This window comes from Ascaphus truei, chromosome 2 (genome assembly GCF_040206685.1).
Source record: "Ascaphus truei isolate aAscTru1 chromosome 2, aAscTru1.hap1, whole genome shotgun sequence".
Lineage (NCBI taxonomy): Eukaryota > Metazoa > Chordata > Amphibia > Anura > Ascaphidae > Ascaphus > Ascaphus truei.
The window spans coordinates 16,432,117-16,504,205 of record NC_134484.1 but is presented as its reverse complement, the minus strand read 5'-3'; the positions used below and the strand labels follow the sequence as shown (position 1 = coordinate 16,504,205).

Sequence of the window (72,089 nt, the reverse complement as noted above, 5' to 3'; positions counted from 1 at the left end):
AGGAGATTTCCCGGCTTGCTAGTGGCCGCCCCTCGGCGTGCCGCGCGTCATAGACGCGCGGTCACGCGTCTTCGGGAGCCTGCGCCCCCTGCACGCGCGTCCAGGGCTCCCCGAGGGAGCCCTGGTGTCCCGCGATCTGCGGGACGGCGGCAGGGGGTTCCGGGGGACCCGGCGGACCCGGCAGCGGGAGGGAGAGCGCCCCGATCGGAGGGCGCTCTTCCGCTGCTTCGGCGCGCGCCCGTCACACTCGGGCGCGTGCCAGGCTACTGCTGCGGCACAGAACGGGCAAATGCTCGAATAAACTGTGCCGCAGCAGTACCAAATAAGTAAACATGGGAAGGATGTTGATCCAGGGAGTAATCCGATTGCCAATTCTTGGAGTCAGGAAGGAATTTATTTTTCCACTTATGTGATATCATTGAATAATATGGCGCTGGGGTTTTTTGTTTGCCTTCCTCTGGATCAATAAGGAAGTGTAGATATAGGATAAAGTATCTATTGTCTAAATTTAGCATAGGTTGAACTTGATGGACATATGTCTTTTTTCAACCACATCTACTATGTAACTATGTAACTATGTATGTGAAAACACCAAAATGTTACATAAGATAGGCATGAGTTTTGAAATCAAGTTGGCAGGGGAGCAGTAGAAGGAGGACAAGGTCATGAAGACATCTATCAAGTGTCATTACAGAGACCTTTACAAACCTTTAGTTCTGTTTATTTTGTCTCTCGTTGAACATTTTAGCAGTTCATCTGAAAACAGAATGCAGGTTTCTATTTCATGATATTTCAGTTACACATGGGCCATCAAATATTGTAAAATTATTTCGTCATTAACAAACCATGGGCCAATCTCTACACTATGTAACACCCCCTACCACCCCACCCACAAAACTTAATTACAGTTGATGAGCTGAGATATACTCCATCCCACAATGAGCAGACCCTTTACATTTTTGTTTCAGCATTGTCCTCATTTCCTCTAGATTGTAAGCTCTCACGAGCAGGGCCCTCATTACCTCTGTATCTGTTTTGTGCTTGTTTGCTCTTATTTATATTTGAATGTTTATGTAATGATCAAATCTCTGCAGCATCATTATACTGCACTGCAGTATATTTTGTCGCTTTACAAATAAACAATAATAATAATAATTAAGTTCTCAAGGTAAAGTAGCTAAAAGTACCTTTGTATGTAACAAAGAGTACTCACTGCAACCAATCGAAATAGACAGCACAGTAAGACAGCATAAGTGGAAATAAATGGATGTGGTGCAACGTGGAACTGAGAGGACCCTATTTCCTCTCAGGTAGTAATCCAAAAAGAATCCAATGTTCCCAGCACACAGAAGAATCAAAAAAGAAGGGAATATGCCAAAAAAGTTTTAATGAGCAAAAAAAACCCACAAATCCTAATGTAAGTAAAAAAGATAAAACCACAATGCATCCAAACAAAAAATAATAATGGGAGAAAAACAGGGGAAGGAAAAAAGGGGGGGATGGGATAGGGTGAGCCAAAAAATATAAAAGTGACAGGGAGAGGGGGGGGCAGCAATGTTTCAGGGTACAACCCCCTTCTTCAGGCCCGTTCCCACGAGACACAAAAATGTCTGATGGTACGTCACTTTCCATGTACAGATCTCTCTATAGAAAAATGCACAAAAACAATTAGCAACCGGGATAAATGTATCTTAACAGGGGGCTTTGTGACATGGGTGAACAGTATACTCAGTGTCCGTTGAGTAGGTACAGTACATGAGTGTAGCCCATGGACCCCGGGGCAATCGCAGATCAGCCCCCCTCAAATAAGCGGCCCTACCAAACTTAGTTCATGGGTACTCAAGGACAGCTCCTCTGAGCCAGGTATCTCTCTGCTCCTCTATTTCCTGCATAATGGGCTATGGCACATACGGGAATTCATAGCCATGGGATTGCCGGTACCTTGCCACTATGGCCCTGTCTGCACTACTTAGCTTCGTTAGTTTCTGGTCCCCAGCCTTGCCTGGCAGTACCCAGAACTGTGGCTCCTCAGGGGCAACATCGTCATACAAAATAGATGAGCCTTTGGGGATAATTATTTTCTGCTCAATCTCTCGGTACCTGTTGTCTAGTTTATCGGCAACCTCCTGGGGAGAAAAGGTGCATACATCCCACCAATAATCTACTATACCGTTCTTGATAAGCACGAACGTGGTACGGTCCATACCTTCATGGTAACCTGTGAACAGCGGTGCCCACAACTTATCTTGGTGTTCGTATGATGATGCTACACTCATACCTGTATCAGACTCTGTTCGTGAGGACACACCTGATGTCTCAGCCTCAGTAGAGTGTGAGCCTTTGCGTCTACCTCTGATAACATTTGTGTAGGTCGTGGGGTTCATTTTGTGTATCACTGGACTCACGGGACCTGCTTGAGCAGTAGTCTGGGACCCTCGGGCCCTACCTCTAGGCACAGAATTAAATGCAACAGGGTTAGGCACACGTATAACACTGGAATATGGTATCTCCCCATCAGACCCTTCATCACTCAATTCCCAATCCCTCCAATCAGTGGAATATTTGGGCGTCTTGTCCAGCTTACTCCCACTAGGACCCGGTGGCATGACACGTGACGGGGCAGGGCAGTGGCCGGGGCAATGGCGCTAGGGGTGGTGACCAGGGGATCAGCAATGTCCTGCAAAGTGTCTCTGTGTCGGGCAATGCCACAACCGGTAGGCATCTTGTGACTTGCTCTTTCCGCCGCAATGCGTGCTCCTCTTTTGGCTACCTGGGCCTTGTACTTCTCGAATTCTGCCTCCATTCCCGCTCTCCTCAGTGAAGAGAACAAAGCTTCCGGGCCTCTGCGCCAGTCGGACCCGGAAGTGACGTCATCGCTGGTGGCCGCGGAATCTCCATCCGCTCCGTGGTCTCGCACCGGAAGTGCATCGAGCACCGGAAAGGGCGGTAGTGGACCATCAGGATCACGGACAGGCATGAAGGCCGCAAGCCTTTCTCTCTCCTCAGGTTCCGTCTTTGCCTGGCGGGAGTAAAGGGGTGGTGGTGTCTCCTTACCGCTCCGCTGTGGCTGATGCTCGTTGGTTCCTCCGCAGCAGTCTCGGATCCCATCTCTGCCGCACTGGGAATCGCCACGGCCGTGGGACTTCTACGCGGCTCAGGCCGCACCAGCGCTCGCCGCCGGGGGGGTCTCCGGACTCGTCTGCTCCATCTCCGAGGTAAGTGGAACTGCTTCTTTCTTACAGCTGGGATGGTTCGCCGGTAGGCGCATCGCCACCGATGACAGGCTGTCTCCTTCGTCCGACGAGGACTGCACCGGTTCCTCCGCTTGGGAGTCACCTTGAGTCTTTGCTGCACCGCCAGTGGGTAGTGGCACGAAATGGGCCCACTCCGGTACCTCCACTGTGGTCGCGCTCTCCGCCGGGACATCTCTTGTTGGCTGGGCCTCGGTCCTACCTCAGGGGTGACATACGGGACCAGGACAGCCTTCTCCTCTGCCTCCGCCACCTTGATCGAGGTTGCTGGAGAGGCACCCCGTGGGGTCTTAATCATAGGCCATGGCTCGACAGGCCATAAGTAGAACGGCCATCAACCTCCACAACCAGGAAGCCTCCTGGAAATCTGATAGGTGGTCACACTCAGATCAGCCATCTTTTGCACTGGGGTTAAGTAGTTCAGCTCGCTCTTAGCTCCTTCTCCTTCAACTGGCCAGCAGAAGTGAAGTTCCTCGCTCTCATGTCCTGTCTCTCCTTCCGCTGGGGAGGACAGGTCTGATTGGTTCTGTGTGTGCCCCCTCCCTCTGGTGGAAACAAGAGGAGGGGCACTCTCTCTCTCCTCTGCGTGACGTGGCTTCATTTGTTGGCCAGTCACTGCACAGGTGGGCGTGCTTTCGGCCTTCGTGCCGCTCCGCTCTGTCTGCTGGGGATCTGGGTTTGACGCCAAACCCCTGCACATCTCTCGCCACATATTTTGCACAGCCTGTTTGCACGCAGCACGTGCGTGATCTAGGCTCGGCGGGAACCGTCATTTTGGATCGGCTGCAACCCGCATTGTAGTGAATGACGCTGCTGTCGCCATTTTAACCTCCTCCATGCCCCGCAGAGCACATGTATGTCTTGCCACCATCTTTAATGAGCCCACTAAGACCACGATAGCGCTACTCTCAGTGTCTACTGTGCAATGTATGGCATACCCCAGGCTAGGCAGAACTCTTTCTTAGTACACCGCACTTGCTGACGGTTCATCACAAGCACTCTGTGGTGTGTTTTCTAGGTACTGGCTAGGGTACTAGGCATCTCCTAAGTACTGGGCGTCTCCTATGTTTGGCCACTCATAGTGCAGACCCTGGGCCATGGTCCCTGGACAAGTTAACAGGCTAACCCCCCCAGTTGTCTCACACTATCTGCCTCAAGGGACTAGGACAGCTATAGCCATGTACCCACATTTACATCACCCTCTTAGGGTACCCAGGGCATACTGTGCAAGAAGCCATGCTCTCCTGACTACCCCTAGTATGCAAACATGCCCTACTTTCTGTTGCACTTGCTCTGAAGGTGTACCTAACACTTTCAGTTCTGCTTCACTGAAAATCTGTCCTGTTTATCTCAGCAGCGCCTCCAACTGTAGCCCATGGACCCCGGGGCAATCGCAGATCAGTCAGATGACAGGAACAGGTTTCTGTGGTGGATGCCTTCGTTCTTTTCTAGTGGTGCAGCGCCTACATCTTTAGTAAGCCCCAGGAATGCGGGGTGGAATCCTTATAGAGAATATTCCCACACAGGGATGAGAGATTCCAGTCTCACACGAATGTCTCTTTAAATAGCAGCAGCTTTTTATTCACACAGCAGCAACATCACCAGTCAGGTACAGGTTATATACTCCACCCTGACTGCTCTCCTTCAGGATGGTGTCTTCCCCTGCCACCACCCCAGGCCAAGGGCACCCAAGGTGGGGCTAGCTCTTCCCTAACCCCCTTTTTTGGAAAAAAAAAAGGTATTCAGTAAGATATATTGTCACTAGAGACTAGAACTTTTAACACTTTTACCTTTCGAGATCAATTCACTAGGCAGGACAAGGTAGTGGAATAAAATGGGGTTGATTCTGGTAAAACAAGCAGACACCCAATGATACACAAAATACAGTAAATTCAGAAGGCTTAATCTGTCTGCTCCACATCCAGGAACACCACGGTACTTTTTCAGGAGAGAAACCTGGCTTTCCCTGCTGACCGCGACTTGGATGAATGTTAGAACATGGCCCTGTTCTGAGAACTTGTCATCAGCTAAGCTAGGCTTCTCCAGCAACTCCATGCTGAGAGCTTTGGTATTTGGAGCAAAGCACTTTTGAAAAGCCCGCCAGCGACTCACCGGACCAAGTCTCAAGATAGTCTGGTTCTCTGATCAGCCAGTCCCCTTACATAGACCTCGGTGTCCTATGTTCAACATGGAGAAGGGGCTGGCAACCAATCAGAGGAAGGATCGTAACTGCAAAAGAGAATCCAAGCTGGGGTCTTGTCTTGCTGTACGCATCAGAGGAGGGGATGTGTCGAGGAGGCTAAGGATGCCGGCAAGCGGGAAATTCAAACTGGTCAATGGGAACTATGTCTACCAGCAAAGACTTCCCCTTGCCAGCCTGTCATGCGAGACCAGGTTATTTACACCTTTTTACCAGGATCATTCATAGAGCAAACCAAGGTAATGAAATAAATTTTAATTTCTTCGGCATAAATTCACTTACACACAATGGAACACACAATACAGACACAAATACACACTTACTTTGGGACTGGGGTCGAAAACTAAACTTTCCAAGGTGCAAGGAACTCTATGGGAGAGTTTTACCCTGAACGGGACTTAGCCCAGAATCTCCTGGAACCCAAATCAGCATAAAATTCCATACGTCACCGCTATGTTCTCTTCTGGGAACTTGGTCCCTCCTGACTGCAAGTTAGTCCAAATATCCTGGAACTCAAATCGGCATCAAATCCCAGCCTCGACTGCTACTGTACGTTCGATTCTGAGAACCTGGCCGCAAAATGCTGACTTACACTCTGGCGGGTAGGCTTTTCAGGCTCATAATCGAAGTCGGTTGCTCTGCTATTCACAAAGGAGCAACTTTGAAAATCCCGCCCACTTACTACCGGGAACCCCGAATCTAAGTGGCTCATCGATTCTTATAATATTTTCAGTTTCATTCACAAAACTGATCAGCCAACCAATGTTTGGGAACTTTCCCAAGCAGCCAATCAGAGTCAAGCCGGCTAGAAAAGCCGGGTCAGCCTGAATTCCGAAATAGCCAAGAGATATGTGCAAGCCTCCACCTCTCTCCCTGGCTATCTCAATGCCACCCGCTGGGCAGGCTCCACCATGTCTGGCAGAACAGGTGGCATCTCGGAGAACTGGTATTGATCTCTAGACTTAGTACTCCGCCTTTCCCCGCTGACCAAATGCTATTCACACCTTTAGGCATTCTCTGGCTGCTTTGAACTCCGATGTCCAGAAGACTTACCGGCACTTATTGGTTAGCTTGGGCTGCCTGTTTGGCATCGGATTAAAGTATATTTTAATACCCTTCTGAGTCTTGGGGGCCGGGACAGAAAAGGAAACATGTTGTAGTTTTATTTCTATCTGCCTTATTCTCCACACACTTTCCCTTGGACTCAGTTTGGACTCTTAGAGTGCCCCCTCAAACTTATATATTGTTGGGGCACCCACAAACCCTACACTGGTTTTGGTTCACATTGGCACTAGCTGGGGTACCCCTCTTTATCCTAGGGATTCCCTCAGCTACAGGAATACATATTTATCCCTGTGCCTCATCTCCTTTCTGGGCTGTGCAGAAGCAGGCTACCCTAGAGGTGAGTCACACTTGCATTTTCAAGGGGAGGTATTGCCGGGACAATGTGCCCACAGGTATCTGAGAATCAGGCCTGATTCTCGGGTACATTAATGAGGGAACAGACAACTCCGGACCCCAACCTCCTAGGTACATTCTGTCAAAGGTTCCGCTGCAAAAACTCCCTTTAAACTCATACCCTGGCAATCCCTGATTGATAGCATGCCCGGAAAGGTAAAAACACAAAAAATGCTTTTAATACATACAGTATAAAACAGTGATACAATGTTACTGGGTCTAAGAGCTGACTCTCTGGGACCCTTATACACTGAACAGGGGTAACCAAAACGGGTTTGACCTTTATTAGAGTGCCTGGTTTCCCCCTCCCGTCACACAGATCCGTACCTCCCACTGGGTAGGCTCCACCGAATCTGGGAGGACAAAGAGTTTCCCTCGCAGGAAGCCTTTGTCTCCAGACCCAGTTTTCTGCCCTTCCCCCGCTCAACAAACGGCCTGACACCGCTCGACTTCCCTTCTCTTCTTTGATCCCACATCTCTATGCAGATATCCTGGCTGCTTATCGGATTACCAGTACTGTCTGTATAGAGATTAATCCACATTTTAAAAGTGCATCTTTAGTTACTCTAACCAGAACTCTAAAATGCAATTTTCTGCACTCGCGTCTTAAGGAGGTAAGGTTGGAAGACATCCCGCGTCATGACATCGGTCATCCCGCGTCATCACCCACGTCCTTTAATAAAAGGCATACCGAAGGCACAATTCCTAAGGTTGAAACGTATTTGCTCAACAGATGATTCATTTGTAGAGCAATCTAAAGAATTGGCTTTGAGATTTTTCAAAAGTGGATACTGTAAACCGGACCTACAGGAAGCTTTTGATCATGCATTTTATACCCCACGTTCCAAACTATTGAAGAAAAAGATTAAAATAGATTGTAAAAAAGAATCAACGCCACTCTATTTTATTACACAACATAGTCGCCAAGCAAATAACATCCGCTCCATTATATTAAAACACTGGAACATCTTGTCATTGGATAATAAACTTAAGCCACATATTGATAAGTTACCCAAATTTGTGTTCAAAAAAGCTAAGACCATCTCCAATTATATATCACCAAGTATGTATACAAAACCACATACAAAAACTAAATGCTTTGTCCCTCCTATGGGTTTCTACAAATGTGGCTTTTGCAAAGTCTGTTCCTATGCAAAACCAATTAAAACAATTCAGTCAAAGATAAACAAAAACAAAACCAAATTGAGGAGTTTTATTACGTGCAACACCAACCATGTAATATATCTCTTGACATGTGGCTGTGGTATGGGCTATATAGGGCGAACAATACGACCACTAAAACTTCGAATAATGGAGCACATTAGAAGTATTAAGAACAAAGACCAGAGGTTCCCTGTGGCACGACATTTTATGGAATGTCCTAAAGGAAATCTGGACCAGCTTACATTCAGTGGTCTAGAACACATTCCACTCTCAGTCCGACGTGGAGATCGTCAGAACACTCTAAATAGAAAAGAGATGTTCTGGATCTTCACGTTAGATACCATGACACCTAGAGGTATCAACGTGGATTGGGAGATAAAACATTTTCTATAGAACCATCTATCTCTTGCCACAGGGAGCCCTGTAAAATATGTGTTCCTGTTCGTGTAGTTCGCCCATATGGCCCATTAATACACTCCTTTGAATAAGTGATCATAACCAATATAACATTGACAAAATAAATATTTTTGTCTATTTGAATGTTAAGTACCTAGCATTTATTTAAAATATTGATATATCTTCTACTTGGTCCTCTTTTATATTATGTTCAACGAGGAATGCCAAACATCATATATATATATATTTTGCTCACTAAATCCATTCCATATGTTTACAATATGTTTATAATATGCTGTTATAAATCTGACAATATTTAATTCATGTCTATGCCCTCTCCCACTCCTTCCCTCCCCTTTTTTTTCCTCCTCCCCTCCCCCCTCCCCCTCCTTCCCCCCTCCCCCCCCCTTCCCCCTCCTCTCCTCTCCCCCCTTTCTCCCCCCCCCCCTTTCTTTGTTTTCCCCTTCCCTCCCCTACCCTTCCTCTCCTTTCCTTTCCCACCTTTCCCTTCCCTTCCCCACTCATATCAATAATCATGAAATCTGCAAAGTTCATACTGGTGGGTTCGGTTAACCATATTGATGAATCAAATCATTATTAACAGCATGTCTAACTATGCAATGTCTTGCTGGTCTTTTTATTTGATTTTATACAATTGCATTTATATATGAAAACTCTAAAGTGCAACTGAGTATGTTCTGAACAAGCTAATTGTTCTAACTACGAATTGTAATAATAGCAACATAAATGTACTAAAAGTATGCTTTATGACATTATCAATTAGATATTGGAAATTCCTATTACCCCTGCCATTACTTGTTTTTAATTTTAATTACCATTATATTTTTTTCATTTATTTTTTCATCTGTTGCTTTCTATTATGATATACACATTATGAAATTTATTTTTGTATATATTTAGATTTCATTAAGGCTTATATTTGATTAATAATATGAATTGTATTGTTTATAATGTTTAAAAGTAGATTGCACAAATGTTCGTTTTCATCTGTTTTTAACCTTTTAGTCCCTACTGCGCATGACACTGAAGCCCATGGGTGCCGAGTGAATGTCATCCAGCTGGGACTCAGTATCCCATCATGCAGCTTGCTGTGCGTGTGGTGTTGGCTCACTGGCTGACAGGCACCATAGGTGGCGCACTTGCGCTATGTGTGAGTGCCGTCAAGCCACAAGCCTGGCAGTCTATCATACAGCACGCAGCATACCCACAGCCCATTCGCTGTATGACGTCACTTCCGGTTCACATCCGGTATATCAGTAGCCTGCAGACGGGTAGTGTTACTCTTTGAAAAAGCCCATGCTTGGGTGAAACGCGTTAGAGGTGCAGGGGCATTCTTTTTCCCCCCTCTTTTTAACTATGCATCAATAAAGGAACTCTTTACAGCACAGTCCAGCATTTGCTATGTTTTTTCTGCCTCGTGGTGCCCGCTGAAACACCTCTTCCAGACCGGAACAGGTACACTTTCTCTGTATAGAGATTAATCCACATTTTAAAAGTGCATCTTTAGTTACTCTAACCAGAACTCTAAAATGCAATTTTCTGCACTCGCCGCACTCGCGTCTTAAGGAGGTAAGGTTGGAAGACGTCCCGCGTCATGACATCGGTATTCCTATGTACACAATGCGTGAAGTGTTCGAATAACGGCTGCTGCAGCTGAAGGCTCGGGAATATAACTGTTACACTAAGCATGGCGGGTGGAAAATACAATATTTTAAAGGGAAAATATTACAGGGACAACATGCATACGCTTACCCACAGACCAGATGCAGTCTGCGGGTAAAATGGGGGGGACAACCGGTATCTTTGCCCCCCAACCTTGTACACATGTTTCAAACACATTTTCACCCAAATACCCACCCTTAAACTCCAGCTCCCGAAGTCCCAGGTTTATTCACAGACATTCTGGATATAATACATACAGTGTCCCCGGCTTATGGTGCTGCTAAGCTACCGGGGACCCACAGTTTTCAGGGGTAACAGTCGGCCTTCACCTTTATTATGAAGACTGGCTACCACTACTGTCACATATATCGTTTGGTAAATACTGTTTGGTACAAAAATGACACACCACACACACGTTAGAATTTGCTTTTGTAGCGATATGCCCGTGCGATTTCCCTCCTGTCTGAAAGACCTGGGCAGAGAGAAACTGCATCTCCCTGCACAGCTCTTACAGGTGATCGCGCTGTTTTTATTTTCATTTTATTAACAATGTAGTGAACAGGGGGTTCCCGGAGCTGAACCGCTTTACTTTCAGGTCTGGGGACCCCCTGTTTCCCAAGGTAAAGACTTCCGTATTGGGTGTCGAAATCTCCTGCAAATTGTAATGTTGTGCGTCATAACCCACGTGACCAGGACATTTAAACTTGCAGGAGAAGCCAGCATGTCATTCTGGGGCCTGTACCTCGAGAAGCTGGGGGTCCCCAGACCTGAAATAAATGCAGTTCAGCTCTGGAGACCCCGTACTTCAATTTATGTTAATTAAAATAAAAACAGAGCTTCATTACCTAATTGACTAACTTCTAAGTTAATGGCCAGTTTGTTGGTGGTAGAAGTAGAGGTAGGTGAAGGTTACAGTTGCCCCATGGTGGGTGGTTAGGTCTTCCGGGAAGAGCTAACCTATATTATACCTTAGTGGTTACAACTGCTAAGGTAATGAAGGGGTTAACCTCTCCTGTGAAGCCTAAGCACCCCCTCCCCCCTTTACAGTATATACGGTTGGGGCACCCCCAAACCCAGTTCAGGTTCTGGGCTAACTGGGCACTAACTGGGGTACCCCCTTTATCCTAGGGATCCCCTCAGCTACACTTGTCATCCCTGTGCCCCATTCACCTTTCTGAGCTGTGCTGAAGCAGGGAACCCTAGCGGTGAGTCATGCATGCGTTTTTTAGGGGAGATATTGCCGGGACATTGTGCCTAAATGTATCCAGGAATCAGACATGTTTTCTGGGTACGTTTTTAGGGAACCGACAACTTCAGACCCAACGATCTGGGCACAGTCTGATAACACTTTCCCCGCAAAAACCCCCTTGAAACTCATACCCTAGCAATCCATTCTCGCTGGCATCCCTGGGAAGGAAAAAACATAAAAATTCTTTATTGGAGCACAATTTACATAGTATGCATATACAACGGTTAGGCTCAAGAGCTGACACTTTTGAACCCCAATACACACAGGTAACCAAATGGGCTTAAGCTTTATTTGAGAGACTGGTTACCCCCTCACCATCACAATTATACTTCTTAAAGATATCCGGCCTGTCACAAATGGAGAGGCATCTGTGCACACAAAGGAGCTCAGCTGGGAAGGATGGTAATATAAATTATTTGAATACATTTTGCATATCCAAGTTACTATTTCTGCAACCTCAGGTGTGCACTCTCTCCCTCTCTCTCTTTCACCCTTTCTCTATTTCCCCCCTTCCTCTCTCTCCCTTCCCCCCTCCCTCTCCCTTCCCTCCTCCCTCTCTCTCCCTTCCGCCCTCCCTCTGTCTCCCTTCCCCCCTTCTCCCCCTCTCTCCAGAAAAACCCACATTTGATGGTCTGGAAGGGCGTAACAGCACCTTTAGATATGATTTAACTAACGTCATGTTAAATTTAAAGCAATGACCTTTCCGGTCAAAAACAGCACACACTAACAGTGTGTTAGTGAGCTTTGAAGACACGTGTTGACACTTAATGAGGCATCAACTGAGGTTCATTAATCTGTGCTTGTAATTCAATAATAAAATATATCCCACATTTGTATTACATACTATACCACAGGGTTGTGATATAGTTAGCTTGGCTACGGAGGTCATGGCAATAATTAACAAATGCAGTGTGACGTTGTGTTCCCTGAGCTATTCTACATCCTTTCTTAATGATAAGGCAGCTATGGTCTTGGGCATTTAAACTGTATGTATGCTGTATGCTTTTAATCCCACCTACAAGTGTATACCCTGGACTCCCCCTCATTTATCGAAATAGCCATTACACATATAATGACACAGTAAAAATGCACTTTACTGAAGAATCATATCCAATTTCCTTACCGTTATCGCCTTTTGCTTCTACCAATATGTAATTCAGTGCAGCAAAGAGCCACATACTGTACACTGAATGAAGAATGTTTCTCTTCCTAAAGCATACTTTGTGTTTCCATTATCTCCACATGTTCCCTTTATACTCTATATGCATTTCAGAACCGTAACCTATTGCGCCAGCATGAGATGAATAGAGGCAGTTGGAATACTTGGTGGAATTCCCAGCAGCAGCTCCTATTAACCTTGGGTCTACCACATACTGTGCATGTAATCTCCCTGTGCCACATGTACAGTACTATATATTACTGTAGATTGTAAACAGATCAGAGCATGGACTCGCGTATGTTAATTTAATATACAGAACTGTGTACCTTGACTGCAGTGTTATGTATAATGCATTTATTATATCACATTGTTATAAGGTTGGGTGGTGCTGGATACTGTGCCAGAGCCAAGCAGAAACCGAAAGCCAGTCCTCCCTTTCCATGCCACCGTTTCATGCCAGCATTGGCAAGGAAAGGGAGAGTGAGAGTAAGCAGTCATGAGGGGCTGAGAGACAAAGGAGAGGCGAGAGGCAGAGAGAGAAACACAGCGAAAAGTAAAGGGACAGAGAGAGAACGAGGCAAAGCAGAAGAGAGGGACACAGAGTGTGAGACACAAAGGGGAGGGAGAGGGAGAGAACGAGGCAGAGAAGGAGGGAGATGGAGAGACAGGGAGAGAGAGACAGGGAGAGAGGGAGAGTCAAACACCAACATGTTACCTGTTGCTATATGATAGCTTGTGTAGCTGTCTGCTATATTTATCTGACCTAGTTGTGTAACTCCTGATAAGAGCAGGCAGTGCTAGTGTTAATCCCCTCTCACATGGCCTAGCATGTGAGTGAGCCCTAAAGTTTCAAAGTTGCAGTTTTCAGGCAGTTGCCTGAAAAACTTTTGGAGTCACATGCCAGGTGAGTGGGCTTGCACTAGTGGGACCTACCCAGTTAATGGGGCAGAGGTAGCTGTGATGGGAGAGGGTAACCAGGCTGTATAATAAAGTTCAAGCCCATTTTGGTTACCCCTGCTCTGTGTATAAAGGGTCCAAGAGAGTTAGCTCTTGGGCCCAGTAACATTGTATTACTGCATTATACTGTTTGTAATAAAACCATTTTTTGTGATTTTCCCTTTCCGGGCATGCCAGCGAGCAGAGAATGCTAGGGTATGCGTTTCAAGAGGGGGTTTTGCGGAGGAGCCGGTGACAGAATGTGCCTAGGAGGTTGGGGGTCTGGAATTGTCGGTTCCCCCATAAATCTACCCGGGAATCAGGCCTGATACATGTAGGCACATTGTCCCGATAACATCTCCCCTTGAAAACGCAAGCGCGACTCACACTAGGGTACCCTGCTTCAGCACAGCCCAGAAAGGAGAATGAGGCACAGGGATAAATTCCTGTAGCAGCTGAGGAAATCTCTAGGTATAGGTGGGTACTCCAGCTAGTGCCAAGGTGACCCACAACCAGTATAGGGTTTGTGGGTGCCCCAACCATATATAAGGTTGGTGGGGGGGGGGGGGGGCGGACTCTGAGAGTCCAAACTGAGTCCAAGGGAAAGTGTGTGGGGAATAAGGCAGACAGAAAAAAAACATCAACATTTTTTCCTTTTCTGTTTTATGTACCCAGAGACTCAGAGTGTATTAAATTATACTTTAATATAGTTTTAAAGTGTTTAAAAATTCGGAACCGATGTCCAAACAGGCAGCCCGTGCAAACCCATAGGCGCCGGAATGTCGGATGGACATCAGAGTTCAAACAGCCAGAGGATACCCAGAGGTGTGAACAGAATTTGGTCAGAGGGAAAAGGTGGAGTACTAGGTCCGGAGATCAATGACAGTCCTCTGGAATGACACTTGTTCTGCCAGACCTAGTGGAGCCTGCCCAGGGGGGGCATTGGGATTGCTGTGGGGGTATAGGGCAGGCTTGCGCATGCCCCTAAGCTGTTTCAAATTTCCCTCTGACCCGGCTTGACTAGCCGGCTCGGCTTCGATTGGATGCTTGGGAATGTTCCCACGCGCTAATCGGTTGTCCAGTCTGCTTCTATTTTATGAATGAAGCAGAGAATACTATAAGAAGACATGAGCCAATCAGAGTGTGTGTTCCCCTTGAGTCTGAGCTGAAAGAGCGCGGGCGGGCTTTTCAAAGATGCTCTGTTTGTAATAGCAAAGCAACCGACTTCGATTTCAAGCCTGAAAAGCCTGCCCGTCAGAGACTAAGTCCAGCATTTTGCGCCCAAGTTCTCAGAATCGAACATAGCGGTCGCGGCTAGGATTTTATGCCGATTTGAGTTCCAGGAGATTTGGACTAACTCGCGGTCAGGAGGGTCCAAGTTCTTAGAAGAGAACGTAGCGAAACCTAGGAAAGTCTATTTTTTTTACCCTAGTCCCAAAGAAAGTGTGTCTTTTTGTCTGTATTTTGTGTTCCATTGTGTGTAAGCGAATTTATGCCGAATAAATTACTATTTATTTAATTACCTTGTTTTGCTCTATGAATGATCCTGGTAAAAAGGTGTAAATAACCTGTCCCGTGACAGAAACCACACCCCTAGTATTAAAGGGACTCCCATGTTAGTACTTTCCTGGCTGTTCTGCCTTGCCCCTTAGGGGGTAAGTGTATGTTCCAGTTCTTTTTCAGTTATGTTCCAGTTCTGTGCTAGCCAAGGGCTGGGGAATGAGGATTATGCTCAGACCACCTGGGAGCCTCAAGCCCCTGTGCTGTATGGTCATAGGAAGGCAGTCCACACTAGGGTTCCTCCGAGCTAGGCTCTGACCCTAGTCCTAATTCAAGCTGTGAGGTGGCATCTACTCTGGGTTATTTAGGGTCAGAATGGGGTACCTTTCTTGCATGAGAAGAGATATGGAAGGACTGTATGATCAATACTTTAAGAACCCCAATAAACCCTGCTGCATTGTTTCTGGCACTCCAGAGTGATTCCTTTGTTGTATGGAAGTTTCTGTGGGGATTAATCCCTACCTAAGGCAGAGCCCTACATTTGGAGGCGCTGCACCACACAAGGAATCCGGTACCCCAAGCTCCCTACATTGCAGAGACTCAGCCTCCTGGGAACCAACTGGTGAGCCCCACAGCATCACAGTACCATAACACCTATTTACCAGCAAATCACCTTTAGGGGGCAGGGATAGGGGTGTTACACTTGGTTAAATGGTTACACTTAGATTAACACCATTAAATTACATATGTTGGATATATAGATTGGAATAGAGATATCACCATTTAACCAATGTATTAAGCATAGTAATTAGGAAATAAATAACCAGATTTGCTTGTACCAGCTTAAAATTGACTGGAGGTATAAACCCACCATCACATTCACTTGGCATTTTTTGTTTAAACTTAAAATCAAGTTTTGCTATTGACACACAGATATACGTACTGTAGCTGCCCTATCTTATCTATCTTTGATTGTACCAGCCAAAATGAACTGGAGGTTTAAAAGTACTGTTTGATCACATTCACCAGTTTTGGTTAAAATTAAGTTTGGCAATTTATTTGGCAAACAATCCTTCACTTATCGACTCTTATAACCACTAGCTATAGCTCTCAATAAATTATGTTACTGCTCCCTACCTGTCCATGACTTTTCAATCCACTCAGTGTAGCAGCAAGTGAAGCAAAGTTGAAAGCACTACGGCAAAAAGAGGCGACATGAAAATAACTAATCAAATAAAGTCATAAAAATGTCCATAGGTGGCTCTGAAAACATATTTCCCACAGTAACCACGAATGAAGAGAAGTAAAACGATGTGCTAGACTTAATAACCATCCCCTTAAAAAAAAAAGCTGCTATCACATGGTTTTCTACAACCAATAGGATGACCCCCAAACCTATTGGTTCCAGTAGCATGTGATGACAGTCATTCTGTTTTGGAGACGTCGTCTTAAAGAGAAAGGAAGCTGAATCTTTCTGATTGACTTTCACTCCCATTTGATGGCTTGTATTTTTATTTGCAGGCTTTTTTTTTGGTTGGTACTGTATTGGCATTTTTATTAACTACAGTGCAGTAATGTTTTTTTTATTTGATGCATGTATTTTTTTTTTTAAGGTTGCCAATTGACTGACCGTGACAGACCATGCCCACAGGGCAATGGTGTGGTACTGTGCCAATCAATTGGTTTATTGGCTTTTTTTGTTTTATGGCAATGCAATGTGTTTTTTATTTGATGTATGTACTGAATTTATTTTTTTGCAGGTTACCCATTGACTGGCATATGGGTGTGCCACTCAATTGTTTGTTTGGCTTTGTTTGGATTTAAATTGAATGTGTTTTTAATTTGAGGCTTGTTTTGGAGATTGGCAGGTTGTATATTGCCTGGCATGGTGGCAACCTGACGATCTCCAAAACAAGCCTCAAATTAAAAACGCATTACATTTTAATCCAAAAAATGCCAAAAAACAAATTGATTTTTTGTTCTGCCGTGTGCCTATCAATTTGTTTTTTGGCATTTTTTGGATTAATATGTAATGTGTTTTTAATTTGAGGCTTGTTTTGGAGATTGGCAGGTCGCATATTGCCTGACATGGGTCTGCCACTGTGCCAATCAATTGTTTTTTGGAATTTTTGGATTTAAATTAAATGTTTTTAATTAGAGGCTTGTTTTGGAGATTGGTAGGTTATATATTGACTGGCATAGCAGGGCAAGGTTGTGCCACTATGCCAATCAATTGTTTTGGAATTTGTAATGTTTTTTTTTCCTATTTAATACTGCGGTTTATTTTGGGCTGTTTTTTTAGCTTGACCATTTATTGCTATAGTGTTAAAGCTTGCCCATATTTATTTGTGCCACTCAATGGGTGGATGGTGGGGGTTGTTGCCTGGGGGGTTGGTTAGGCCTCCCGGGTGGGTATTGGAGGAGAGTTAACCCCTTAATTACTGTAGTGGTTACTAACCGCTATGGTGATTAAGGTGTTAGGGGCCATTAGTTTGTATTTTTATTGTACTGTTGCTGACAACGGAGGACAAGGATTGTGATGAGGATAGGATAGCCTTCATCCTTGCATGGGTAAATGCAAGTTTTATTTACTTAATGCCAGCTAGGTAATATTTTATTTTAAATGGGCAAATGCACTATTATCCATATCTGGATAATAGTAATTTTGCCCATTACTGTACAGTATGTGTTAGGGTTTTTTTTGAGGGGTACAGGGGGTGGGTTGTGTATTAATACAGTATGTAGTAGGTATTGCAATGTTTATTGTGGGTAGAGGGATTCGGTGAAGTGGGTAATAGCCCCAAGGTGGGTGGTTAAGCCTCTTGGGTCGCTAATGGGGGATTTAATCCTTTCATACCATAGCGGTTACTACCACTAAGGTAATAAAGGGGTTAACCCTTCCCAATGCCCAACCGAGAGGCCTAACCACCAATCAAGGGGCTTTTACCCCTTCACTCACCGACTCACCTCCTCACCCCCAAGTATGTGGGGGCAGGGGGTCTTCAGAGCTGACCCACATTGATTTCAGCCTCAGGGACCCCCTATTTTCTGAGTAATAGTCCCTGGTATGGAGTGCCGGTATCCCCACAATGTTAAATTTTCTCGCGTCATGTGACCGGAGTATTTTAACATTGCGGGGATACGCCCCCCCATATCTGGGCCTGTGTCTCGGGAAGTAGCGGGTCCCTGAGGCTGAATTCAATGCCAGTTAGCTAAGGAGACCCCATTCTCATGTAAACTATTAGTAAAATTTAAATGTTAGTGTCAGAACCTGCTGAAAAGTGGCTTATCGCCCCTCACCCAGCTTCCTTAACTTTGCCAAAGACAAAGGTCATTACGCTCTGCTCATACTACTCTACCTCTCTGCAGCATTTATGGTGGAGCACCCTCTTCTCCTTCACATTTTCCATACTCTTGGCATTCGTAACAAAGCTCTATCCTGGATCTCCTCTTACCTCTCCCATCTTACTATCAGCATCTCTTCTGCTAACATCTCCTCCTCTATTGACCGCTCAGTGGGGGTGCCGCAGGGTTCTGTCCTGGTACCTCTCTTCTTTTCTCTGTACACACTCTCTCTAGGTGACCTAATCACATCTCTTGGGTTCAAATGTCACCTCTATGCTGACGACACACACATTTACTTTTCAACCCCTGACCATACACCTTCTGTACAGACCAAAGTTTCTGAATGTCTCTCTGCAATATTATCCTGGATGGCCCCCCGCCAACTTAAACTTAACATGGTGAAAACAGAGCTCCTCATACTTCCTCCCAAACCTGGCCCTACTACCTCCTTCCACATTAGTGTTGGAAGTTCAGTCATACACCCCAGTAGCGCAAGCATGATGCCTAGGGGTCACATTCAACTCCTCTCTAACTTTCTCCTCTAACATTCAATACGTATCAAAAACCTGTCGCTTTTTCCTCTGCAATATAACAAAGATACGCCCTTTCCTCTGTTGCTCGACTGCTAAAACTCTTAAACAGGCCCTCATTCTCTCCCGTCTTGATTACTGTAACCTCCTGCTGTCCGGACTTCCTGCCTCTCACCTGTCTCCCCTACAATCTATCCTAAACGCTGCTGCCAGAATCATTCTACTCTTTCCTAAACCTGTCTCAGTGCCTCCCCTGGTGAAATCCCTCTCCTGGCTTCCTATCAAATCCTGTATCACACATTCAATTCTCCTCCTCACTTTTAAAGCTTTACACTCTTCTGCCCCTCCTTACATCTCAGCCCTTTTTTCTCGCTATGCACCATCCACACTGTTGCGTTCCTCTCAATGATGTTTTCTCTCTACCCCCTTTGTATCTAAAGCCCTAGGAGCGCCAGTAGAGCGTGAAACGCGTAGAGGAGGAGGCTGTGCTGCAGCCTACTGTTCCAACTGTGTGTGTTCAATAAAGCTACTGTGTTCAAAATTCGGGATCTGACGTCATTGGGCTGTTTGCTGTCGCACCGGACTCACCTCTTTCCTTCCACCTTAAAACACCCCTGCTTAACGAAGCATATGAGTAGCCCCGTGGCTAACACTGTACACCTGATCCATAAAGCTTGGCCCCTTGCAGACACACTTACAAGTATACCCTCCTACTGTATCTGTATGTTCCTCCTACCAATTAGATTGTAAGCTCTTCAGAGCAGAGACTCCTTTTCCTAAATGTTACTTTTTTTGTCTGGAGCACTTATTCCCATGATCTGTTATTTGTATTAATTGGTATATATATGATTGTCACATGTATTACTATTGTGAAGCACTACTGTATGTGCCTTGATGACGCTTTATAAATAAAGAGAGACATACTTACATACATACATAAAACCCTTGCGATCGCCTGTTAGTGGTGCGCAGGTAGAGTGACTGATTCAGCCTCTCTCTTACTGCGCGTCACTTACAGACAGATATAACCCAGTAGGATTCACACTGCAGGGACCCCTGGTGTGTTAATCCGATGGGCCTTTATAAGATTAAGTGGCCGGCGCATCAGAAACAGATCAGTCCCATATACATATGTGTGTATATATGAGAATATCCGCTTGGACCTCTGCACTGAGGTTAATGATAAATATATAATCCCTATTGTACATTATGTTTAGGTTATTATAGCCTAAAAATAGCAAAATAATAATAATCAAAAACTTTAATGTATACCTTAATTACCAAACAGGAAGGTGGGTTCAGAAAGTCAGATCAAGATGCTTGGGTACGATAAGGCTACAAGTAGGACCTCAAGGGTCTAAATGTCAATGTCACCTACCTATTAAGTACAAATTACCCTGCTAACCATAATTTCAATTTAATGGATGGTAAAGATAATAGGTAGGGTAGACTAGGAGAGAAGGGGAGAATTCCCCATAGTATACATAGGGAAAGTGGAGCTGTAAAGTATTCCACACTTGGAGAGTGTGAGCAAAGACCTGCCCAACTCCAAAAACAAAAATCAGCTGGTTTTATTGAATAAATAAATAGATAAAGTTATAGATGATACAAGTCTGTCATTCTACTAGGAGACAGTAGATAAACTGTTGCAGCAAAAGGTATACTATCTCTCTTACATATCAATACTAGCTGACTAAGAAGTATAAAATAGTAGCCAACGAACACCCTATCTCATCCTCCTTTGTGAGAGCGATCTGCTGCCCACTAATGCAGTCTCTGACTAGTGACGCTCTGCACACACCTCTCCGATAAGCCGTCACACGGAAGTGACGTTAGACTTACCGACGTAAGTTTCCTGTACTCGGCTTCATCGGGGTGGGATCCTAGCTGGAAGGATGAGGGTTTATATTACCCTGTGATGTCATAGATAGGAATCTACACTATGAAAGCTGAGGGTGCTAACAATCTGTGGTGGGTACATGCAAAGCTGTCATTCAAAGCTGAATCTGGCTACCTACAGCTACCAGACCATCTGCAGTGAAGCACCACTGCAAGAACTGGAAGATTAACTTGAAAAGATTAAGGGCCTCATGCAGTAAGCGTTGATAAGGGTTTTTTCGGCATTTTATAGCCACAATTGGGTTTGAGATTCAGTAAGCGCCGATAAGTGCTTGATTTCGCTAGGTTTCGTAGCCGATAATTTTGTTATGGCCAGTCGCCTGCCGATAAGCCTGTTTTCGCCACTGATCGCCACTTTTTTAAATCGGCTGGATTCAAGTACCAAAATTATCTTATCGGGGCTGATCGGCACTACGAAATTGAGATGTTATGGCCAATTTCTCCCGCCAACTAAAGTTGGCAAGTTGGAGGGGAGAACGATCGCTAAGGCTGCCGGAACGGCACTTAGAAAAAAAAACTCTTCTGTACATCAATGGAGTCAATGGAGCGGGGACGTATAACAGTATAGTACTGTTTACGTTTCATTGCTCACAATACAAACGTCATTTGCATTACAGTGTGGGGGGCATTCCCTGCATTGTGTCACGGCTGACGTGTATTATTTGCATAACATTGTACTTTTAGATGTTTTCAGCATTTGCGTGTCACATTACTCATCATGTGATGATGTGTCAAGGGAAAATACTATACTCAACTCTTAAAGGAGAACCTCACATCATATCACACATTTTACTGAATTGAGCGACAATTGTTTACATGATGTCACACATGTCACACATACACCGTATATTCATGTTCCTTAACATTACACAATGCTTGTAATGTGTGACGCATGTTTAAACGTTCATGTACATCTTTATGCTCATGTTTACATCTAGGTTTGGTCCTCCCTATTTTCATGACGTCACTTATTGGACGCGCAATCACATTGCATGTTTACATTATAACCGTTGCATTACAAGCACTTCAACCTAACTTATACACACATCTACAGTAATTCATCATTGGGACACCTTGTAAACTCATTCTATAGCAACTATCCTCATTAAAGAAATGCATGCATATGCACACGACTAATCATTGTTGTCAACATGTGACAATAACATGGCTAATTACACATGTTACACCAAACTTTTCCCATGTCAATCTCAGCCTTTTTGTCTAATTACATGACTGACTGTTGCGTTCAGAAGTGTTACATGCATTGCACATTAAACTATTTATTTTCAAGCAATGTTTGTACAAAGCTTCACGTCACATCATTGTCAAATATCATCATTCCCTGCAGAATACACACAACAAATACTTATAACATCAACTGCACACAGCTTGCCACACAAGTACTTTATTATGCTAATGTAACACCTTGCATTTTACTATGTCACCTGACATCATCACATACCTATTTAAAGGACGCCCATTACCTGCTCATTCACAGCTACTCATTTCAAAATGTTGCGATTGTTTAGGAGACGGAGGAACATTCTTTTCTATGACATGCTTGCTGATCAAGAGAATGATATAGGGCAAGGGAGGGACAGACCGAGGGACAGTGACAGGGACAGGAACGCGGATACGACAGGGACAGGGAGAGGGACAGGCCGAGGGACAGGAGATCAGAGGAGAAGACAGAGGAGACAACTTGTGCCTCGTCCGCGTCTGTACAGGGAGAGAACCCTGTTAGATGGGATGAGTGAGGAGGAGATAGTAAGTCGCTATCGTTTGAGTTCAGCGGCAATCTTATCTCTGTATGAGGAGATAAGGGGAGATTTAGATTTTTTTACAGCCAGAGGTCGTGCAGTCCCTGGGCTTGTTAAAATGCTGTGCTCATTACATTATCTCGCTTCCGCGTCATTCCAGACAACTGTGGGCATAGTGGGCGGGGTCTCGCAATCTACATTCTCGCGGGCCTTTACCCAGTTTCTCTATGCACTCAATAGACGCGCTAGGAATTATATTCATTTTCCTACAGAGGCGACAGAGTGGCTGGAAGTCAGGACTGGCTTTTATAATATAGCAGGGATACCATGTGTGCTGGGTGCAATCGATTGCACACATGTTGCTTTGATTGCACCTAGTCAGAGTGAGCATGTTTACCGCAATCGTAAGCACTACCATTCACTCAATGTACAGGTGGTATGTGATGCCACGATGAGGATAATACATGTGGTACCCAAATTCCCTGGTTCCAGTCACGATTCCTCTATCCTGAGGAACTCTTCAGTCTTCCATGCGTTCCAAGAGGGACATTTTGAACATGGTTGGCTGCTGGGTGAGTACAGATTTAGATGTTCTAACACAAAACACATTTTTATTTAGGAATGTTGGCATTGTAGAATCTTATCACTAATGTCAGCTTATGTGTGCTCCATTCATTATAGGTGACTCAGGATACGGAATTAGGCCGTGGCTTTTGACTCCGGTGCTAAACCCTCAAACAGAAGCAGAGGAGAGGTACAATGCAGCCCATATCTCGACAAGATCTGTTATAGAGAGGACATTTGGCTTACTCAAGACCAGATTTAGGTGTCTGGACAGAACTGGTGGTGCTCTTCTATACAAGCCTCAAAAAGTGTCTGATATAATCCTTGCCTGTTGCATTTTGCACAATGTTGCACTCAGGCACAATGTACAATCAGACCTAGATGAGTCTTTGGTAGACGAGCATCCAACCCATGTAGCTGCTGAAAATGAACAAACAGCCAGTGGTGGCCAGACACGCCAGAATCTCATCAATTCATTTTTTTCTTGTAAGTAAAAACATATATGTTCCTAGTACTACTTTTATAGATTAATTATGTTATATTAACAATAATGTTTCTTAATATAACCTTCTGTTAGGACACAGATGAATATGGGTTGCACACCGTTCTTTTCTCTGCTGTGTGCACAAAGGGATGTGGCAGCGGTATGTTATTGTTGCACAGGTTATAGAATCCCTCTTCAATTGTACATTAGTTGTGTGTATGTGAATACAACTGGGGTAACAAAGCAGTCATATTTTATCATTGTGTTGTTCCTTATGCTAACACAATACACATACAGTAGTATGGCCATAGTCATTCATTCTTGAACTATGCTTACATACAATGTTATTGGTGCAGTGTAACATGTACATCCATATGATGTGTACACCAGGCTGCTTTACATTTTGAATGTCATTAAATATACATGGTGTTGCACATGTAACACCAAATACACACTTTGCTGTGTTGCTTACGGTACTGAAGATGGCATGTCAATGTTTGCTATTTATATATTGTTCCTTTGCATTATAGGTATATCTCCAGTATGACTGATCATGGTATGTATATTTGCTGACATCTGGCATAAGATGTGCCTACCTCAATATTCATAGAATTATTTTAACTAAAAACCCAACATATTGTTTAAAATACAAATGTTACATATATGTACTTTCTGTATCATGTACATGCATTTAGCTACTCTTGAGGTTTCATGTGCAATGTATTAGAAAATGATTTCTCACATTTCATCACATTTTATGTATGTTTCCTTATAAATTCCATTAATGTAATATAGAGGTGTTTGGAGAAAAGGGGATAACTGTACTTATTTGTTTACTTACGGGAGCTTATTCATCACGGATGAAATTGACTGATCATAACACTCCATGAATGAATGCCTGTAATCACAACAATGCGTACTACATCTTATATTTAGCAATGTAGGTGTTTATTAATGGGAATTAATAGTTAACATTAATTAAAATTTGTGACATGTGTATGTATAAGTCAGACGTGTGTGGATGTGTCCTACATGTACCAAGTGTTAAACTGTTAACAGAAACCACAATTTGGTCGCAAATGTTACTGTAATTTTGCATTTTTTTTTTCCCACTATGACAATGTTGGTAATATTTTTGGAATGTCAATCACGTCACTTCATCATTATCATTATGATAATTATCAAGTATTCTGACAATTGTAACGTCAATCACGTGCACATTAGCATAGACACACTTTTTAATACAACTGTTTGTGTCTGTATCAATTTGTGTAGGATCCATGTACTGTATAACACCGACAAATCATAACAGCAGCTTTATTAGGTTAGCTTATATCATCATATTGACTGTACTATTTATTTTTAGAACGTTTAATAAACACAGTAAACTATAGTTAGTTAGGTTAATGAAATATACACAGAAACGTACTTCATTACATGATGTTGATGTAATATTCAGAACATCATGCATTGTAGGGGACCACAACATCTAGCCAATAACATTATTTGCTACAGTCCCAAACCATTTTATCAACATACCCATGTAACAAGAGATTTTTAACAAGAAATGGCTAGTTGGTTGTAAGTGTCCTTTACATTGGGAGAAGGAGTGGCTCAGTCAGTAAAGACACACACTGGCACTGAGAGTTTGAAGCAGGGGAGTTCTGGTTCAAATCCTGGTGTCGGCTCCTTGTGACCTTGGCCAAGTCACTTTATCTCCCTGTGCCTCAGGCGGAAAAAAAATTGTACGCTCCACGGCCCAGGGACCTCAGCCTGAAAAATGTGTCTGTAAAGCGCTGCGTACAACTAGCAGCGATATACATGAACATGCTCATATTATTATTATTATTACATACTTTCGACAGTCATACGTTCCATTACACAATAGAATACACAAATGTGTTAGCAGAGTGGGAATGGTTGTTATATATAAAACACACCATGCCATAAAATGCTAGTAGTAATTAAAGAACACTCAATAAAAATTCATGAGGCACTCTTTTGCTACATCATTATGTTAATTAAGTGCTTATGCAATATAGGCATAAGGGTATCACATTTTTAATTGTTTGTTAATAAGCGCTGCAAGCAATATAAAATTAGTTCCATATGTAGTATAGTAGTCGGTGGCTCCTCCTCACAATCATCTCATATAAAGGTAGACTCTTCTGAAATCATACATTGATCCGATTGTATCTTCCCCGACATCTCTGAAATACAGCAAACACATGATGGTCAAAGATGGCACCTTACTATATATGTATCCGTGACAACGCGTTACGCAGCTATATATGATTGTGTACATACACACGTCACTCACTTATATGTTAGAAGTACAAGTGTACATCAGTATGTAATTTTGCATTACATTTGTAGCAGGCATAACTATGTATAGGAAGTGAACGTTGCCTGTATACTGACAAATGTGCGCGCACATCTTAGTGTGCGCACGCACTTCACGGTTGGGTCGACTAACTGTTAGCGCATGCGCAAAACAATGCGTACGTTGTGCCTTCAATACATGTTGAAAATACCAGTAAACATAAAATCTTTTTTTCAAATACAATGAAGACGAAACTACATTCGTTCTAAACGAGTACATCTGTATTATTTCTAAACAGACGTGTTTGGACAGAAAGCACGGCCGATAACACAATGCGCAAATGCAATACGTGTGACGTCATGTTAAGCCAGCGTCTAACAAACGCTAACACTTCTCCCACTCAATTAAGATTCGGCTAACGCCCAGTGTACGCCCCCAGTTTATGACACACTGCAGTTACCGTAACTATAACAAAACAACACAGCCAATAGGCTTTGAGGCGCGCACGTCGTTTGGGGGCGGGACTTACATCCGTAATCCTTTTTAAGGACGCCTTGGCCCATGACAAGGGTCCCAGGTCATACGTGGTGGACCCGGTGTTTTATTTTGTAGATGTTGCATGATAACAAAACAGGTATGTGTTAGAGTTATGGTAAAATGTTGATAATATGTTTAAAGGGATAGGAAAGTACGTATATTTATTCCGTCAGCAATGTGTACTACTCTTTCAGGTTCTACTATATTGTAATAGGAAACAATTTGTTTGCGATCGATACATGTTATGCAGTCTGCAATGTTACGCTGTATCCACGCATTGAAAGTGAAAATGGTGGTTAAAAAAAAATAAAAAAAATAAACGCAGAGTCAACGCATAAAGATTGTTATATTTACCATTCTTCTAGAATTAACTCTTCGTCTGCCTGCAACTGGTCGCTCCAGAAATGCAAGGCATTTGCATCCACGTTTGACCCAAACGCTGAATCCAGTATGACACACATCTCCTCCATGAAGCGCTCATAGGAATCGCCATTGCTTTCTTCAAACAATTGGTCCGGAGGTAGGTTCATTTCTTCGGATACCCATTCCAATGCATTTTCAGCTGAAAGGCTTGGTACATAATCATAGTAGTTATGTTCTTGTACAATGTGGGTTTCAGGAATGGAGGGTGCAGATATTGCAGCAGGTATCGATTCACACGGAACAGTAGTAGCGGATCCATTGCTATTGGCATTAGGAATAAATATGCCATTAAGCACAATATGTGTGCCCTCTTTCACGGTGAAATGTTTATCCTTGGCAATCTTCCAGAAACCATACCTGTCTTCTAGCTTATCCTGCACACGTTCAAAACACTCATTAGTTGATAAAGTGAATCTTACTGAGGATTTAAAATTGCGCGCATGCCCATGGTCTTGGTAATAAGGATACTTGGCTCTAATCAAATCATAGATTTGACCGGTGTTCGCTTTGTGTCCTGATGTCGACAAAATAGCTTCTGCTATCATGAATTTATACCCTCTGTGCGGATTCATATAATTTAACAATTCCTCAGCCATTGCAGATTAATTGAAAAGATGTCTGCAGCTCTCTGTTCTTTGCTCATAAGAATGAAACTGGTCAATGCCTAAAAATTTGCTGTGTTTCATTTTCAAGGTCATAAAAAGTATCAACTTTTACTCCTTTTTTGATCCACCAATTGTATCTGTTGAAATAATTGGTTTAACGTTTGTGGTTTGTGATAGCCGTTTGTCTGACAAACATGTATCATTTTTTATCTAGTTTCTCACAACATTGGTAGAATTTTAATTAAGTCACATTGTGGTTTTAGAAAAAATAAAATAGAGCACTGTCTAGAAATAGTGCTTACACAGCCATATAATGAAATAAACACACACACCTGCTAAAGTAACTTTTTTTTTCCCTCATACATTTCTGTGTGTATTTGAAAGTCTGGTTAACTCCCTGTCTGCATGAGTTTAACTACGTGTCTATATGTATATATATATATATCTCTCTCATAAATAAATATATATATATATATATATAGTCAGATAAGGCAGTTGGCACTCCAATAGGTGCTGGTAAGCCACAGGTGCACGTCCCATATAGAGAATGTAGTTATACGTTACCGTTCCAAGGATAGGTAAACAAGAGACAGCACTCAATGTTGAAAATCAAAGTGTATTAGTGAAAGCAAAAATACATCCAGAAACCCTTTGTATTTTTGCTTTCACTAATACACTTTGATTTTCAACATTGAGTGCTGTCTCTTGTTTACCTATCCTTGGAACCGGAACGGTAACGTATAACTATATATATATATATATATATATATATATATATATATATATATATATATATATATATATATAATATATATATATATATATATATATATATATATATATATATATATATATATATACATACATACATACATACATGAGTACACACAACATAATGATGCCAGTAAATATCCCTTTTATGAAACCTATTTAAATGGTGATAAACATGAGTGTATTAAGTAATAAACATTTGTTTTAGGCCAATAGTGTTATAGGCTCACAGGTAGTATACTTCACAAACATTAGGCCTGTATTATTAAAATACTGTGTTTTCACAAGGAAGCATGAAGTGTATGTTTTTTGTAAATAAATCTATACCATTTTAGATAGTACTATATATACATACATACACACACACACACACACACACACACAAAGTGTGTGTCTGTGTGTGTGTGTGTGTGCATATCCATACATACTACATATATATTAGTCTAAATTCAGAGATGTTCTTGAAACAAGAACACATAAATGATTAAAGGACAACATTACAATGCCCAGCCAAGGCAAAGGTAAGTAAAATTTAACACATAATCCTGCTGTACACGTACAAGAAAGATGTTTGCAGTTAAATAGGTGTGTTTTTAATTGCATGTGAATAATATGCACATGCAATGATTACATCAAGTAACACACCCAAATGCAATGTTTTGCTGCAAAGTCAATGGCAGCTTCTCTAAACATAGCAACTGGCTCCTGGTGGACCATTACTGAACAGATGATTAATACATCAATATTAATAACACTATTCATTAATTAGGACTGTTAACATTTCCAAAACTTCACGTGTACAAGAACATACTTGAAAGTTTGGAAACAACACAGTCTTCAGCATACATACAATATTAATTAGATAATCTGAAGTCAACAAAACAAGGCCAAAGACATATTTAGTGATTTATAACATTTATTTTTTTTGTTCCTTTTGAGAGCGAGTAACAGGCCTGCTTGTTGTCTCTTGTATTTTCCTTTTTCGTTTTGCAACAACTTTAGCCACAACAGAGCCACTTTGAGTGGCCTCTGGCACTTCACGGGCAGGGCTTGTGGCCAGTGACTCAGCTACAGGGCTTTTGGGCAGTGACTCAGCTACAGGGCTTTTGGGCAGTGACTCACCTACAGGGCTTTTGGGCAGTGACTGTTCACCGACAGGGCTTTTGGGCAGTGACTCACCTACAGGGCTTTTGGGCAGTGAGTGTTCACGGACAGGGCTTTTGGCCAGTGACTCACCTACAGGGCTTGTGGGCAGTGACTGTTCACGGACAGGGCTTTTGGCCAGTGACTCACCGACAGGGCTTGTGCCCACTGACACATGTGAGTAAGTTGGTAGACACTGCACAAGTGATGGTTGGTCTGTTTCATGTGTGTCTTTTTTTGTTTGTGTCCAAAAACTGGTCAGTAGTAACTGCTTGTGCTGTTTTGATTTTGTCGCCTCCTTTGTAGGTGTCAGCTCCTGATTTAGTACAGATGGCAGCGGTAGGATGTCGTCAGGAACCTGCTCAGCAATGTCTGCTACTTGACCGGTAACATTGGGACCTGGGGAATGAAGCTCAGATGCATGTGGTGAAAAATGACCAGCATGTAAAGATCCTGGCTGTGAGGTGTTGAAGTTGAAATGTGGTACAGTAGTCATTCTCAAGTAATTTGCTTGGGTTTGCTGAACAACTAATGCTTCGAATGAGGTGTTGATTTTTTGCAACTGTTTAGGCACTTCAATGAAGACTCTGTGGAGATGTGCCAATTGTGATATCGTTTCTTCCTGCAGTGCAATCATCCTTTCCAGCACTGTCATCAGATCAGAATGGCGACGATTTTCTGCTTCCACAATTTTTCCCTCAGAAGCTACAATTGCATCGTATGTGGTAGTTGATGGACGATTTGGCGGTAAAACTGTTTCAATTGGAACCTCTTCATGCTCACTTGATTGTATTTCTGTGTCTATGGCGGTGGCATCATCATCATCATCTTCATCATCATGTTCTACAAATAAATGTACACATTATTAAATGGCATGTTAATCTCTGCTGTGTTACTATGTAATTATACTGTGTCATAAGTAACACCTAACATGTTTCCATACGTTTTATAACCTCACATTAAAAACTACCTTGACTTAAGAATAATGTTTGGACTCAGTATGAAATATGAATGAATGAAAACTTGCTGTAAACTCAGAACTCCTACATGATAGTTAACATCACTAACACAATACATGTTGCCTTACACTTCATTTTCACTGACACTAAGTAATCCTATTTAAAGAACATGTGCAAAACAAATAATGAACATGACAACATTACATATAGAAGTGCACATATTATATGGCCACCAACTGATACACTCACCTTCTAGGTGTGTTGAGCTGCATGACCCAGGTGAAGACACTTGTTCCGTCTCAGGTGACACATGTCCTCCAGGGGCAACTATATATAACAATAACATTAGTTTTACATATACATGTGTAAATATTGAACATACAGTTATTGTATGTTCTGTATTTATGAGTACCTAACAGCATCAGTTCCTTAACCGAAAATGTGTGTGTGAAAGTGAACATAAATAGTTGTAATAACAATGTACATGGCTGTGTACTTAGAACTTTTGAGTTCCCTAACACACAACATACTATGTTTCTGCAGTAATGCGTGAGGATAAATAGATTAAAATTGTACATAAAAATCATATGTTGTGTAGTGATATCAGTATCATAATGTACATAACTATCATGAGATGAACATTCACAATGGTTATCATGAAGGTGGTCATATTGCAAAAAGTTTTGTTTTTGGTACAGGATATGTGTGGTAAATTAATAGAAGATGTGGCACACCTGAATGTGGCTGTAACTCAACAACACAACACATGCAGTGTGTGATAATGTGTCGTTGATAGTAGTTCAACTATAGATATGAGTGAACTAATGTGTGACGTACGCTTTGATAACTAATGAGTTGTTGGGGCATTTAGTAGCTAGAGTTACGCTTTCAAATGAGTGTGATTAACTTCAGTTGTGCTAGTCAGGTTGTAAGAACGGTATTCCCTTCCCATAAAAAGCCTAATCAGGCAGACCTTTCAATTACTTCAAACAGGTGAGAATGGTGTGAACTAAGTTGACCCTAAAATGAGCCTGTAATTTGTGTGTGTGCTGAACCCCACCCCCTCTGTTGACGTGTATGCTGTGATGAGATATTCATTGCAGCTGCTTTAACACAATGTTAGAGGAGCTAAATAGTCGTCTGCAGTGTTGATGTTATGAACACAATGACATAACATGTGCCTCATTATGCTGTCTGAATATGACATAAAGCACAAATGGACCTTTTCATAAACAACTATAGATGTGTTAGTGCAAGTGATGTTTGTAGGCCGTTGCATGCAATATATTTTATGCATGCTTACAATAGGCAGTAAAGTTGTGTTTGTAGGAGTAAAAGAAATAAAATACACAATAATATTATACATATTTATGTTCTGTACCTGTAGCTAGTAATAATTTCTCATTAGCATGTGTTACACATGTGTACTACCCTGTTGTTCCCCATCTTCGCCCACCATCAATTGCTTCCACTGCAGCAATGCATTTTGGGAATTCACATGTAAATGACCACGCAATGGCACGTGCTATATTAGTTATTGCTTTTAGTAGGACTACAACATATATGTATATTTTGAAATATATATATATACAGAATCAGACATATACATATATAGATGCAGGTATGCTTATATTGTGAAGACAGTATAAAAAGCATCGGAAATATGCAAAATAACTGTAAGCAACGACACGCCTAGTACAGTAATATTTCTCACCTGGTGGAAATTGTGAGGGATAAATTCCAATATCACGGTCACCAGCCAAGCCCTCGACGACGACGGGAAGTAATTTTCCCCGAAGCAGCTCTTCCAATGGAGTTAATATCAGACGTTGTGGTGTCGGCCCACCTCCAGTGCCAGTAGCATGCACGCGTTGGTCTTGTATTTTCCTTTTTAATTTTGACCTAATATCGTCAAATCTCTTGTGACAATTCCGCTTGTCCCTGACATGATTCCCACACGCATTGACCCCAATGACTATTGTGTCCCACATTTCTTTTTTGCTTGATGAACTTGTCCGCCCTTGAAAAACATTAAAAATATATGAGGTAAATTAATAATAATACAAGCACCAGTTTCCTACACTGCTAGCTGTTCCAAGAGAAAGCAAACATGCTGTTTTAGGTGTAATATGTGAAGCACATGAGCATTCACTACTAAAACTATACATGTAAGCAAGGTTGCATTAATATTGTATGCAGTTAACGCAAATTGTACGCCTGAGTTTTGTTGTCCTTGTAACGCATGATAAAAAGCTGTTTTTCCACACTAATTAACATAGAAAGATCTTCTGTACCCATATTTGCATATGAACAAAACTCAGACTCAGCAACTGAGCCACCAGCAGCACTCCCACTCCCAGCAGCAGCACTCCCACTCCCAGCAACAGCACTCGCACTCCTAGCACCAGCACTCGCACTCCTAGCACCAGCACTCCCACTCCCAGCAACAGCACTCACACTCCCAGCAACACCACTCACACTCCCAGCAACACCACTCGCAGCAACAGCACTCCCACTCCCAGCAATACCACTCGCAGCAACAGCACTCGCACTCCTAGCAACATCACTCCCCTGAACAGTACGTTCACTCCGACGCGTACTCGCACGAGTAGCACTCCCACTCCCACCAGCATCACTCTTCCCACGCTTTGCGGGCATACTTACAGCACTCACAAAAAACAGACAAGAAATGTACAGCCAATCACACGAAACACTTCCACATATAAAACAAGACAAAGATGTAAACAAAACAACAAAGGACAAAGCTCTCACAATACACAACAAGTCTCTCAGTCAATATGCAAATATTAAATCGCCCAGCTCTGTGCGTCTCTCTCTCTCTCACTCCCAACAACACAGAGAATGATTACCAGTACACGTTGCCTTTAAATATGGCACGCTATCCAATACATGCTTGTTTCGCCTGATTCAGCAAGATTTTTGATTGGCGAACGTAACATCACCCCGCCACGCACGCCGATACACCTGTGTGTGATCGGCAAATCATCGTGAGAGTGGGCGGATATGTTTTCGCCTTGATTTTGAATGTATTCGGCACTTACTGCATAAGGAGAGGAAAAATCGCCAATAACATGACTAATCGGTAAGCTTGTCGATTTCACATAATCGTCGCTTACTGCATGAGGCCCTAAATGTGATATTGTTGGCCTTAGTGAAGTAAAAAGAAAAGTTGAAGGCCTCATATATTTTCTTTTACAGAGGTACAGAAAATTGAAGAATCTGTGGAGTAGGCTTAATCATTAATAAAAGATGGAGAAACAACATAGTGGAGATGAAAGCTCATCGGAAACAGCAGCCAGAACCATCATTCAGCTTCCTATAGAGGCTTCAAATAATCCAAATGTATGCCCCAACCTCTAGTCACGCAGACAATGAAGGGAAAGACATCTACCATGACATCAACCAACTTAACAACAAAGGAAATGGTCACCTCAAGATCATTATGGGAGATGTCAATGCAAAGATTGGTGCCCAGCACAAAGACGAGGCATCAGTTGGTAAGTATGGTTATGGTTACAGAAAGTGGAAACTTCTACATCATGAATTCATTCTTCAAGTAGAATCCAAACAGAAAATAGACATGGAATGGACCCAATGGGGACAGGAATTAAATTGACCATAGCCTAGAACACATGATTGAAGACTGAAAAGTCCTTATACATTGTGACACAAGGCCTGACCACTGATTGGTTCACTGCAAATTACATCTGAATGCGAAGAGGGAGAGAAGAAAACTGATGTAAAAAAAAATGCAATAAACAAACAACATGTGAATGCATAGGGACACTTTATCAAACAATTATGAAGAACTTATGAAGATTGTAGTTCGGAAACAAAGCAATGCCAAAAACAAGAATCAAATGTGCAGGGCTGTGCAAGACAAGCCACCAATGTATAACTGAAGATGTAAGAACATTTTACTGTGATATGGTAAAGAAGACTGTACAAAAACCTTAAAGAAGATGAAGCAGTGATGAATGATTGGGATGAAGCAAATCATTGCAATCAAAGAAGACAATGGATTAAAATAAAAAAGACTATGGGGCGTATTCTAATAGCTTTGAAATTGTCAATGCCAAACAGCACGGTTTGACATGTTCGGAAGTTGTGGAATATATTGTGTGAAAAGACTCTCTTCTCTATCGCAAGTCACATTCTCTAAACCGCGTCTTAAAAAAATTGCCAAAAAAACACCTCTTGTTTTTTTGCTTGCTTTTAAGTGGAGTGAACATAATCTCATGAGACATCGTATCATACAGTACATGTCACGGGAGACCAGTACTTTTACACTGAAACCACATGGATCAATAGCTCCAGACGGGACAAAGTTATTGAATAAAATGAGATTTATTCTGGCAAGCCATCAGACAAAACAAAGATGCAGAAAACAAGATACAATACCAACTGGGGGGCTGGGAAGTAGACTCTAGCCTCGCTAGGTGCAGGGGCCTGCTTCAAGAAGGCTTGCTCTGTCCGCTTCTCGTCCAGGATATCAGAGTGTTGATCACACAGAAGCCACTCTGACATGTATCTCCAGCGGGTCACAGTCAAGATCCAAACTCCTTCACAGAATGTCTCTCAGATAAACTAGTGATCTGATCAGCAGTGCCTCTTATATATCCCCCTGTGACTATCCTTTACATGAGAAAGGGGCTGCTGGCCAATCAGAGCACAGATTGAGTTGGTATGAACAATGCCAGAGGAGGCGGCGTGCTAAATGTATCAAACTGTCTGGAGAGGGCTGAATTCAAACTGGCACACAGAAACAGTGCCTGCGGGGATGAGACCCAGCCTTAACTAAGTGGATTGCTGAGTCTTTCTCCATAGAAATGACAATAACAGTGGAATATCTAATTTACTTTCTTGAAGGGCTGACACCAAAAGCACATTGCAGTGATTTACACACAGACCACAAATCAAATCATAAGACATGCCGGCTTTCTAAACTGGGGGAAGGATTGTCACAGGGAATAAAGAATACCTGCTTACTGACATCACTTTTCCTTTTAGGTTATTTTACATTCCCCACACCAGTCATTAAATACATTTGGTTGATATACACATTGCTCAGCCAGCCAGTTTACACAGGTTTTTAGGGTAGCTAGCTGGTCTTAACTTTTATTATGTGAGGTTGGGTACCCCTACCGTCACAATACACAGTATATTAAGCAGTCATTTTAGACAGCATGTGTCAGTGCCGTGGGGCGACAGGGAGAAACAGAATGGGCTAGGTGTTTGGAGGTTTTAGTGATAGTATGCATTATTTGCAGGTTATTGTATTTTCCATGACAAATGTTATTGTCTTGTCAGTGTGAAAGTTTTTTTTTATAGAGTCATTTAATAGTTTTTTTTTATTTTCAATCACTGTTTTTTGTGTGTGTTTCGGGGAGTGAGTGAAATGGAGGGGAAGCGTGAGAGTGGACGTGGAAGTGAGAGGAGTTGGTGTGAGAGGAGTGTGAGGAGTGGAGGTGTGAGGAGAGGAAGTATGAGGAGTGGAGGTGTGGGGAGTGGACATTTATGGGAGGTAAGGAGGCCTAGAGTGGCCTATGTAAGGGTAGGGTGTCTAGCAGGGATCCCGGGACCATGGGCGCAAGACAGCTCTTGGAGGAGTGCTGAGGAAGAGAGGGAAGGACAGCATACCTCTGAAGTCCCAGATATCATGGCTCAGGCACCTGATGCGTCTTGGTGGAGCAAGTGGTGAGGCGGTATGATTGGCTGTTTTGTCGTTTAGCAGGTAACAACACCAATAACAGAAGTGCAGTGTCCCAGTTAAAGCTGCAGACCATGCACTATCTTACATTCTAGAAACAGGTGGAAGAAACCTCCCAATAGTAGAGCTTAACGAAGCACGTGAGTCGGCAATGATGAATAAATGCGCATCAAAGAAAGTGTAGACAATCCAGTTAAAATTCATTCCTAATGATCTTGATCCTATTGTGCTCTAATATGAATGGGTTAATATAGCATTGAATTGGGGATGTCTAAGGGAGAATTCAAGCAGGATCAACCAAGGACTCCCAAAAAGGTCTGTAGTAAGACACCCTAGAGCTGGATTATTGCTGGTAAGTGAGTGATTGAAAATATTGAAATGTACTCACTGATGTGTAGTCCTGGAGAGGCATGCCACAGCTGTAGTGAGAACTGCAAAATGAAGTTTCTTCCATCTGGGAGAAGCATGCCGTGCACTGCATGCACTCAAGGAGCGACTGATGCCACTGGGTCTCTAAAAAATCATCTTTATTGAAGTCTGCAAACCATGTAACACCGCCACAAGTAGCTCGAGGAGGACGCTCCACGCACGAAAACGCGTCAGAGCATCCTCCTCGAGCTACTCGTGGCGGTGTTACATGGTTTGCAGACTTCAATAAAGATGATTTTTTAGAGACTCAGCGGCATCAGTCTCTCCTTGGCACTTAACTGTATGCAGTGCACGGCATGCTTCCCCCAGAGGGAAGAAATTTCATTTTGAAATATCTTACATTCGCATTTATTTTAAATAAATCAGTTCTGTCCTACGAGAAAATACTTGTAACATTTAAAAAAAAACAACTCTGAATGACATTTTTAATGTATTATAATGTAACCAGCATTTTTAATTTCTATAGCAACCATTTACAAAGTCACATCCCCTTCCTCTTCTGAAACAGGCTCTGGCACACCTCTTTTTGAGCCATGCCCGCTCTCTAGCAGTGCACAAATTCCATCTAGTGACTGCCTGGTCACATGATCTTCCCCACAGAACTTTGCATCTTTGGTCCTCTTCTTCTGCACTGACAGCCATTTAGTGAGCCCCAGAGCCAAATCTTCGCCGATCGACCGGCAACTTAGCTAATTACTTATCATTGTGTGGATTGTATTGATGAACATATTAAAGGGGAAAAATGACTTTTCACATTTCCACACTCACATTTATATGTCAAATACATTCATGCTGTAGCTCAGTGGCGGGGTAAATATTTAACACTTAGGAGACATGGCCCATTTTACAAAGGCCCCCCCTTATTGATCCTGTTCTAATAAACACTTAATTCTTATTAAAACACCTGGAGTGCTGGATACTTCTTTTTTCCCCAATGATAAAAGAGGGGATACGTTTGGGAAAAGCAGCCAGCTTCAGTGTCTGGCAAAATAAAATTAGATGAACACCCCTATTAAGTATTATATTTAAAATGAGAGAAAAAAATACCAGTTGTCAAATACTATTATAGTAAAGTGCAGTAATGTTACATTTATACAGAGTAGCTTCACATCACTTTGTAGCAGTGGAGGAGTTAATCTTTGGTCGAAATATAGAAAATATGATGGTATAAACCTTCAACACTGCTTTAAATCCAGGGCAAAGTTACAAGCTGACTTTAAGCTGGATGGCAGAGGATTTAGTAAACAGCTTGGGAAGTAAAACTGGTTAAAATACAATTAGGGAGCTGAGATCTCAGCAGAGTGCAGAAACCGCTATTAGACAGGTAATCCATAGAATGAGGCTGACCTTTTTGTACAAGCCTGCAAATAAAAGGCTTGAATAGATAGAGATGAAGCAGAACAGCTGTAAACACCCAGCAAACAAAGCCAGGAAAGTTAAAGTTGATCATTGAAAGAGGAAGAATGATTCACATGTTAGACCTTAGGCTTTAAGGGGCCTATTTTAGTAGCCTTCATAAAAAAAATCACTGGGCCGGTTACGCCACCAGTGTTTTCAGTGTATTTATCACGGTATTGAGAAAACTCTGAATATCTGTGATAGCAAACTGACCAAAATTGGCGAGGAACCAGCGACGTGATGTTCGCCACTCTCGAAAGGGCTCACCCGGCGATCTGCAGTGATTAGGGCGGGTCCTCCCTCCGCGCATATCTCGCCAGCGATTGCAGGCTTTTAATAAAAATGTTAATACTAGTGTACAAGAGCAGGGGGTCTCCGGAGCAGAACCGCGTTGACCGGACCCCCTGCTTCCCGAGATACAGGCCCCTTTATGGTGTGCCGGTATCTCCTATGCATTTAAATGTCTCAAGTCACGGGACCGTGTGCATATTTTTTATATATAAATATATGTGTTTCAAAATGGTCACACTCTCCTAAAAAAAAAAGCCCTTGGTGACTGATAGCCGTGCCAGGTAAATGGAGAAATGTATTTAAATATACACTAAATACCAGCACCAACAAGTATGAAATAAATAAACCCACTATTTATTTATTTTTATTTATAAAATGTTTTACCAGGAAGTAATGTATTGAGAGTTACCTCTCGTTTTTAAGTATGTCCTGGGCATAGAGTTAAAATGACAAATAATACATGGTTACAAGTACAGTTACATATACGAACAGGGTATACATTATATACAATACATTGCAAGCACAGTTAAAGAAGATGTATATTATAGGTGTTTGTAACAGTTACAGACAAGATTAAAATGTGAGACAGCCTTAGTTTTGAAAGAACTTAAACTGGTGGCGGCTTTGAGAGTCTCAGGTAGATTGTTCCAGTTGTGAGGTGCATGGTAAGAGAAGGAGGAGCGGCCGGATACTTTGTTGAGCCTTGGGACCATGAACAGTCTTTTGTAATCTGATCTCAGATGATAAGTGCTGCATGTGGTAGGGGTGAGGAGCTTGTTCAGATAGATGGGTAGCTTGCCGCAAAAGTATTTGAAGGCAAGACAGGAAAGGACTTTGCGCCTAGACTCAAATGATGACCAATCTAGTTATTTGAGCATTTCGCAGTGATGTGTGTTGTAGTTGCATTGGAGAACACATTTTTGCAAAATCTAGGAATACTGCACCAGTGAGTTGTCCCCGTTCCATTCCACACTGGATTTCATTGCAAATTTTTAGCAGGGTAGTTACGGTGGAGTGTTTGGGGCAAAAGCCAGATTGGAATTGGCTAGGGAAATTTGTCTTCGTATAGTAATCGCTTAATTGGGAGTGGACACATTTGATTTCATACTTGTCATTCTTGGTATTTAGTGTATATTTATACACTTCCTCTCATATATATACCCTACAGTTCAAAGACTGACACCGGTGCATTCTCAGGGTCTATTTTTAAGGGAACACGATAAGGCCAAGCTTTGGTTCAGGCCTTTTGGGCTCATTGTATTAAGTGTGTGTATCCAATAGCATTCACGTTGGAGAAGGAGTTCTTGATTTCCCCCCTTTGGTGGTCTGTTAACCCAGTCAATGGGCACACAGCACACTTTAAGTATAAAAGTTGATGGCACTGAGATCCTGAGAACATACCAGTGTCAGTCTTTGAACTCTAGGGCATTATCCATGTGTGCAATGATCCCTCAAAGGGATAGCATGGCATACTATTCTGGACTGCTGACTTCTGGCATTGAACCCTGTATGGGTGCCTTATCACTGTTAAATACCCTGCTAGGTATACCTTGGTTAACACTGTCTGGATAGCTGTGCCTCATACTCTAATATGTGTAGCACTGTTCCCCCACCCGCCTAGTGGGAGATACAGCTTCTGCTACCTATAGTGTGGTGCGAGTACATGTTAGGGTCAGGAGAGCTGAGATTATCTGCGGTGGTATGGAGGTTGGTTCCCTTGGGTGTCTGGGGCCCTTGAGTGGTCCTCGCAGGCCACCGGGGCCCAACAGGGGTCCCTGGGTCCTCCCTGCAGGTGTCTGTGGGTCCTCATGTTATCTCCGTGGGCATTGGGGGTCCTCGGGTGGTCCCCTGGGGTCCCCGCTGGCACCCCGGGGTCCCCTCTGGCCTGCAGTACCATTCCTGTATTTAAAAAAAATAAAACATGGCCTACATTTCAATAAATACACCTCCCCCGAGAAAACACATACAGTACAATAATGGGCACAATAACAATTATCCATATATGAATAATAGATTATTTGCCCATTATTAAACACAATATTAGCCAGCCAGCATAAATAAACTAAATAAAAACCGTTCTACGAACGGGCAGAAATCACAAAGAATTTCTAAGTCCCCGCACATGCGCTATACGGACAGGCAGAAATCGCAAAGAATTTCTAAGTCCCCGCGCATGCGCAATACGCACAGGCCAAAATGGAAATCATTTCTAAGTCCCTGCGCATGCGCAGAAGACATCATATGCGTCGCTAATGGTTTATGGCCTTAGAAGCTCTGCAAACGATCGGCAAAACATTTAAACATGGCACAATAAAGGTATAATTCTAAGGATTCCACAGAGATTGTATTTCAGTAGCTTATTTTGAGTATTTGAGTAGTTTATTGAGTCAGTTTGGGCGCGAGCTCAGTGCGCATGCGCAACAGCTGATAGCTATTGATTTTGCAATCATGGTACTTAAAGGGTATTAAAGGGTTCAGCCCTCTCTCCCCCAGTAAAATTTGTCCCTGAAGAAGCTCCTTTGCTGGAGGGAAACGCGCGTTGGACGCGCAACGTTGTCAGTTTCCTACTTGGAGCTGTTTTAATGTAGTGTTTGCAGTCTCCTGGTTCTATTTGTGTAGACCTCAGAATTTGGTTATCTATCTCCACAGTCAGTGAGCCTGCCTTTCCTGCTCTCCATGACATGTGTTTTCACAGAGCTTATGCTGTGAACTCACTTATAAAATTGCTGTGAGTGTCACCTTCATCATGTTGTGAACTCACTATTATTACTGCTGCATGTGTCAGCTCTACCACTTAAGCACTTGTACTTCAACATACTGACAATTCATCATTGAAGTGCCTAGTGGTATTAACTATAGCAGGATCGCTGGATATTCATTCATTTAATTGGTCGCTGACTTGTACATATATATATATATACTTACCATCTGGTCTCACAGTTGCTCCAGAGGGGTTAATACCGTGACTCATAGCATCCTTTGTTCCCTACATTCCACCAACATTTAGTTGTCAATTGGGATAGTATAATCATACATTTGATGACATGGATGCTTGGTAGTGTTGATTTAATTTATTTTTAAACTCACAGTTCACAACTCTTTGCTAATATATGTTTTAAGTAAATCTATTAAAAGTTAACTTTTACACTTTGTTGGTGTGCAGTTTAGTGAATTCTTTTAGGGGGCACATTCATTTTGTGTTTCCCCTTCCCCTTTTCTGATTCACTTTTCAGTTCACAGTTTGCACCCACAATTTGATTACCTCATTCACGTATTTAATTACTTCATTCAATTACTATGGTCCTGTGATCACTCCCTAACTCCTTTGTGTTGTTTCTTACTGTTCTACTTACCCCTGCCAACATGAAGGGCATACTCATCAGCATACTGCAGGGCCACGTCCTCCGATGCCAGCAACAATACATAAAAAAATACAATCTTATGGCCCCTAACCCCTTAATCACCTCTAGTGGTTAATAACCGCTATAGTAATTAAGGGGTTAAACAAACCTCCCCCACTACCCACCTGGGATGCTTAACCGCCCACCCTGAACCATCTATACCCACCCAGTACCCATTGAGTGGCATAGTAGTACATCATACCCATATAATATGGGCATGATAAGCTACTATAGCAATCAATGGTCACCCTAATACAAATGCATGAATGTCCAAAATACACAATAATAAAACAGATAGAACAAGCACCTAAACACCAATAAACAAAAATTCAAAGCACTGGCCAACCAAGCAATTAACTAAATAAAACCACTAGCAAATCAATTAAATAAATAATACCACTAACAAATACATTAAATAAAGCACACCACTAGCCCCAAATTAAATGTAAGCTAAAACCACTAACCAACACAACAATTAATTAATACAACCACTACACAGCACCAATTTAAACCATTAGCCAACAAAATACATCATTAAAAAAAGCGCAAAACAATCTGAAATAAAAAAAAATCAAGACATCACAAATCAAAAGAATTCAATCTAAATAATACAAATGAATAGAAAATATAACAGTCAAAAGAATAAAGCATTTGCCAACAAATGCATTGGCTATAACTGTATTCATCTGTACCCTAAACTGGTACATATTAATACATTAGCAGTCAATGGGCAATGATATACATTAAAAAAATTAAAATCCAAGAAAAAACATGTAAAAATCAAAGTACATACATTCAATTTTTATCTTACAGTACCTTGAATCAGGAAGCTCTCGTCCGGTGACGTCATGAAACTCAATCCAACTCCATCCACCATGAAGATCCGAACCAGGTGACCAAAATCTTCTTTCTTTCATCTTGTACTGCTGCGGCCAAGTTTATTCGAGCATTTGCCCGTTCTTGGCCGCAGCAGTATCCTGGCGCGCGCCGGAGGGTGACGGGCGTGCGCCGAAGCAGCGGAAGAGCGCCCTCCGATCGGGGCGCTCTCCCTACCGCTGCCGGGTCCGCCGGGTCCCCCGGAACCCCCTGCCGCCGTCCCGCGATCGCCTCGGGGAGCCCTGGACGCGCGTGCAGGGGGCGCAGGCTCCCGATGACGCGTGACCGCGCGGCACGCCGAGGGGCGGCCACTAGCAAGCCGGGAAATCTCCCGGCTTGCTGTACCGGCCACACTTTAATAATGTGTGTCGGTAGTGTATCACCTTCTTCTTTCTTCATCTGTGACTTTTTTTTTCTTTTCTTTATCTTCTGTCTTCATCTGTCAATCCAATAACCCCATGTTAAATCCACGATGTTGACACAACGGCTTCTTGAGCTCAATGAGGCGTCACGGTCTTAAATATGACCTGTGATGTCACTTTTGATTGTAAAATGGTTCTCACGCCTGTGATTGGCTATGATATCATGTTTTTTTTTTTTTGGAAGTGACGTCATGTAAAGGAAGTGAAGCCAGCCAATCAGAATGGCTGTGCTTCCTTTCCCTTTAACATGATGTCAATAAATCCAAAATGGCTGCCCTCATGTGGTACTTCAGCTAATCAGATTGTGAGAACTACTGTATATCCCCAATCTGATTGGCTGAAGTACCATGTGACGCCTGCCATTTTCGCTTTAGTGACGTCATGTTAAAGGGAAAGGAAGCACAGACATTCTGATTGGCTGGCTTCAGTCCCATTCATGAAGCAACATAAAAAAAAAGAGCACATGTTTTTCACATTCAATCAAATGGCGTGTGAACCATTTGCTGCCCAAATGTGACGTCGCAGGCCATATTTAAGGCCGTGATGCCTCATTTGAGCCCAAGAAGCCGACGAGACAACATCGTGTTGTGCATCTACCATTGTGTTTTTGGATTGTCATTTTCCTACCTCTGACTTGTGATAACTCTTTCTGGACACCATGATAACACGTGTCAGACCTATCGGTAGGGTCATAGCAAAGCATTCCGTGAGGCAGTGATATTATCGAAGCTACCTGAATAGGTCCCTATGTCAGTAAGGCCATGGATTCCTCAAGCTCTTCTGGTTACTTTTGTTACTAAAGGGTTATTAAGGTTATTAGTTTTTTTTATTTATGTATTTCATACTACCTACAGTTTTTTCCTGAGCTAAAAGAATGAAATTTACTATGGTATATCAAAGCCAGCAAAATACACGTGATGTAAGACTGCATCGTCCTTAACAGTTTTGACCAAAGAAGTAAACACCAAATGGCTCCCTGCAAATTACATCTTATTGCAAAGATCGAAAGAACAAAACTGATCTAAAAGAAAAAAAAATAACAATCAAGAACATAACGGCAGGGAATTTCTGCTGAAAAATCGCTTCAGCTTTTGCAAGATGAATGGAGATACTTTAATACACAATTATTATAAACTCATGAAGATTGTAGTTTAAAATGCAAAAATTGTAGGAATTGCCAACAAAAAACAGCATAAGAAATATCAGATGACACAAAGAAATGAGAAGAAATAAAGCAACCCCAACATACAAGAACAAAAATTTAATTTACAGAGCTGTACAAGATGATCCAAAAGTGTAGAACTGAAGATGTAGGAAAATGTTACTGCGACATGGTGAAAAGACAATCAAAGATACAAGTTTAAGGAAGATAAAGCAGTGAGGTGTAATTGAGAAGAAGTCAATGATTGCACTAAAAGAACATGATAGATCAACAATAAAAGATTGCACTTTTATTGGGTAGCTCTGCTGGCTGATACTATACATCTTATATGCACTGACCTTGGCCCCTTGAAGACGCACTTACCAGAACACCCTCCTACTGTCACTGCAAGTTCTCCTCACTTACCACGTAGATTGTAAGCTCTCAGGGCAAGGACTCCTTTTTCTACTGTTTTATGTCTGAAGCGCTTATTCAAATTATGTGTTATAACATATTATGTCACGTGTATTACTGCTGTAAAGTCCTATGTACCTGGATGGTGCTACTGTATATAAATAAATATATGCAAAAAACATGAAAAAAACAGGCGCACTCCTAGTGAATTAAAGTACAAAAATAATTTATAGGACTATAAAATATAAAATATTAAAAAATATAAAAAACGCACTCACAAACAGAGCTAAGGTATAAGCATGTATGAGTAATACTCAATCGCCAGAAAACTGCATGGGTCCACGCCAGAATTTCAGTAGATGGTAAGGTGCCTTCTTTTCTGCATGTGGTAGTACAGCAGGGGAGTGTTGGTAATCTGTATGCCGGATGATGTAAACACTGTGTCCCAAGGAAACACTTCCTCCGGCTACACAAAGGTTCCCAGCAAGAAACTGAAAGGGTAACCCGCTCTCTGCAGCCTGGAAATTAGTTCACTGTTTGGCTTGTGATAAAATCAGCTGCTACACTCGCCGCTCCATTGTACATACTTACAGATGTAGCCAACACGTTTGACAGTCCTACCCGTTCTTGCGCACAGAAGAGCAATGGCCACTTTTCCCACTGGTGCATGGTGTATGTTCCACGCGTCAGGGGTTGCAATAATGTTGTCTACATCTGTATCATAAAGAGAGTTAAAGACCTCTACAAGAAATTGTAAAAGAACACAGATAAAACAGTGCGTAAACAAGCAGATAAAGAGTGAGAAGAAAACACCAATGATGTACAATGTGTTCTTCCTGAAAAAGTACCAAAGGCGATACATTCCATAAAGAATAGGAAGGCTCCCAGGGAAGATGGAATTACATCTAAAATCTTGAAAATAGCAGGAAAAGTAGAGAAAATCTTTGCAAAGCTCTTTACATGCTGCTTAAAGAAAAGGAAAATTCCAGAACATTGGAGCAATGACACTGCAGGAGGTGGCCCGCAGTGGAAAGGGTAAAAGCAGAGGCCCCACGCTCCTTTCTCTTCCTCCTTTGTTGGCTCTGGGATCAAACTTCTAACCAAAGGGGGGTGGTTGAAGGAGGGGTGCACGCTCTCTCCTCCAGCATCCCCTACCAGTCGGGTGAAAGTTGAATCCCGGCACCAACAGGAGGGAGAGGAGTGAGCAGAGGGAGCGCGGGACCCCCAAAAGCATGAAGCCAAGGGCGGCCTCCGTCGTCGTCTTGAAGGCAAATAATTGTTCAATAAAGAGGGGCCCTTTGCGGCCAAAATCGGAATGCGGGTGTCATATTCTCTAGCCTGCAGTACCTATACTTGTCCACCGGGATTGCTGCTGCTAAACTAAGGAACATTCCAGACCCTGATACCTGACACCTCTGCACCTGTGCTCTACCTCTCAGCCTGCATATATAAACCTCCCTTTCCTGTTCCTCCCTTGCCTGTTTATACTGGTTCTTAGCTCCTGCAAGGTTCCTGTGTTTACTGCTGTGCTAGCTATTGCTATCATCCTGTTCCAGTCTCCTCGTTGCCGACCTCTGCTTGTGACCCCTACTACGCTCCCTGCTGTTCCTGCCACTGGGATCCACTTCAGCCGAAGTCCAATCCCTGACAGCGGGAATTAACACAGCCACTAATAATGCATTAATGACCCCAAATCGTGATCATATTTCTATCCAATTTAGTGCACTTTATTATAAGTTATTGATGTACTGAAACCCTGCTTATGTTACATTTTTGTTAGCCCCCCTCCATCTCCTCCTCTTCCCACTCCTACCACATCAACCATTAGATTTCATGAAGATACAAACAAGATAAGGATGAGTAAGAGATTGCGACAGAGAGACACAACGTCACCAAAGCTTTTCACTGTTTTGTTTTTTTTTTAATGGAGAATTAAAATGTTCTCCCAATTTGTTTAAAGAAATAAACAAAACAAAAAAAATCTGACGATGAGACTTTTTTGGGTCTAGACTTGACTTTTACTAGGATTCAAAAATGTTTTCAACTTGAACTTCTGAACAAACTTTGAAGTTCATGATTAGACTTGTGTAACATTTTCCCCTAAGTTCACAAACAACTGGCAATTTTAGAAACAGGGAGCGATACCTGTGAACACACCTTACATTGAAATATGCAAATATATTTAAAGGATTTTAATTGGCAGGTATCTCAGGTGCTCTCTCACTATTCTTTCTTGCTTCTTAAGTGTTTCTGGGCTATTCTTCCTTCCAGTACTTATTCATACACTGGAGTTAAATGAAGCGTCTGAAACCCAAATGCCATAAACGTTGTGTGATTTCCTCTTTCTTCACAGGTCACATTTTAATGCAGCTCACAGAAATATGTTTAGTGACCCAGGAAACGAAATGGTTTCCTATAGTTCAGCTATAAACAGTACACAAAACTAAAGAGTTTGACAGTCGAATGGTGCAGGATAATGTCAACTAACTAAAAACATTAGCAAAGGTTGAAAATAATAAAAGATCATAAATCATTTTTTGCAAAGGAGCAATCAATTATTTACACAATGGCTCTTACCTCCATGTAGCCATTACAAACCAAGTACATGCTGACAATGCTGTCTATTATTACTTCGTTTTGATGAATGCATGTCAAACCATTTGCTATGTAATGTGCACGTCATTGTTATTTAACTGAGACACAAATCACAGTGTGCACAGAATGACAAATGATTACAGTGAGCTGGATTCCCACAAATATTTTCATTTGTAGGACTTTTTTCTTCTTCTCCTTTTCCTGCAAAGCAACTCTAAGACTAATTTCAGTCAGATCACACATGGCAGACTGCTAGACTAGTCAGGATATGAAGGCGTTTGAAAATGAATGTCTATTGTGCCATGCCGCCTGTCTCCCCCTTACATCGGAAGTATCTTGCTCTTACTGTATTTATGTATTTTAACTTTCTATGACCCAGTGTTCTTATTTCACAGTCTCCTGTTGTGAGCAGTAACACTTGAACATTGGAGAAGCCAAGTAGTGAGGGGGAGACAGCAGGTGGGCGGCTGTTTTGTGCTGCTTCATTTTTTGTGAAGCACAAATATTTGGTCAGTTATCTTTTGCATTCTTCTATTCTAAAATGATTCGACATCAATGGAGGCCATCGTGTGTGATGGCTGAGGGGAATGTTGAACAGACTGCCCAGCATTTAAACATTGGAGGAAAATTGATGACATCTCTGGACCAGTTATTGCCATATGCTGAGTTGAGGAAACAACATAAATATTATGGGGCATATTTAATAACCGGCAGGCTGGATAGAAGAAGCCTTCCAGCTTATTTACTAAGCAATTTGAATGGGCCTCCTGGCCATACCACAGGCAGTGCTGCTCCAAAACGTGTGGTCTGGGAGACGGTGATGTGGCTAAGATTTCGTCAAGCGCCTGATTGGAGAGAAAGAGGGAAAGAGAGAGAGTTTTTCCCCCCATACACTACCCATTGACTTTCTGTATCTCAAATGGACCATAAGATATCATAATACTTTATTTATCTTTTCATTAAAAAAAATTGTGGGATAAATATATATGAGAGAATCCTCAGTAATACTATAATCAATTGGCTGAAATAACAGACATGAATTTCAATTATCACCTTGGAACTTAGGGACAACACAAAGTCATGTACAGTATATGTAGCCATGTATCCTTTTTGGCTACTAATCTACCCTGCCTAACACATAAGCCCTGGTACCAGTGCAGGCATTGTTAAGTTGTATTGTATTGTATTGTATGTCTTTATTATATAGTGCCAAAAGTGTACTCAGCGCTTCACAAAGAATACAGTACAGGGAATTATAATAATACAATAAGTGAAGCAAAATCAGACAATAGGAAAGGAAATGCCTGCCCCGAAGAGCTTACAGTCTAAAAGGTTTGATGGGGAACTTCCAGAGACAGTAGGTGAGGGAATAGGTGCTGTAGATGGCAGTGCTTGATCATAATTTCTGGTAGGAGTGACTGAGTGTGGGACAGTAACCATGAGTGCAGACTATTGAGATGCTTGATTTGTGGGGCAAGTTTTAAGGTTAGTCAAATATAAGGGTTAACACACTTTACAGGGGAAGAGATGGCAAGGCGGCATGGGTGAAATCAGGTGTGTATATCTTGCTTCAGGCTTAGGGGAGATCCACAGCAGCAGGAAGGAGAAGATAGAGGGTGTGAATAGAGGATTTGTGGGGGTGCTTTTTATTGAGGGGTAAAGAAGTTGTTGGGAGAGAGGTGTATAAATAATGGTGTTGTGGGGAGTGGGGAAATTGGCGAGTACAGAGACGTTCACCAAGGAGTGAGAAAACAGTAAACAGAAGGGTTAATCCATTTTTTCCCCTGCACTAAGCAGCTCCCTTGAGTGACAAGGGGAATGGGACTAGACCTGTGTTCTTTTCTGCCCTATCAGGGACTCAGACATAAGCCCTTCCCCTTGGGTACATAAGGGGCTGCAGAGCCTAAATTTAGAGTTCAGTTCTGTTCTTTATAATTCTATGCTGAGAGTTAGAAGTGTGGAGCTAGGGCTCTGACCACCTTCCTTCCCCTCTCTTAGGTGAGTGGGTCAACTACCCCTTATTCCACCAGGGAATAGGGGAAGAGCTAAGGATAGACCTTAAGAGCCTCAAGCCTGGGGGTTGAGTTCAGGGAAAAAGAGAGTACCGGTGGTATGCTGTGTTCTGTGATGGAAGAATAAAGACTATTCCTGTTTTATATACTCCTGCCTGAGAGTGCAGATAATCAGGGGGAGGACCAGAGAGCTTTCCTTCAGGGACTGCACTCAGTCCTACTGAGGCCTGCGGGGAATAGAGGCGCTGCACCGAGTGAAAAAGTGAGAAAAAACCCAAAAGCCTGTCCTGTTCGTCCCCACTACTATCGTCGGACGCTCAATATTCTGTGAGCCAGCAAGTTAGCAGAAAAACAACACCGTGTAACAGGGAAATCTCCCAGAGGGTGGGGAAAAACCTGTTACCTTTTGAGGCACTGCTGAGATCTCTTATCAGGACAGGCTTTCACAGCAAGCAAGTAAGAGAAAGGAGGTATGTTTCAGTTCTAAGGACTAATAGGGTGTAGGCCAGGTGTAGTGTCCAGCAAGGGGCCAACTTCTATGCCAGTGGAACTGCAGCCTGTGCTGCACCCTAAATAGTGTGTGGTAACCTGTGCTGATTTATGCTATTCTAAGGACTGATATGTAGGGCACTTGGAAGGGGTGTTTTGACAATCTGGGACCCATAAACATCAGGAAGGGGACTATAGTATGACGATTCAACAGGTGGTGTTCACAGTCTTTGGGTAGTATCCGATGGGGGGGGATCTTGAAAATCAGGAAGCCCGAACCTCTGTTTGAGGAGCTACAACAATACCAATTGCGTTCGCCAGCACAGGGAGCCACAGTGTGCTTTAATTGGACTGTCAACGTGTGCAGTGTACTGGGGGAGAGTTTTTGCCTACCAAGGGGCATCTTCTCCGCCCGAGAGGAGCTGCCGCGCATGAAATGAGTGGTTTCCACCAAAATCGGGAGGACCGCGTGGAGGAGTTTACAAGTTGCAAGCTTTTCCTTTGCAAGATTTGTGCAGGGCTTTGCACGAAGCTAAGCCCTGCCCTGAGAAGTGTCTGGTTTGGCACGAAAGCTGAAGCCGTGCCCACCTTCTGTGAGTGGCTCGATGTAAAAGCTGAGGCCACACACAATTGCCTTGTGCCTGTACGCCTGAATCCACCAGGGGGAGGAGGCACAGTAACTACCAAAGAGACCAATGTCACCACTGGGGCTTTAGCTGGATGTGAGCTACCGCACCCTCAGTTCCTCGTGGTGAGCTAGCAGAGCAGGATCTAATTCACAATACTGCCGTGCAATACCCTACCATGGACGGGTGTATTGTGTCCCAATACCGACTACCAGGAGGCTTCCTGGTAGTGCAAGTCAGCAGGCAGAGCTTCCTGAGGTGTATCTGCCCCTACTACGACTTTCCGGGCGGAGAGGCAAGTCTAACATCTAGGTGCCAGAGGTGTGGGACTCCCCACCTAAAACCTAAAGTGCCACTGCTGGCCCGGATGAAAGATAAGATCCACCTGCAGAGAGGTGCACATTGGACCACAGCCTCAGGAGCAGATGCTCCAAGGGACCCGTGCGTCCATGTTCCAGAACCCAAAAAGGACTCACACGGTAAGGTGACCTCCTGGGAGGAGGCTGAGGCACTTCCACTTGAGACGCAGGAGTGGCCCGCTGCCTGCAAGCCGCCACCCACAACAGTGAGGTGTCCCGGTCCTCTTCCCGTGGGGGTGAGTCCCAAGCAATGACGGATGACAGCAAAGGGAGGCACTCCATTGTGAAGCTCAGGCTGAAGTAAGCAAGCTGGAGCCGCTCGCTGGAGCTCAAACATATGGACCGCCCCAGCTGCAGAGATCACACCACAGCCCGAACTTCCTTGTACACTGCTACTACCTCAGCCAATCAGCAAAGCGCATTAAAGTGACCTCTTGTGACCTCTACGCGTTTCACAACAACGTGCTTCGTCAGGCTCCAGCTCGCGCTTCTGTGGTATGTGCCTGCCTCCCGCTTTCTAGCCCATTGCCCTAGCGATTGCTTTTTTGCTTACTGTTTATACACCAATATTGCTTTATGGGGTTATCTGTGACCTGTGAGTCTGATCTTGTACTGTTTGTCATTTTAGTTTACAGTGTGAGTGCACATTGCTGTATTAGGGCGGCATTTACACTGCTTGTCTATTGTGTTTGTTTGTGTGTGTTGTTTTTCAGACCTTTTATTGCATTGAAATTAATATTTTAATGACTTTATTTTATTTAAGGCTTTATTTTAAAGTTTCAAGTCCAATGCACAATTGGGTAACATCACATTAATCCACGATGCGCTGTGTATGCATTGTGTTCTCTTCAAAATGAAATATTCATATATTTCTACTACAGTCGCCATGTTATCTGCTGCAGCATTAATTGTAGAAAATAATAAAAATGCATAACTATAGTCAGGTTTTTTATACATGTACGATGTACACATGGTGTACAGTCCAGTCAGCAATTGTGCAAGGATACTGTAGGAATGTAGAAAAAAGCACACAGCTTTGAGTTTTATTAGTTTTTATTATGAAGCGCCTAAATTTGATAACGTCTTCAAGGTCGAATCACAATGGACCACTGTGGTACTGTATACTTGGTTTTGATCTGGTTTTTAAACACCTGCAAATTGACACAGTAGCACAGACAGAACTGTACACATTACAATTCATTCATTTCTGCCACCTGGCGGACACGCGAAGAATTGCACCCAAAGAAATCCGAAACCATTAAATTAAAACAGATCAACCGCGGTAAACCGTGGGTGCCTGGCAGTGTGAAGGTGGTGTGAAGGCGGCGTGAACGTGGGAATGCGACGTGAATACTGCGTGGAATACAGCAGAGCACACAAAAAAGGATTTGGGATTTGTTCAAATAATGGCCGCTGCATCTGTATTAGTAGTTTTCAGAAATCTTAGATTTAAAGCTTTTTTTTCAGTAGAAAGAGAACTCAGTGGGTCATCAATTTAATGAGGAAAGCCCAGTATCAGATGTATCCCCCTCCTGAAAACTTAAAATTATGGATCTTCAAAAATGTAAGAGAAAAAGTATATGTTGTGCACCATCAATTAATCATGCTGTGGAAGCATATATACAACTGGTACAAAAAGAGATTAATCAGATTAATTGGAGACAGAGTAACACAAGTGAGAATAATTTAACCAGTGAGGATAGGCAAGTGTTGAAATATTTTAAGGATGATTTATCAGTGGTGATTAAATCTGCCGATAAGGGGGCGCTACTATAGTGATGAACAGTACGTGTCAGAGACCTATCGGCAATTAAATAATGAACAACACTACAGAGGCCTCCCTAAGAATCCAACTCTTGTTTTTAAATAGAAAATTGAGGATGCCCATAAGAGGAATATTCTTAATGGCACCTTGAATAGATTTCTAATGACTGATTATCCTGTTGTGCCTGTGTTTTACCACCTTCCAAAGGTACACAAGGACTTGTGAAAACCTCATGATCAACCCATAGTGGCCACCATGGAGTCATTGTTTCAGTCCCTGTTGAATGTGTTGCTACAGCCCTTGGTTGTAGGCATCAGATCATACATCAAAGACACAACAGATTTTTTATTGAAATTGAGGAATCTGAAGGTCATCCAGAGAGAAGATATTATCTGCACTATGGATGAGAGTAGTCTGAATACCTTCATCACACATGGTAAATGGATGGAGATTATTAAAAAAAAAAAAAAAAAAACTGATGATCACTAGTGACTGTTTAGAGTGTCAAGTTTTCTTGTTAGAACTTCTAAACATTGTATTAACTAAAAATAATTTTAGATTCAAATCTTTTTTTTTTGTTTTTTTTTTTACAAATTCAGGTATCGGCGATGGGGGGCCAATGTGGCCCTGCCTATGCAAATCTATGTCTGAGTTGGAGGAAAGATTCATTTATCAATCTAATGCATTTAATAGAAACATCTTAATATGGGGTGGACATATTGATGATCTGATCTATATCTGGCAGGGAAGTGTTGATAGCTTTAAGAATTCCAACAGAGCCTTAATCACATTTACAAGACTATTTAATTTATGGCACAGCATAGTTTGGAGTATATTAACTTCCTGGATGTCTCAATAAATGATACTAATATAGTAGATGACATTCAAGAGCAGAAAATTCAAGTCATCCTGCTCATGAAGACAGGTGAGGTCGATATACTGTAGGGCCGAAGGAGTGACACATTACTCTGTAAACAATGATACTGCGTTTGAAGCTCCTTGTGACCTTGGGCACGTTACTTTATCTCCCTGTACCTCTGGCACCAAAAACACATAGATTCTACAATCATCTGGGTAGAGACTGTGCCTGTAAAAATCCTATGTACAATATTGCTTAAAGTCCACTATATTGTAAATGCTAAGAGATTTGAGTGCCATTGGGAGAAAAGCACTATATGAAATTAAGTTATTATGTGATCTATTCTATATCTGGTGCGAGAGTGTTGATACAATAGCTTTTTAGAATTCCAACAGAGCCTCAATCACATTCATAACTTAGTTTTGAGTATATTAACTTCCTGGCTCTCTGTGGGTCAATAAAAGTACAAAGATTGAGGACAGATATATACTGTATGTGAACCCAACCGATTAAGAAGCATACCTACAGGCTCATAGTTTCCATATACATGTAGCAGTGCCCCTCCCTTCCTCTGGAAGATCTTGCTAAAGCTACAGGTGTCATGGTGCATAATACCTGTGAGGGTCCAGGATAGATGAACAGCCGCGAAGGTAAGGGGAAACAGGACAAGCTTTTGGTGATCCTCAGGCTGAATTCTGGTTCTGGTGCAACACCTCCAGTCATAGCAGGCTCCAGGTTTACTGGAGACAGTCCCCACTATGACAGTCTTCAAGCATACCCTTACCCAATAGACTGTAGACTCAGGCAGGGTATATAAAACAGGATCATTTATTGTAGCATCCCCTGCAGGTGCTATTGCAGTGAATGCATAAGGTTTTAGGATATGTCCCAGACTCCTAGATGGTGCCGGCCTTCTCACAGTCTTGAGGCCTGGCACTCTGTTCAAATTTTTAGCTGCAATCAGCCCCAACAGGGCTGAAGGGCACATCTCTATCCCTGGAGGAAGAGACTGGAACTCCATGTCTCTACCCCAGGAGTGGGAGACCTGAACTGGCTATAATTTAGAATACTTCCCCGCTAAGGCACAGAGGGGGAGGGCACAAGGTCTCCACCATGATTGGATGCACTCAGACCAAGTTCATCTGTACCCATGTCACTCAGAGAGTCAGCATAAGGGGGTGGGAGTGATAAACCACACAGGATAGCCTGCCACTGCCGTAGCTACTAGGACTTATGTGACAGGGGGCAGAAAGTATATCCCAGACCAGCCATGGCTACATACAGCTCTTGAAATAGTAAAATAACTGATGAAGAAGAAGTCCATGTAAAACGTACAAGAATCCTCAAATTCTTTAAAAAAGGTGTATAGTGTGACTAGATGAAGAGAGCTTCTTTGGAAGTCAAATGTATATCTAATGAGAACATATTTAATCAAATATCTAAGGCCCAGATGCACAGGGCTCCATTAAATCATGGCAAATAACATGATGTTACCTAAATAGGTAATGGACTTTAGTTTCCCTGGGATGAGTAGTTACAAATAACCATCCCAAGGATGGGGCCCTCATTAGAATTTGACTAACGCTAGGATAAGACACCCCAGCGCTAGCTGTTGGCACGGCTGGCTCATGCTAGCCATTTTCTATGGTAGATTCTAGGTATATGTTACCATGCCACATATATCTGGCATCTGTCTTTGACTTTTTTTTTAACAACCCCTTAGCATCCATAGTGGCCATGAAGGCATACATAATACATAAAAGACAAAAAAACAAAAAAACGCAATGGTGAATTATATCAAAATTCGTGATTTAGTATAAAAGAGGTAAGTATTCTGCGTACATCATAAATGAACATAAATCGCATTCACGTGTAATATTACACGAAGTTACCGCACACTCCTCATCAGAAATTGTGGTCTCGGAGATGTAACCTCAGTGGATCCTTTCTTGCTGTTACTCTGACGTCATCTGTCTCTCACACAATGTTGTCCTGCAATCAGCATATAAGGTACTTCAAAGGTATGGCTCGACACCACACTGTAACGTCCTTTTTGTACAGTGTACACGTCACGGCAAATAGTCTCTGTGGCAAAGTTGAAGTCTCTGTAACTCGTGGCACGCGCCCGTCTAGATCTACGCTCACTCGGGGAGGGCAACCAGCATCCAGCGGTGGTGTTCCGCCTTGAGGATCGCGCGCTCCAATGACGTCACTCGTAGGGCATGAAGCAAAGCGGAGCGTGACCAGGGCGGATGTGAACAGGGTCGCCGGGCAGGGAAAAGCACCGTGCATGCAATAACACACCATGCACGCAATAACGCTCAAATGAGCAACAGCAACCAATACTAATAATTAAAAGGTATCTCAGCAATAATGAATCCAACGCGTTTCGAAGCTGTAACGCTTCTTCTTCAGGGATAATTTTAATGGCACTAACCCCAAGCAATAAGTACACAGACCTCTATCATTATTGGTCAAACAATTAAGACCATTGGCCAATCACTGTGTACACTCGTCATTAGGGGAGTGGCATTAAATCGTAGTGCATAAGACAAGTATTAAAAAACATATTATACACATCTTTAATCAATAATCTCTGCAATATAAATAAAAAAAAAGAAAAGGAAAAAAGAGAGAACATGTTAGAAACATAATGTATAGAAACCCCAATTTGGTACATAAAATACACATGAACATATAAAATAAACATATAAAAGAGGAGAATAAAACCTCCAAGTTACTATCAGGAGGTCAGATACTTGTTCAATGGGATTAGCTAATTATACTTAATAGAGCATGTTTACTGTATTGTATAAAATCTAATAAGTCCAAACCCCTAGTAAAATGCCCACACATCCAGATCTTCATTTAACCCCTTAGGGGCCATGCAATCTAATTTATGAATCCAAAAGGATTCCTGTGCAGATAAGGCTTTTCATCTGGCTCCCCCCCTCCTATTTCTTGGCACATGTTGGATCCCTATAAATTTTAGAAGGGAGGGATCTTTCTGATGGTGTGTTAAGAAATGTCTTGAGACGCTATGTTTCTCAAAACCATTTTTTATATTACGAATATGCTCCTGAATTCTTACTTTAAAGTTACGCTTAGTTCTCCCCACATAGTGTAATCCACAGGTGCATTCCAATAGATACACTATGTCGTTTGAATCACAGGTAATAAAATCTTCTATAGTAAAAACCTCTTTTGTCTTTTTTGAGAAAAAAGTCTTACGGTTTGTATGCATATACTTGGAAAAAATATATATATCAATGTGGCGCTCTAAAATTATATCCCTATATAAACAAGTATATGCAAAATAATTGGGTGATACTAATACAAACACATGTGAATGCCGCTTAACCCAGTGGGGGGTCGTTCTCTCGATCCCGTGGACGTGGAAGAAGTGAAGATCATCGGGAAGCGCAAAGTCATGTAAAACAGAAACACATTTCCTGATGGTGCAGTATTGTGATGTTTATAAATAAATATTTAAAGTGCGGTGTGCTAAGTACTCACAAGTGTATGGTGAGTGTTGTTCCCATAAAGGTATCTTTCAGGGACAGCCCGTCTACCCGTGGTAGAAGTGGGTCAGTGTATCTGAGTCGATACTGAGGACCTTAGGTAAAAAATGAGGAAACAGACATAGTGCAGACTGTACGAAATATCTATTAAAATTTGTAAGTGGAAGTACAATGCACTCACAATGTTTAAAAGAATAACAAGCGTTTAGATCACATATTGGATCTCTGTGCAAAGCAGCTGTATCAGTCCCCTCTTCGCCTCGGCGTGCGTTTCACTGATGCGTCTCACCCAAACCGGAAACCGGAAGTGACGTCATCTGCGCTTGGCTCTCTGGGGAACTCCGATCCTTTAGTGGTCTTCTCTCATCAGGGTTCACTCTACGCGTTTCTCCGTATTGCGGTTTCATCAGGAGTGTAATCTGACATGTTCTAAGAGACTATTTATACGCTGTGCTAGAGTCCCATTGGCTTACATTAAGTATGGTAATCAAATAGCATAACAGCGACAGACTTGTAGTTAACAGCAATTAAGACTCATATCAAACATATATGAGTCTTCCAAAATGACATATAAATTAAGTACATATGTTTTAATAAAAGCTAAATGGCAAACATCTTATAAATACATGAATTAAAATATAAAAAATATATAAAACTTAAATATGAATCGCCTCATTACAACTAAGATAAGCAATTAACCTCTTGATGGACTGAGCTAAATGCAAGTATTTGCTAATAGTAGTAAAATATTGTATCTAGTGGGAAAGAAGAGAGACATGTTAGAGTCAGAGAAATGGTTTTATATCGAACTCTAGATTTAAGCCTTGAGGATGAATCGTTTTTAGCTCGAACATCAAAAAAGACTCCCTTTTTATTAAATTTAAATCTCTATTGCCCCCCCTCCAGTGGGGCAACACTTGTTCAATAGCTTTAAATGTAAAGCTAGCAGGATTTGAGTTATGTTTTAATAAAAAATGGTTTGACACGCTGTGGGTTGTGATTTTGCGTTTTATGTTACCCAGGTGTTCTAGTATGCGCGTTCTAAGCGGACGTGTGGTTTTGCCAATATACTGTAAACCGCATTCACATTCTGCAAGATATATAACAAAACTCGTTCTACAGTTCAAATGCTGCTTAATAGTATAAGATTTTTGTGTTGTGTTTGATTTGAAACTGTGTGATATTTTGGAACTGTGTTGGCAGGCAGTGCACATTCTGCAGTCATAAAATCCTAAAGGTGGATCTAACCACGTGTGCTTTTTTGTGGGTATATTTCTTAAGGCACTGGGTGACAGATAATTTTTAATATTTGGTGCTTTCTTATATACCATTTTTACTTTGTCAGCCAGATGTTCCCCCAAAACTGGGTCATTTTTAAGTATCGGCCAATGGGTGTTGAGGATTTTATTAATTTTGCTGGCATCCTTATTATACTGCGTGACAAAGGGCACTTTTATGGTGCCATCATCAATAGGTGTTTTAGGGGCAGATGTTAACATGGATTCTCTAGGGGTACCCTTCGCTCTAGCTAATGCTCGGTCTACCACATTTTTGTTGTAATTTCTCTCACTAAACCTTCTGAATAAAACTGTGGATTGCTCCTCAAATATATGGTTATCAGTGCAGTTGCGCTTGAGTCTACGATACTGCCCGTACGGTATATTTTCTATCCATTTGTTGAGATGGCAACTGGACTGGAGGATGTAGTTATTTGCATCCACCTCCTTAAAATAATTTTTTGTTTTAATAGTGCCATCTTCCACATATATGCAAAGGTCTAGGAAGTTAATAGTAGTGGCACTGACCGTAGATGTGAACTTCAGATTGAACTCGTTTACATCTAAATACAGGAGAAACAAATTCAAATCTGTCACAGTACCCTTCCATATAAAGATGATATCATCTATATATCTCCGCCATGTGACCAAATTTGCGTCCAGCCCCGTCCAAGACCATATGTACTGATCTTCCCACATGGCCATCAACAGATTGGCGTAGCTGGGCGCAAATTTGGTCCCCATGGCGGTCCCACAGAGTTGCAAGTAAAAGTTGTTGTCGAACCAAAAGAAGTTTTTGCTTAGGATAAACCTAATGCAATCTACCAGGAAATCAATTTGTTCACTCGGATAAATCCCTTCCTTTTCCAAAAAATGTCTAACGGCTCTACAACCATCATTGTGTTTAATGGATGTGTACAGGGCCGTAACATCTGTTGTTACTAAAATAAAATTCTCTTGCCATTTGATGTCCCTTAGCATCAAAATGGCATCATTTGTGTCTTTTTGATGGGATTGCTGTTTTTTGACCATTCCTTGTAGATAGCTATCCACAAACTCAGATAAATTGGCCGTTATGGACCCAATGCCAGAAATTATAGGCCGCCCCGGGGGATGTGTGAGATTCTTATGAATCTTTTGTAGAAAGTAGAAAACAGGGAACACCGGATCCTCCATAATTAGAAATTGGAGTTCATGCTCCTCCAGTATTCCCCGCTCTCTACCATCCTCCAGTAGGGTCTGCAATTCCCTTTTATAAACAGAAGAGGGGTTGGATGTGAGTTTTTGATAGGTGTTTGTATCACCCAGTATATTATTGGCTTCCAAAATGTAATATTCATGGCTCATTATTACAATTCCTCCTCCCTTGTCTGCTGGCTTTATTACGATGGTATTATCTGCTGAGAGTTCCTCTAATGCCAGTTTTTCAAGCTTCGTTAAATTTGAATGTTGTTTCCTATGGTTATTTCCAGAAAGGGATTCTAAATCTTTTATAACAAGTTGGAAAAAAACTTCCAAATGATTGCCTTTTGCAAATTTTGGAAAGAAATGGGATTTTGGTTTAAATTTTGAGTGAACAAAGTCCCTTGTGTCGATGTTCACATTGGAAACATCTTCAACATTGGGGCTTTTTGTTTTATCCCAGTTCCTGGTTTCAGCGTCTTTATTAATAAAGAACCTCTTGAGGGTCAGGGATCTTAAAAATCTATGGGCATCTAAATATACACCAAACTTACTTGCGCCAATAGTTGGGGCAAAGGTAAGGCCCTTACTTATTACTCTCTTTTGAGGGTCCGTAAGAGTTTTACTGCTGAGATTGAAAATATTTTTTTGTTCTAATTTAATTTTCTTGTTTTTCCGTAATCTGCCCCCTCGTCGCCCTCTGACATGCGTCTTTTGTTTTTGGGCCTTCCAGAGGTGCTTGGGACTGCCAGGGGGTGAAATGGGTTCCTGGTTTCCCTTGAACTCATACACCCCCTCTGTCCCAAAAAAAGAGGATGTTTCCCTCAGAGTTACTGTGGGTGTCACCTCACTTCTGGATGCCAGCTGTACATTATTGGAGGTGCCAATGATATCACTAATATCTATATGTTTTGTTTTTTCTTTGGCTTTTCCTCCTACATTGGGTAATTTATTGTCAGGTTTTTTGTCTGCCTTTTTAACCAACACCTGGGGGAGAAATCCTGCATGGTGTTTAGGGTAATTGTCTGCAAATTTACCTCTAAATGAAGTGTCCATTTTTTCTGTGGACATTGCACTTTTGTTACAGGGATCTAAGGTCGACTGTGCTTTTTGGCCTTTTTTGGAGTTTTTATTCCAAGTTCTTTCTATGCCTTTAGCATAGTCGTCCTGATCCCTCCTAAATTTTTGCAATTTAATCTCTATTACTTCTTTCTTAAAGACATCTATGTTTTTTTGCATTTTAGCATTTCTTTCATTGAAGTCTTTGATATTTTCCAAAGACCCCAATTCAAGTCTTAAGTCCTCTATTTCTTTATCTAGTGTTGTAAGATGTTTCTCTTGCTGAAGCATAATCAATTTAATCAGATTAAAAGAACAATCATCTTGTGCACTATTCCATTTCATAATAAATTCCTCATCACTCAAATCCATAGATGGATTTTTCTGGACCCTCAGTCCTCTAGGAATAATCTTATATTCCACATACTTTCTTAAGAACAATAAATCTAGCCACTTTTTTGTGTCTCGTATCAGTGTACGTTCAAGTTTTATACACGTGGCGTTAATCTTTTCCTGGTCATCTTTAAATGACAAATTCGCATCCTTAAAATAAGTATCCAAATTCAAATTTCTATTGGTTCTATTCTGAAATACATTTGGGCTAGTCATGATACACTTACTACTATACAAGTGATATAATACAGGCAGCCTTGATAATGGTGAGAACAATGTGCAATTGGAAAAAATATATATATCAATGTGGCGCTCTAAAATTATATCCCTATATAAACAAGTATATGCAAAATAATTGGGTGATACTAATACAAACACATGTGAATGCCGCTTAACCCAGTGGGGGGTCGTTCTCTCGATCCCGTGGACGTGGAAGAAGTGAAGATCATCGGGAAGCGCAAAGTCATGTAAAACAGAAACACATTTCCTGATGGTGCAGTATTGTGATGTTTATAAATAAATATTTAAAGTGCGGTGTGCTAAGTACTCACAAGTGTATGGTGAGTGTTGTTCCCATAAAGGTATCTTTCAGGGACAGCCCGTCTACCCGTGGTAGAAGTGGGTCAGTGTATCTGAGTCGATACTGAGGACCTTAGGTAAAAAATGAAGAAACAGACATAGTGCAGACTGTACGAAATATCTATTAAAATTTGTAAGTGGAAGTACAATGCACTCACAATGTTTAAAAGAATAACAAGCGTTTAGATCACATATTGGATCTCTGTGCAAAGCAGCTGTACCAGTCCCCCCTTCGCCTCGGCGTGCGTTTTACTGATGCGTCTCACCCAAACCGGAAACCGGAAGTGACGTCATCTGCGCTTGGCTCTCTGGGGAACTCCGATCCTTTAGTGGTCTTCTCTCATCAGGGTTCACTCTACGCGTTTCTCCGTATTGCGGTTTCATCAGGAGTGTAATCTGACATGTTCTAAGAGACTATTTATACGCTGTGCTAGAGTCCCATTGGCTTACATTAAGTATGGTAATCAAATAGCATAACAGCGACAGACTTGTAGTTAACAGCAATTAAGACTCATACCAAACATATATGAGTCTTCCAAAATGACATATAAATTAAGTACATATGTTTTAATAAAAGCTAAATGGCAAACATCTTATAAATACATGAATTAAAATATAAAAAATATATAAAACTTAAATATGAATCGCCTCATTACAACTAAGATAAGCAATTAACCTCTTGATGGACTGAGCTAAATGCAAGTATTTGCTAATAGTAGTAAAATATTGTATCTAGTGGGAAAGAAGAGAGACATGTTAGAGTCAGAGAAATGGTTTTATATCGAACTCTAGATTTAAGCCTTGAGGATGAATCGTTTTTAGCTCGAACATCAAAAAAGACTCCCTTTTTATTAAATGTAAATCTCTATTGCCCCCCCTCCAGTGGGGCAACACTTGTTCAATAGCTTTAAATGTAAAGCTAGCAGGATTTGAGTTATGTTTTAATAAAAAATGGTTTGACACGCTGTGGGTTGTGATTTTGCGTTTTATGTTACCCAGGTGTTCTAGTATGCGCGTTCTAAGCGGACGTGTGGTTTTGCCAATATACTGTAAACCGCATTCACATTCTGCAAGATATATAACAAAACTCGTTCTACAGTTCAAATGCTGCTTAATAGTATAAGATTTTTGTGTTGTGTTTGATTTGAAACTGTGTGATATTTTGGAACTGTGTTGGCAGGCAGTGCACATTCTGCAGTCATAAAATCCTAAAGGTGGATCTAACCACGTGTGCTTTTTTGTGGGTATATTTCTTAAGGCACTGGGTGACAGATAATTTTTAATATTTGGTGCTTTCTTATATACCATTTTTACTTTGTCAGCCAGATGTTCCCCCAAAACTGGGTCATTTTTAAGTATCGGCCAATGGGTGTTGAGGATTTTATTAATTTTGCTGGCATCCTTATTATACTGCGTGACAAAGGGCACTTTTATGGTGCCATCATCAATAGGTGTTTTAGGGGCAGATGTTAACATGGATTCTCTAGGGGTACCCTTCGCTCTAGCTAATGCTCGGTCTACCACATTTTTGTTGTAATTTCTCTCACTAAACCTTCTGGATAAAACTGTGGATTGCTCCTCAAATATATGGTTATCAGTGCAGTTGCGCTTGAGTCTACGATACTGCCCGTACGGTATATTTTCTATCCATTTGTTGAGATGGCAACTGGACTGGAGGATGTAGTTATTTGCATCCACCTCCTTAAAATAATTTTTTGTTTTAATAGTGCCATCTTCCACATATATGCAAAGGTCTAGGAAGTTAATAGTAGTGGCACTGACCGTAGATGTGAACTTCAGATTGAACTCGTTTACATCTAAATACAGGAGAAACAAATTCAAATCTGTCACAGTACCCTTCCATATAAAGATGATATCATCTATATATCTCCGCCATGTGACCAAATTTGCGTCCAGCCCCGTCCAAGACCATATGTACTGATCTTCCCACATGGCCATCAACAGATTGGCGTAGCTGGGCGCAAATTTGGTCCCCATGGCGGTCCCACAGAGTTGCAAGTAAAAGTTGTTGTCGAACCAAAAGAAGTTTTTGCTTAGGATAAACCTAATGCAATCTACCAGGAAATCAATTTGTTCACTCGGATAAATCCCTTCCTTTTCCAAAAAATGTCTAACGGCTCTACAACCATCATTGTTTTTAATGGATGTGTACAAGGCCGTAACATCTGTTGTTACTAAAATAAAATTCTCTTGCCATTTGATGTCCCTTAGCATCAAAATGGCATCATTTGTGTCTTTTTGATGGGATTGCTGTTTTTTGACCATTCTTTGTAGATAGCTATCCACAAACTCAGATAAATTGGCCGTTATGGACCCAATGCCAGAAATTATAGGCCGCCCCGGGGGATGTGTGAGATTCTTATGAATCTTTTGTAGAAAGTAGAAAACAGGGAACACCGGATCCTCCATAATTAGAAATTGGAGTTCATGCTCCTCCAGTATTCCCCGCTCTCTACCATCCTCCAGTAGGGTCTGCAATTCCCTTTTATAAACAGAAGAGGGGTTGGATGTGAGTTTTTGATAGGTGTTTGTATCACCCAGTATATTATTGGCTTCCAAAATGTAATATTCATGGCTCATTATTACAATTCCTCCTCCCTTGTCTGCTGGCTTTATTACGATGGTATTATCTGCTGAGAGTTCCTCTAATGCCAGTTTTTCAAGCTTCGTTAAATTTGAATGTTGTTTCCTATGGTTATTTCCAGAAAGGGATTCTAAATCTTTTATAACAAGTTGGAAAAAAACTTCCAAATGATTGCCTTTTGCAAATTTTGGAAAGAAATGGGATTTTGGTTTAAATTTTGAGTGAACAAAGTCCCTTGTGTCGATGTTCACATTGGAAACATCTTCAACATTGGGGCTTTTTGTTTTATCCCAGTTCCTGGTTTCAGCGTCTTTATTAATAAAGAACCTCTTGAGGGTCAGGGATCTTAAAAATCTATGGGCATCTAAATATACACCAAACTTACTTGCGCCAATAGTTGGGGCAAAGGTAAGGCCCTTACTTATTACTCTCTTTTGAGGGTCCGTAAGAGTTTTACTGCTGAGATTGAAAATATTTTTTTGTTCTAATTTAATTTTCTTGTTTTTCCGTAATCTGCCCCCTCGTCGCCCTCTGACATGCGTCTTTTGTTTTTGGGCCTTCCAGAGGTGCTTGGGACTGCCAGGGGGTGAAATGGGTTCCTGGTTTCCCTTGAACTCATACACCCCCTCTGTCCCAAAAAAAGAGGATGTTTCCCTCAGAGTTACTGTGGGTGTCACCTCACTTCTGGATGCCAGCTGTACATTATTGGAGGTGCCAATGATATCACTAATATCTATATGTTTTGTTTTTTCTTTGGCTTTTCCTCCTACATTGGGTAATTTATTGTCAGGTTTTTTGTCTGCCTTTTTAACCAACACCTGGGGGAGAAATCCTGCATGGTGTTTAGGGTAATTGTCTGCAAATTTACCTCTAAATGAAGTGTCCATTTTTTCTGTGGACATTGCACTTTTGTTACAGGGATCTAAGGTCGACTGTGCTTTTTGGCCTTTTTTGGAGTTTTTATTCCAAGTTCTTTCTATGCCTTTAGCATAGTCGTCCTGATCCCTCCTAAATTTTTGCAATTTAATCTCTATTACTTCTTTCTTAAAGACATCTATGTTTTTTTGCATTTTAGCATTTCTTTCATTGAAGTCTTTGATATTTTCCAAAGACCCCAATTCAAGTCTTAAGTCCTCTGTTTCTTTATCTAGTGTTGTAAGATGTTTCTCTTGCTGAAGCATAATCAATTTAATCAGATTAAAAGAACAATCATCTTGTGCACTATTCCATTTCATAATAAATTCCTCATCACTCAAATCCATAGATGGATTTTTCTGGACCCTCAGTCCTCTAGGAATAATCTTATATTCCACATACTTTCTTAAGAACAATAAATCTAGCCACTTTTTTGTGTCTCGTATCAGTGTACGTTCAAGTTTTATACACGTGGCGTTAATCTTTTCCTGGTCATCTTTAAATGACAAATTCGCATCCTTAAAATAAGTATCCAAATTCAAATTTCTATTGGTTCTATTCTGAAATACATTTGGGCTAGTCATGATACACTTACTACTATACAAGTGATATAATACAGGCAGCCTTGATAATGGTGAGAACAATGTGCAATTGGAAAAAATATATATATCAATGTGGCGCTCTAAAATTATATCCCTATATAAACAAGTATATGCAAAATAATTGGGTGATACTAATACAAACACATGTGAATGCCGCTTAACCCAGTGGGGGGTCGTTCTCTCGATCCCGTGGACGTGGAAGAAGTGAAGATCATCGGGAAGCGCAAAGTCATGTAAAACAGAAACACATTTCCTGATGGTGCAGTATTGTGATGTTTATAAATAAATATTTAAAGTGCGGTGTGCTAAGTACTCACAAGTGTATGGTGAGTGTTGTTCCCATAAAGGTATCTTTCAGGGACAGCCCGTCTACCCGTGGTAGAAGTGGGTCAGTGTATCTGAGTGGATACTGAGGACCTTAGGTAAAAAATGAGGAAACAGACATAGTGCAGACTGTACGAAATATCTATTAAAATTTGTAAGTGGAAGTACAATGCACTCACAATGTTTAAAAGAATAACAAGCGTTTAGATCACATATTGGATCTCTGTGCAAAGCAGCTGTACCAGTCCCCCCTTCGCCTCGGCGTGCGTTTTACTGATGCGTCTCACCCAAACCGGAAACCGGAAGTGACGTCATCTGCGCTTGGCTCTCTGGGGAACTCCGATCCTTTAGTGGTCTTCTCTCATCAGGGTTCACTCTACGCGTTTCTCCGTATTGCGGTTTCATCAGGAGTGTAATCTGACATGTTCTAAGAGACTATTTATACGCTGTGCTAGAGTCCCATTGGCTTACATTAAGTATGGTAATCAAATAGCATAACAGCGACAGACTTGTAGTTAACAGCAATTAAGACTCATATCAAACATACACTGGCGACACACTTTATTCGAGCTCGGCTAGTCCCACGAATTCGGGTATACCCGGGTGTATTGAGGTTTGTGACTGTTTTCTGCCCGAGTGCATTGGGTTATTTTCCAGGCAGGGATTGAAGCATTTTATTCCCGCTGGCTGCAATACTGCACAGTATATATATATATACTGTATTACAATTCATGAATTTATGCCATCTGGTAGACACGCGAAGCATTGCAGCCTATTAAATCCTAATCATTATCATTTAACAGATCAGCCGCCCGTCAGCCAGGCATGAACCCAGGCTGGGAAGGCAAACGCAACGGGGCTTGTCAGAGGTGAGGAGCGGCGCATTCCAGGTATCTGCCAGGTACATACTGGGTATTTGCTCGAATAAAGTGTGTCGGTGCAGTATACAGTATGAGTCTTCCAAAATGACATATAAATTAAGTACATATGTTTTAATAAAAGCTAAATGGCAAACATCTTATAAATACATGAATTAAAATATAAAAAATATATAAAACTTAAATATGAATCGCCTCATTACAACTAAGATAAGCAATTAACCTCTTGATGGACTGAGCTAAATGCAAGTATTTGCTAATAGTAGTAAAATATTGTATCTAGTGGGAAAGAAGAGAGACATGTTAGAGTCAGAGAAATGGTTTTATATCGAACTCTAGATTTAAGCCTTGAGGATGAATCGTTTTTAGCTCGAACATCAAAAAAGACTCCCTTTTTATTAAATTTAAATCTCTATTGCCCCCCCTCCAGTGGGGCAACACTTGTTCAATAGCTTTAAATGTAAAGCTAGCAGGATTTGAGTTATGTTTTAATAAAAAATGGTTTGACACGCTGTGGGTTGTGATTTTGCGTTTTATGTTACCCAGGTGTTCTAGTATGCGCGTTCTAAGCGGACGTGTGGTTTTGCCAATATACTGTAAACCGCATTCACATTCTGCAAGATATATAACAAAACTCGTTCTACAGTTCAAATGCTGCTTAATAGTATAAGATTTTTGTGTTGTGTTTGATTTGAAACTGTGTGATATTTTGGAACTGTGTTGGCAGGCAGTGCACATTCTGCAGTCATAAAATCCTAAAGGTGGATCTAACCACGTGTGCTTTTTTGTGGGTATATTTCTTAAGGCACTGGGTGACAGATAATTTTTAATATTTGGTGCTTTCTTATATACCATTTTTACTTTGTCAGCCAGATGTTCCCCCAAAACTGGGTCATTTTTAAGTATCGGCCAATGGGTGTTGAGGATTTTATTAATTTTGCTGGCATCCTTATTATACTGCGTGACAAAGGGCACTTTTATGGTGCCATCATCAATAGGTGTTTTAGGGGCAGATGTTAACATGGATTCTCTAGGGGTACCCTTCGCTCTAGCTAATGCTCGGTCTACCACATTTTTGTTGTAATTTCTCTCACTAAACCTTCTGGATAAAACTGTGGATTGCTCCTCAAATATATGGTTATCAGTGCAGTTGCGCTTGAGTCTACGATACTGCCCGTACGGTATATTTTCTATCCATTTGTTGAGATGGCAACTGGACTGGAGGATGTAGTTATTTGCATCCACCTCCTTAAAATAATTTTTTGTTTTAATAGTGCCATCTTCCACATATATGCAAAGGTCTAGGAAGTTAATAGTAGTGGCACTGACCGTAGATGTGAACTTCAGATTGAACTCGTTTACATCTAAATACAGGAGAAACAAATTCAAATCTGTCACAGTACCCTTCCATATAAAGATGATATCATCTATATATCTCCGCCATGTGACCAAATTTGCGTCCAGCCCCGTCCAAGACCATATGTACTGATCTTCCCACATGGCCATCAACAGATTGGCGTAGCTGGGCGCAAATTTGGTCCCCATGGCGGTCCCACAGAGTTGCAAGTAAAAGTTGTTGTCGAACCAAAAGAAGTTTTTGCTTAGGATAAACCTAATGCAATCTACCAGGAAATCAATTTGTTCACTCGGATAAATCCCTTCCTTTTCCAAAAAATGTCTAACGGCTCTACAACCATCATTGTGTTTAATGGATGTGTACAGGGCCGTAACATCTGTTGTTACTAAAATAAAATTCTCTTGCCATTTGATGTCCCTTAGCATCAAAATGGCATCATTTGTGTCTTTTTGATGGGATTGCTGTTTTTTGACCATTCCTTGTAGATAGCTATCCACAAACTCAGATAAATTGGCCGTTATGGACCCAATGCCAGAAATTATAGGCCGCCCCGGGGGATGTGTGAGATTCTTATGAATCTTTGGTAGAAAGTAGAAAACAGGGAACACCGGATCCTCCATAATTAGAAATTGGAGTTCATGCTCCTCCAGTATTCCCCGCTCTCTACCATCCTCCAGTAGGGTCTGCAATCCCCTTTTATAAACAGAAGAGGGGTTGGATGTGAGTTTTTGATAGGTGTTTGTATCACCCAGTATATTATTGGCTTCCAACATTTAATATTCATGGCTCATTATTACAATTCCTCCTCCCTTGTCTGCTGGCTTTATTACGATGGTATTATCTGCTGAGAGTTCCTCTAATGCCAGTTTTTCAAGCTTCGTTAAATTTGAATGTTGTTTCCTATGGTTATTTCCAGAAAGGGATTCTAAATCTTTTATAACAAGTTGGAAAAAAACTTCCAAATGATTGCCTTTTGCAAATTTTGGAAAGAAATGGGATTTTGGTTTAAATTTTAAGTGAACAAAGTCCCTTGTGTCGATGTTCACATTGGAAACATCTTCAACATTGGGGCTTTTTGTTTTATCCCAGTTCCTGGTTTCAGCGTCTTTATTAATAAAGAACCTCTTGAGGGTCAGGGATCTTAAAAATCTATGGGCATCTAAATATACACCAAACTTACTTGCGCCAACAGTTGGGGCAAAGGTAAGGCCCTTACTTATTACTCTCTTTTGAGGGTCCGTAAGAGTTTTACTGCTGAGATTGAAAATATTTTTTGGTTCTAATTTAATTTTCTTGTTTTTCCGTAATCTGCCCCCTCGTCGCCCTCTGACATGCGTCTTTTGTTTTTGGGCCTTCCAGAGGTGCTTGGGACTGCCAGGGGGTGAAATGGGTTCCTGGTTTCCCATGAACTCATACACCCCCTCTGTCCCAAAAAAGAGGATGTTTCCCTCAGAGTTACTGTGGCTGCCTGTATTATATCACTTGTATAGTAGTAAGTGTATCATGACTAGCCCAAATGTATTTCAGAATAGAACCAATAGAAATTTGAATTTGGATACTTATTTTAAGGATGCGAATTTGTCATTTAAAAATGACCAGGAAAAGATTAACGCCACGTGTATAAAACTTGAACGTACACTGATACGAGACACAAAAAAGTGGCTAGATTTATTGTTCTTAAGAAAGTATGTGGAATATAAGATTATTCCTAGAGGACTGAGGGTCCGGAAAAATCCATCTATGGATTTGAGTGATGAGGAATTTATTATGAAATGGAATAGTGCACAAGATGATTGTTCTTTTAATCTGATTAAATTGATTATGCTTCAGCAAGAGAAACATCTTACAACACTAGATAAAGAAATAGAGGACTTAAGACTTGAATTGGGGTCTTTGGAAAATATCAAAGACTTCAATGAAAGAAATGCTAAAATGCAAAAAAACATAGATGTCTTTAAGAAAGAAGTAATAGAGATTAAATTGCAAAAATTTAGGAGGGATCAGGACGACTATGCTAAAGGCATAGAAAGAACTTGGAATAAAAACTCCAAAAAAGGCCAAAAAGCACAGTCGACCTTAGATCCCTGTAACAAAAGTGCAATGTCCACAGAAAAAATGGACACTTCATTTAGAGGTAAATTTGCAGACAATTACCCTAAACACCATGCAGGATTTCACCCCCAGGTGTTGGTTAAAAAGGCAGACAAAAAACCTGACAATAAATTACCCAATGTAGGAGGAAAAGCCAAAGAAAAAACAAAACATATAGATATTAGTGATATCATTGGCACCTCCAATAATGTACAGCTGGCATCCAGAAGTGAGGTGACACCCACAGTAACTCTGAGGGAAACATCCTCTTTTTTTGGGACAGAGGGGGTGTATGAGTTCAAGGGAAACCAGGAACCCATTTCACCCCCTGGCAGTCCCAAGCACCTCTGGAAGGCCCAAAAACAAAAGACGCATGTCAGAGGGCGACGAGGGGGCAGATTACGGAAAAACAAGAAAATTAAATTAGAACAAAAAAATATTTTCAATCTCAGCAGTAAAACTCTTACGGACCCTCAAAAGAGAGTAATAAGTAAGGGCCTTACCTTTGCCCCAACTATTGGCGCAAGTAAGTTTGGTGTATATTTAGATGCCCATAGATTTTTAAGATCCCTGACCCTCAAGAGGTTCTTTATTAATAAAGACGCTGAAACCAGGAACTGGGATAAAACAAAAAGCCCCAATGTTGAAGATGTTTCCAATGTGAACATCGACACAAGGGACTTTGTTCACTCAAAATTTAAACCAAAATCCCATTTCTTTCCAAAATTTGCAAAAGGCAATCATTTGGAAGTTTTTTTCCAACTTGTTATAAAAGATTTAGAATCCCTTTCTGGAAATAACCATAGGAAACAACATTAAAATTTAACGAAGCTTGAAAAACTGGCATTAGAGGAACTCTCAGCAGATAATACCATCGTAATAAAGCCAGCAGACAAGGGAGGAGGAATTGTAATAATGAGCCATGAATATTACATGTTGGAAGCCAATAATATACTGGGTGATACAAACACCTATCAAAAACTCACATCCAACCCCTCTTCTGTTTATAAAAGGGAATTGCAGACCCTACTGGAGGATGGTAGAGAGCGGGGAATACTAGAGGAGCATGAACTCCAATTTCTAATTATGGAGGATCCGGTGTTCCCTGTTTTCTACTTTCTACCAAAGATTCATAAGAATCTCACACATCCCCCGGGGCGGCCTATAATTTCTGGCATTGGGTCCATAACAGCCAATTTATCTGAGTTTGTGGATAGCTATATACAAGGAATGGTCAAAAAACAGCAATCCCATCTAAAAGACACAAATGATGCCATTTTGATGCTAAGGGACATCAAATGGCAAGAGAATTTTATTTTAGTAACAACAGATGTTACAGCCCTATACACATCCATTAAACACAATGATGGTTGTAGAGCCGTTAGACATTTTTTGGAAAAGGAAGGGATTTATCCGAGTGAACAAATTGATTTCCTGGTAGATTGCATTAGGTTTATCCTAAGCAAAAACTTCTTTTGGTTCGACAACAACTTTTACTTGCAACTCTGTGGGACCGCCATGGGGACCAAATTTGCGCCCAGCTACGCCAATCTGTTGATGGCCACGTGGGAAGATCAGTACATATGGTCTTGGACGGGGCTGGACGCAAATTTGGTCACATGGCGGAGATATATAGATGATATCATCTTTATATGGAAGGGTACTGTGACAGATTTGAATTTGTTTCTCCTGTATTTAGATGTAAACGAGTTCAATCTGAAGTTCACATCTACGGTCAGTGCCACTACTATTAACTTCCTAGACCTTTGCATATATGTGGAAGATGGCACTATTAAAACAAAAAATTATTTTAAGGAGGTGGATGCAAATAACTACATCCTCCAGTCCAGTTGCCATCTCAACAAATGGATAGAAAATATACCGTACGGGCAGTATCGTAGACTCAAGCGCAACTGCACTGATAACCATATATTTGAGGAGCAATCCACAGTTTATCAAGAAGGTTTAGTGAGAGAAATTACAACAAAAATGTTGTAGACCGAGCATTAGCTAGAGCGAAGGGTACCCCTAGAGAATCCATGCTAACATCTGCCCCTAAAACACCTATTGATGATGGCACCATAAAAGTGCCCTTTGTCACGCAGTATAATAAGGATGCCAGCAAAATTAATAAAATCCTCAACACCCATTGGCCGATA

At 41.6% G+C, this 72,089-nt stretch overlaps 1 protein-coding gene across 1 annotated transcript; it reads right to left on the bottom strand.

Annotated features, from left to right (window-relative positions):
* Window positions 1-27,574: 27,574 nt before the first annotated feature.
* On the bottom strand, window positions 27,575-47,025 carry LOC142488082 (uncharacterized). The gene is made up of 7 exons (XM_075588457.1): window positions 47,020-47,025; window positions 45,291-45,354; window positions 45,034-45,183; window positions 44,158-44,211; window positions 30,589-30,666; window positions 29,531-30,223; window positions 27,575-27,603 (listed from the first exon to the last, which is right to left on the bottom strand). Exons 1-7 carry the CDS (start codon window positions 47,023-47,025, stop codon window positions 27,575-27,577), a joined length of 1,074 nt encoding a protein of 357 aa, XP_075444572.1.
* Between the last annotated feature and the right edge of the window lie 25,064 nt (window positions 47,026-72,089).

Excerpts from the sequence above, each read along its gene's own strand:
- LOC142488082 (XM_075588457.1), bottom strand. Across the intron at positions 44,212-45,033 it reads CAAACGTGTTGGCTACATCT|TAACATTTTCCTACATCTTC; the intron begins GTAAGTATGTAC and ends ACCATGTCGCAG. Across the intron at positions 27,604-29,530 it reads AGTGGGCACAAGCCCTGTCG|ATACAATTGGTGGATCAAAA; the intron begins GTGAGTCACTGG and ends TTATTTCAACAG.